The 72,089-nt window shown below is 38.4% G+C and overlaps 3 protein-coding genes across 3 annotated transcripts; 1 reads left to right on the top strand and 2 right to left on the bottom strand.

Annotated features, from left to right (window-relative positions):
* The first annotated feature begins 28,013 nt into the window (after window positions 1-28,013).
* Window positions 28,014-29,312, top strand: LOC138878229 (uncharacterized). Its single transcript, XM_070157895.1, has 3 exons — window positions 28,014-28,150; window positions 28,366-28,903; window positions 28,998-29,312. The coding sequence occupies exons 1-3, from the start codon at window positions 28,014-28,016 to the stop codon at window positions 29,310-29,312; spliced, it is 990 nt and encodes a 329-aa protein (XP_070013996.1).
* A 20,174-nt stretch (window positions 29,313-49,486) lies between these two features.
* Window positions 49,487-54,138, bottom strand: LOC138878228 (uncharacterized). The gene is made up of 2 exons (XM_070157894.1): window positions 53,976-54,138; window positions 49,487-49,794 (listed from the first exon to the last, which is right to left on the bottom strand). The coding sequence occupies exons 1-2, from the start codon at window positions 54,136-54,138 to the stop codon at window positions 49,487-49,489; spliced, it is 471 nt and encodes a 156-aa protein (XP_070013995.1).
* Window positions 54,139-57,116: 2,978 nt separating this feature from the next.
* LOC138877047 (uncharacterized) lies at window positions 57,117-57,806 on the bottom strand (the record flags this gene model as incomplete). The annotated part of the gene is made up of 1 exon (XM_070156486.1): window positions 57,117-57,806. A coding segment is annotated over exon 1 (690 nt), but the record flags the coding sequence as incomplete, so codon positions are not given.
* Window positions 57,807-72,089: the final 14,283 nt, after the last annotated feature.

The following is a 72,089-nucleotide window of genomic DNA, read 5'->3' as shown; positions in this document are numbered from 1 at the left end:
TGTGACACCGGGTTCTGGGATGATCACAGGATTTTTCAGTAGTTAAATCTTGTAAAGACATCCTCATTTATTCAGTGGAGTTTATTATTTATTTGTTTAAAGGAAATGATTTCAAAATAAAAAAAAATGAGAAATTGCTAGTAAATTGTTGTTGGCTTGCCTGACAGTGGTGTCCAGTGCCATTACGACCCTTAGTGGATTTTGGGTCATGACTACATGGTATTAGAGCACAAGGTTCCCTTAGGTCTCACGAGTCATGAGCGAGTCTAGTAGAGTCTTGATGATCGGTACGGAGACGTCTGTCTAATCTTCGAGTTGCTACAGGACTGTTAGGAGCACCTCCCTTCTTGATTCCTCATCATGCGATTTAATTCCTTGAGGCTTATGCCCTTGTTTCCTTCTTACTCAAACTTACGCGACCCGAATCACTTGTTATAAATAGAGAATTAAGGAATTGTAATGGTACTACGGACGTGGTGCAGGATGTTTCTCCCAGTATAGTGGATTGGGCTATTGTCGTCGCGTTGCGTAAGGATTTTTCTATCGTTTAGGCTCGGTAGTTGTGCTTCTAAGAGCTTAGAGGCTATGCACAGGTTGCTATGATGCTCACGATTGGTTATCGCACAATAACGACTTCATAGAAGGATACTTGCCTATGTGTTGGGGCAGTAAATGATTTAAAAAGAAGCCTACTCAGTGCACGATTCAGAGATCTGATATTTCATTTCCGGTAAAGGAAAAGCAAATGGCCTAGGGATGTCCAGATTTGGAGCGATGGAGTAGCAAGACTTGGTGTTTTCAAGCATGATGGGATTTTCATTTGCGATTTAATGCTGTCGTCCTCGATTGTATGTGTTAAGTTCCCCGGTGTTATGGTATTCTGCAATTCGCAGTTGGGGTAAGATATTGTGAAATAATATTGGAGAAACGACTATTAGATATCGCGGGGTGCGGTGGTTCAGGATTGAATCAGTGTTTCTAATGTTGACGGCTCGAGGAAGATAATCTTTAGAACTATTTAAAGTTGGTAGCAATTTGTGGGTTCAAGTGCTATGAAGATAGATTTTATGTAAGGCAACAACTAAGTAGCCAAGGATGAGGAATGACATGTGGGGAGTGTCAAGTAGTGGTTAAAATTTCTAGAAGGCCAGGTATAAGAAACAAAGGTCGAGTAGTCAATTAAAGGGGTGAGTTTCGCCAAAGTGGGAGAGTGATGGAGTGGCATATGGGCTTTGTAGTAGGATGACTACGCACCTTAAAGAGAGTTTGGAATGATTTGGGAATTTTAGTGATTGGTGATTGGGGTCTACGGATTTAATTTGAAGTATGAGCTACTATGCGGTAGGAGATTTGATATATCAGAAAGGAGCTGCTTGAAATGAAGAAGGATACAACATAACTTTGAATTGGAAGGATGTTGCCGCACATTTAATTGATGTCCACGAGGGGTGAATGGACTTGTGCAGCTAGAAAGTGAGTTCGGACTCATGATGGGTTATTGATGTCATAATGATTGAACCCCATGCAGCTTCGTTGGGAGATGTCATCACGTAAATTCCATAGGTGGGTTATCTCCAGTGAGCAACTCAGCGGTCGCATGGATTGGCAAAGCTTTTGCGAAGAATTCTATTGATTATACAACAAAGAGATCGGTCGTGCGAATGTGGTTAATGATTTAGAGTATGGAAAGGGGGTTTTACAGAAAGATTTCGTGATTTTTTGCGGTTGATTGTGCAAGGTTATGTAAATAAGAGATAAAGAATCCTGGTGAATTCCAAAGTTGTGTAATAGTGGATTCAAGCTAAGTGGGAGAGTCCCACCGCTTAGGATTGGGTTGCATGGCTAACTACTTGCGTGGTTTCTGGTTATTAGCATATTGATGGGTTATTACAACTGCGAGAAAAGAACATAAATGGTAATTTAACAAAGGAATTATTAAAGGTGTGCTATGGTTGGCCTTACTGGTTTATGTTCAGACTCGGGGAAGGATTCAGGATTTATGCCTTGTATAGATACGGGTCTCAAGGAAAATGATTCTGCCGGGTGCTTCATTGAGAGGGTATTCATGTACTAGAAGATTCATGAAGTTGATTATATTCGGGGCCAAGTCAGAGCGAGTGGCTCTTAACAACAGTCCTGGTGGATTCAAAGGTTAAAGTATGGTGCCTAATGATTTCGAGCCTATAAGTATGGTTAAGAATCAAGCTATCGTAGAAGATTACGAGAAGAGGCCCAAAATATTCTATGATGTTTTGACTCGTAGTGTAGCATTTGGGAGGAAAATGAGAAAAGACTTCTGATTCGTAGAGGGATTATCAGAATGGGCATACTGGTTGAGGATGCGAATGTGCGCACAATGGAGGTATGAAACGGTTTGTGGGATTGGAGACAGCGTGGTCTCATGATTCAAGGTCACTCGGAATGAGTGCGGATAGGGTGTGTTATGTGTTGAATGGAGTTATTATTATTTCTAAGCAATCAAGGATAAATTGGAAGAAGATAGATTGATTAGCCATAGTTGAATTGGCATATTGGTGGTAGTGATCAGTTCCTGTAGCGGGACTAAGTTATGCAAGTGATTTGTGACTGTATGTGTGAGGCCGGTCGGCCGCCGCAATTGATATTATTCAGAAGTATTCTACTGTTATGGCCTGTTATGTGTAGGCGGATCCCGAAAGGGCTATGGTGGCTTAGACCACTATTTAGAGATTTGCATATTCCACAAATATGAAAATACACCTGTGTATTGCTATGGTTCTCCTGAAGTGAGTTAAATGAAAAGTTTTTATATGATGAAGTGTTAATCTATTAGTGGTTCCGAAGTTATGATGAAAAACATGTTCTATCGTATATTGGCATGTTGCGTGCAGTGAGTGGTATGGAATTTGAAGTGAGGATCAAGGTTGCAGTTTGGTGTTGACAAGGAGAATCACGAGCTCGGATGAGTAGGAAAGGAGATTCGATGTTTAAGGTAAGTTGGTATTGTCTTCAGCGTCACCTGAGGTCGGTGTTTTGTGAAAAAAGCTTTGCATCCTGGTTAAGGATTCTTGATTGCTTTTCAGCGTTAGTGTGGCCGATGGTTTGGATGTATAGACCTATTATCTGTTATGGAAGGTTGTGGGAGCATGCTCCACGGAAGGTTGTATTAGTGTGGCATGTAGCCACTTGATTTATTGAAGAGTTAAATCAAGTATGAATATTGTAGTGATGTCGTTAAATTGAGAATTGATGCCTAGAGGGCACACGGTTTATTGGGTTGCAGACTGTGGAGGATTACTTCGGTTATGGTGGTTGTTCTTGTGTGTTATGAAAAAAAGGGGTGATTATGGACCTTTGAAAGGTTATTAGCTTGGTTCAGTGTGATCAGAATCAGCTTGAGGTCTGTGGATGGATTTAAAAGTGAATGGGCTCTATATCAGGCCAGATGTGTTCATTTCAGCCATGCGCTCCTTATGGAAGGGTAGTCAGGGTGTTATTTTGTCATCAAATATTTCATGTAATGATGTATTGTGCCGTGTGAGTCGTGAGACGGCTTGGTAAATTTCTTATGTGTTGAGGTTCTGTGTAGAGATGATGTTATATGAGCAGAATGGCTCTTTAGATTCAGATCGTATATCGCACCTCAGTTGTGCTTGAGTTTGTAGCTTATAGCGCTATATGTCTCCCCAGGGATGGTATTATGCACTTGACATGCTGGTGACCGACATTCGGTATTTTGATGTAATGAGCAATCTAGCTCGGTGTGTATCTCCTTATGTGAATTTTATGTGTGGACCGGTTGGCACGCCGCCATGGGTATGTTGCTTGGATCGGGTTGCGCGCCGCAACAGTGTGATATTGAGTACAGTTCCCCATATCTGTTTTATGTATTTTGTTTCCTATTTTTCTGAGGAAAACTCATATTAGCTGTGTGCCCGCATCATATGTATGATTCGCGAGCGAGGTGTTTGTTTAATTATGTTGACCGCGTTGCATGTATGATTCGCGAGTTGGGCAATTTGATTTCCTTTTTAGAGTTTATTTTCCTATGTATCACGTTCGAATTGGTAGCCTATTGGCACATTGCGACATCATATGAGACTTTTGGTCATGTGTGGGTGGCTTATTCCCTGAGCAGTTCGTACTGGGTGAGACAAGATCATTGGATTTAGGATCAGTGCAATTTGATTATATGAAGTATATTAAGGAGCTAAGACCATTATTTGGTTTAAAATGAGGTGATGGTTCTTGTCAGAAGTATAGACCCAATGATTTGTCGATTCGGCAGTTGGTTATGAATTTCTACACATCTCTTCCATCGTGGAGGTATTGTAAGAGTTAGAGCAAGACCTATGTATGTCATGAGGTGCAATGAGAGCATCAGATTCGTGGAATTTCGACTAATTTAATCAGAGAGTGTTATTCTGGTCCTGTGAGTAAAGTGGTGCAAGGTGTGAATTCAGCAAAAATTTGCAATTATGTTTGGTGCTGTGTGTAGTTATTAATTCAGTGAGCGTATGTTGGAACATGCCTGGCAGAGAATTCCAGATGTTGGAATTGGGCTCTAAGGCGTATTTGCTTGAATAAAAGAGAATATCATCAGAATTGATAAGGCTAATGTGCTCAACTGAGTGGTGGTAGCACGGGTAGGTGCACGAGGTGTTAAACAATGATTTCTGATTACTTCGGTGTAGTTCTCTGCACATTTGAGGACAAACGTATGTTTAAGTGGGAGAGAATGTAACGATCCGACCGGTCATTTTGAGCTCTAGCGCGCCGTTCAGTAGTTTGAGGCCATGAACAGCTTCACTTCAGGTATTATGACTTGTGCGCATGATCGGAATTGAATTCCGGGAAGTTCGAAATTTATTTGGAAAGAGAATTCTCATTTCGGAAGCTTTAAGTTGAAAGAATTGACTAAGGTTGGATTTTTGAGTAAACAACCTTGGAATCATGATTTGAAGGTTCCAGCAGGTTCATATGATGATTTCAAACTTGGGCGTATGTCCGAACTGGGTTTTGGAAGACCCGGGAATGTTTCGGTACCTATTGTGGAAGTTAGCATTTTGAAGGAATTTCATAAGTTTGGGTTAAAGTGCATTTCAGTGTTATCGATGTCCGTTTGGGATTCTGAGTCTGGGAATAGCTCAGTGTGGTGATTCTGGTATTGGGAGCGCGATCGGAAGTGAATTCAGAGGTCTGTAGGTCATTTTGGAATCATTTGGCTAAAGATAGAAATTTGAAGGTTTTTGAGAAGATTGACTGGAAGTGGACTTTTTGATATCGGTGCCGGAATCCAATTCCGGAAGTTGGGGTAGGTCCGTAATGTCAAATATGACTTGTGTGCAAAATTTGAGGTCAATCGGATGTGATTTGATAGGTTTTGTCATCGAATGTAGAAGTTTGAAATTCTAAAGTTCCTTAAGCTTGGATTGGGGGTCGATTCATGATTTTAGCATTATTTGATATGGTTTGAGGCCTCAAGAAAGTCCGTAATGTGTTTTTGGGACTGGTTGGCATGATTGGATGGGGTCCCGGGGAGCCTCGGGTGAATTCCGGGTGGTTAACGGATTGAATTGGGGTTGGAAAGAATAGCTAAAGCAGCTGATATCTGGTATAACCGCACCTGCGAAGTTTTGGCCGCAGGTGCGGAGCCGTAGAAGCGGCCAAAGGAGCACAAATACGGTTGATAAGGGAGAAGGCTGGGACCGCAGATGCAGTCAAGTCGCCATAGAAGTGGGACCGTACCTGCGGAAGAAGGAGCGCAAAAGTGGAAATAGGGTCCTGGGAAGGACCGCAAATGCGGTAGTGGGGCTGCACCTGCAGAACCGCAGAAGCGGTCGTGTGACCACAGGTGCGAAAGTGCTGGAGGTAGTAAGATCTTTAAAAATCGGGGGGTTGGTCATTTTCCCCCAATTTTCATTAGGTGTGGACGATTTTGGGGAGCTTCAAGTGGGATTTTTCATCATCAACGACAAGGTAAGCTAACCCCACCTATCTTGTGTTAAATACATTGATTAGGTGCGGATTTGAGCATGAAAATTTGGTAAAAACTTGGGGTTGAGGGAAAACCTAGAAAATTTGTATTCTTTAATTTTGTCCACGATTTTGGGTATGAATTAAGAGAAACTCATATATTTGAGTTTGTGAGTTCATGGGTAAACTTTATCTTTGAAATATTTCGGAATCCAGGCATGTGGGCCTGAGGGCAATTTTGTCTACTTTTCGATCGGAGTTAGAAATTTTTATCAATTGGATTGTAATGAGTAACTGAGCATATATTAATGGATTTGTATAATTATTGGCTAGTTTTGGAGCATTGTGCATCAATTCGAGTCTTCAGAAGGGCGTGGAATGCCGGTTGTGGATCTTCGGAGCAAGGTGAGTCTCCTTTCTAACCTTGTAAGAGGGAATTGTCCCCATAGGTGAAATAATTGGTTATGTGCTCCTATTTGTGGGGGCTACGTATGCACGAGGTGATGAGAGTCCGTGTGTAGCTACTAATATGTGTAAGTCCCGATAGTCTAGGACCCAAAAACATGCTATACTTGGAATATCTGTAATCTTATTGACAGTTGAATTGCTTAAATCCTATCGAATTGGTAAATGAATTTCTAAAAGGATTAAACTTCATTTTCTTAAATTGTTAAAAGAGAATTGGCTTTTATTTGGATAAATGTTCCCCGATAAAATCTTAATTGGCTGTTTGAGCATGTATTACTATGTGTACCTGCGTCGCTTGTATGATTCGCAAGCAGGATGATTGTTTATATAAATTTGACCGCGTCACATGTATGATTCACGAGCGTGGTAATAGATGCATCTATGGTTCACGCCGTTCGACCCTCGGCAGTACACATTTTACATTTATGTTGGATCGGGCTGTACGACCTCGACATGTTTTGCGCATGCTTGTATTGCTTGCCTGGAGATTTATTGATATTGATATTTGCTCTCCCCGACTTGAGATAATTGTTAACTAATGGATTATGAATCCGGAGACTTTGAATAAAAAGGAACTTTTACCTGTTTTGTGACTTACTTGAATTTGTTGTTGTTCTTAATAAATTCGTGATTCATCGCATTAATAATATTACTATTGGACCATTAGTAAGTGTCGAAGTTGACCTCTCATCTCAACTTCTTCGATATTAGACGGGATACTCATTGGGTACACGTTGTTTTTGTACTCATGCTACACTTACTGTGCATTTTGTTGCACATGCTCATATGTGGCTAGTGACTTAGCGGCATAGAGGCATGGTTGATACAGAGACTTAAGTGAGCTGCATTTATCTAGACGACCCGCAATCAGCAGAGTCCCCTTCAGAGTATTATACTGTGTTTTTCATTTCTGTCCACTTTGTATTCTAGACAGTCACTGTATTTTATTTCATTCACTGGTAGATGCTCATGCACTTGTGACACCGGGTTCTGAGATGATCACGAGATTTTTCAGTAGTTAAATCTTGTAAAGACATCCTAATTTATTCAGTGGAGTTTATTATTTATTATTCATTTGTTTAAAGGAAATGATTTAAAAAACAAAATGAGAAATTGCGAGTAAATTATTGTTCGCTTGCCTGACAGTGGTGTTTGGCACCATCATAACCCTTAGTGGATTTTGGGTCGTGACATTACCAAAAGAGATAGCATGGATAATGGGCCGTAGTTTACTGGCACAAAAATTACAAAATTTCTTGAAGATAAAAAGGATCACCTCTGCACCTTATCATCCTTGTGCAAACGGTCAAGCGGAGTCAACAAATAAAGTGATTATTCAAAACCTTAAGAAAATATTGGAAGCAGCGAAAGGCAACTGGCACGAAGAATTACCCGGAGTTCTATGGGCCTACCGAACAATGGCCAAGTCGAGCACATGAGAGACGCCTTTTTCTCTCTTGTACGGCGCATAAGCTCTAATCCCAGTGGAAGTGGGAGAACCCACTTTGAGATATTTTCAGGCAGATGGAGAATCGAATAATGAGGCAATGTTAATCAACTTGGAGTTGCTAGAGGAACAGAGGAACTTGGCGCGTGTAAGAATGGCAGCTCAAAAGTAGAGAATTGAGCGATATTATAATCGGAGAGCTAATTTCCGTTATTTTAAAGTAGGAGATTTGGTCTTAGGGAAAGTAACCCAAAATACCAAGGAATTCAATGCAGGGAAGCTGGGGCCAATGTGGGAAGGTCCCTACCAGATCTCAACTATCACTGGAAAAGGTTCATACGAGTTGGAGAACCAAAATGGAGACAAATTACACAACAATTGGAACGTGGCGCACCTCAAAAGATATTATTGCTGATGAACAATATCCAATCTAAAAGTATGTGCTGCACTTTTTTTCCCTTCGTTCAGTTTTAATCCCAAATGGCGATAGAAAGCATACTACGAAGAAAACAACAATAAGACCTTCGATGGAAAGTCAAACAAGAAAGTTTCACTCGGGGACGGTTATATAATCTTTGGTTCAATAGCAAATTCCCACTGAGAAGTTAAGTTTGCTATCAAACGGAAGTTACCCAACTGTTCACGAGCACAAACTTCTAGAGGATAGACTTCTAGTGTTCCAATTCGCATTCTTCGCATTTGAAAATTAGGGGGGGGGGAATGATATGAGGATACAACATCAATTACTACCATGTTGACCGAGAACAAAAATTCGAAAATATAAACATGTCATCGGCACCGGGGACTGCATAACCAGTCCTATAGAAACAAGTTATACAAGTTAGCCACAAGCAATGATAATATCTTTTTTCAGCATAACAAATTCTTTCATCGACCGGAAATGAAAATCCGAAAATACAAACATGTCATCGGGACCGGGGACCACACAACCGACACTATAGAAACGAGTTGTACAAGATAGCCACAAGCAATGGCAATTTCTTTTTCAGCATAACAAGTCCTTTTGTAAATTTTAAAAATAGAAGGAATTAAATGAAATGAAATCCTTTTGTTTTATCTTGTTTCTTGTCTGAACAATGAACTAACTTTATCATTTGAAAGTTAAACAAGTACTTCAAATGCTAGTGCCCTAATGAACAGGAGACGTCCTCTTCAAGAGCACCATAAACATAAGAGGGCCCTCTCTTATGAAAACCCTCATGTTAAAGGGTTGGTTTCAGAAGAATTTATGATCGAAATCAAAATGCCTTCGGGGAAATAATGCACCCAAAGACGTATATGAAAAGACGCAAAAAGCAAATTTGCACAAACACTCATAGAAACCCTCATGTAAAAGGGATAATGCTCGAAAACAAAGTACTTCAAAGAAAGTGCATCTGAAAATACGCATAGCAAAGCATAAAATGAAAACGTATGAAAAATTCTTAAGCAAATGCAGAGATTAAAGACTTGCATAGATATTCAAAGGAAAATAAGACTCAAACAACACTTGAGCAAAAATGCGTCTTTATTTACAAAAAAAATGGCAAAGATACAAGAATAGGAAAAAGAAAAGAAAAGCTAAACTGCAGCATCTCCGTAACCAGGAGGAAGAGAAGTGTCCGCGCTCCTGGGAGAACTAGATGTATCCTTAGAAGGTGCATCATAATTTTATCCTAAATTCCCTTGAACTGGGGACTGGGGAGGAGGAACATCTCCTTCATGACCAGGTGCGGCTGATAAGTAGTGATTTTACCATTTTTTTAGTTTCTTTTCTTCATTTTTTGTATCCGTTAATTATAATATGATGTTATTTATGGTGTGTAATAATAGATTTTCAGGTAAATGATGCCATGAAGAGAGTTAAACTCAATTGAAGTGGAATTGAGCAAAAAATATTTGAAAAAGTGCAAATTCCTAAGTGGTTCCGCATTTGCAGAACACTGCTCGCTTATGCAAGTGGAGGCCCGCATATGCGCATGCCACCAATTTCCCAATGTGACCGCATCTGTGGTTGATAATCCGCATCTGCAAAGCCGCTCCTGCGGCTATACGTCTGCATCTACGAAGTAGGCAGTTCCCTACAGTTTGCGCATCTGCGAAAGGGATCCCCTTTTGCGGAGCCGCACCTGCAATGATTTTCCGTAGGTGCGATCAACGAGCTTCAACTATGGATAGTCTTGTCATTTCACACTTTCTCGATTCCACCCCACAAATACACGACTAAGCTTATTGGAAATATATCTTTGGCTTAATTTCAGTCTTTTGACTAGAGAAGACAAGTTTTAGAGCTAGGATTTTAGCACACACACTTGGGTCTTGAAGATTTGAAGCTTTTGGTTGAGAATTTCTTACTCATTTATGTTTATTTCTTCATTTCCTTGCTTTTTATTATATATTTAATTGTGTAGTATTTTTTCTATCACTTAAATCTTGTTTAATGGAATATTCATATTTAAAGTGTGGATTAAATATCTTGTTGTGCTTATGTATTGAGTGATTTTTATTTATTATGAAGTGAGTTGTTGTTTCTTTAATTATTCTTGTTCTTTAGTGTTCCCAAAGGGATTAGCTAACCCTAGAACTCGCCCATTTACTTCAAATTAATTTTGGGAAAGATAATTTGGTGTTGGGAAAGATTAGTTAACAAGAACTTGAGGCTTTAACCTTTACTTTGTAGATTCTGCCTAAGGATAGGATTGAACTACTTGTAGCCATATTCAGTTGTGCTTAATCTCTTAATTGTTTTACGGATAATTTAGTTAGGAAGTCTTATTAATCTTCGAAAGAAGCTAATATAGAATTATTACCTGAGGCTAATTAACATAAACTCACTCATATTTATAAAATCGTGAAATACAATGGATCGTTACTTGAGTGTAATTCCCATTGCATGCATACTTGTAGCCATTGATCATTTTACTTCCTTTCTATGTTAGTTTGTATTTTCGCATTTAGACATAAATATTTTCTAAAAATTTTCTAAGTGTTTGGCTTGGCATAATAACTGATAATTCTCTTAATGTGATGACCTTTTGGGTCATCACTTGTTTTAAAATGAAATTCTGCATTGCGAGACCTTAAAAACCTCTTTTACCATCACCTCGATTTGCATGCGCAGTCCGGGCACGTAGCCGGAAAGCTTGTATGTGAAAATTGTAAAAAATGATGAATTTTGACTATAAAATGAGTTAATTTGACTTCGGTTAACGTTTTAGGTAAACGGATCCGGACCCATGATTTGATGGTCCCGGAGGGTTCGTAGGAAAATATGGGACTTGGGCGTATGCCCGAAATCGGATTCCAAGGTTCCAAGCCCGAGAAATGAATATTTGAAGAAAATTGTTTTCTGAAATTGTTTATAAAATTTGGAAATGAATTTTGATTAGAACATGTTGGTATCGGGCCCGTATTTTGGTATCGGTGCCCGGTATAGGTCTTATCTATGATTAAAGATGATTCTATGAAGTTTGGTAAGAAATGGAATCCGTTTGACGTGATTTAGGCCTTAAATGCAAAATTTGAAGTTTAAGAAGTTATGATAAATTTCATTGATATTGAGGTTTAATTCGATGTTTCTGTTGTTATTTTGGTGATATGAGTACACGAATAAGTCCGTGGGATATTTTTAAGGTTGTGTGTATATTTGATTTGGAGCCCTGAGGGATTGGGTGAGTTTTGGATAGGCCACGGGGTGCATTTGGAAGTTAGAAAAATTGTAGAATATTAGCTGGTGTGCCCAGGCCTGCAAGCTTCGCATTTGCGAAGCCTGGCTCGCAAATGTGAAGGCTGGATCGCAAATGCGAAACCAGCCCAGGATTGCCTTGGCTCGCAAATGCGAGATTTTCTTCACAAATGCGAAGATTTGCCAATGGGCCAGTGATCGTAAATGCGACCTATGTATTGCAAATGAGACGTTATTTTCGCAAATATGAAAGTTTAGCATTCCTGAAGGGTTCGCAAATGCGAACCCTATTTTGCAATTCCCGAGTTAACAAAGGTCGGAGTTCGCAATTGCGAACCCCTGTTCTCATTTCCCATACCTGCGATCTGCAACTTTTATACTTAACCGATTTTAAACCCATTTTTCATATCCTCTCAAAACATAAACACCCTAGGCCGATTTTTCAAAGGCTTGTTCTTCTCCAAATCAATTATAAGTCATTTTTAACTAGTTTTCTTCGATCATTAACATCTTTTAACATGATTTCAACTCAAAATCAATAATTTTTATCGGGGAAATTGGGTGTTTTGGGTAGAACCTAGGTTTTTCAAAAATTGGGGATTTGGACCTCGATTTGAGGTCCGATTTCAAAACAAATCATATATTGGGTTCGTGGGGGAATGGGTAATCAGGTTTTGGTTCGAACCTCGAGTTTTGACCATGTGGGCCTAGGGGCAATTTTTGACGTTTTAGGTAAAACTTTAGAAAAACTCATTTTCATGCATTGGGGTTGATTCATTTGGCGTTTATTGATGTAATTAAGTAAATTGTGACTATATACGAGCGAATTGGTGGTGGAATCAAGGGGTAAAGCTATAGTTGAATCGTAAATTGTGTTCGTGGCATCGAGGTAAGTGGCTTGTCTAACTTTGTGTGGGGGACCTTCCCCTTAGGATTGGTATATTTGGTAATTGAAATGCCTTATACGTAAGGTGACGAGTGCGTACTTGTGCTAATTGTTGGAAACCCGGTTTTCTTTAAGTACTTACTAGTATGCTTCCTTTCTTGTTTCTATTACTTGCACTATTAATAAATTCGTGATTCATCACATTAATAATATTACTATTGGACCATTAGTAAGTGTCGAAGTTGACCTCTCATCTCTACTTCTTCGATATTAGATGTGATACTCATTGGGTACACGTTGTTTTTGTACTCATGCTACACTTCCTGTGCATTTTGTTGCACAGGCTCATATGTGGCTAGTGGCTTAGCGGCATAGAGGCATGGTTGATACGGAGACTTAGGTGAGCTGCCTTTATCGAGACGACCCGCAGTCAGCAGAGTCCCCTTCAGAGTATTATACTGTGTTTTTCATTTCTTTCCACTTTGTATTCCAGACAGTCACTGTATTTTATTTCATTCACTGGTAGATGCTCATGCACTTGTGACACCGGGTTCTGGGATGATCACAAGATTTTTCAGTAGTTAAATCTTGTAAAGACATCCTCATTTATTCAGTGGAGTTTATTATTTATTATTCATTTGTTTAAAGGAAATGATTTAAAAGACAAAATGAGAAATTGCTAGTAAATTGTTGTTCGCTTGCCTGACAGTGGTGTCTGGCACCATCACAACCCTTTGTGGATTTTGGGTCATGACATTACCAAAAGAGATAGCATGGATAATGGGCCGTAGTTTACTGGCACAAAAATTACAAAATTTCTTGAAGATAAAAAGGATCACCTATGCACCTTATCATCCTAGTGCAAATGGTCAAGAGGAGTCAACAAATAAAGTGATTATTCAAAACCTTAAGAAAAGATTGGAAGCAGCGAAAGGCAACTGGCTCGAAGAATTACCCGGAGTTCTATGGGCCTACCGAACAATGGCCAAGTCGAGCACATGAGAGACGCCTTTTTCTCTTTTGTACGGCGCATAAGCTCTAATCCCAGTGGAAGTGGGAGAACCCACTTTGAGATATTTTCAGGCAGATAGAGAATCAAACAATGAGGCAATGTTAATCAACTTGGAGCTGCTAGAGGAACAGAGGGACTTGGCACGTGTAAGAATGGCAGCTCAAAAGTAGAGAATTGAGCGATATTATAATCGGAGAGCTAATTTCCGTTATTTCAAAGTAGGAGATTTGGTCTTAAGGAAAGTAACCCAAAATACCCAGAAATTCAATGCAGGGAAGCTGGGGCCAATGTGGGAAGGTCCTTACCGGATCTCAACTATCACTGGAAAAGGTTCATACGAGTTGGAGAACAAAAATGGAGACAAATTACACAACAATTGGAACGTGGCGCACCTCAAAAGATATTATTGCTGATGAACAATATCCAATTTGAAAGTATGTGCTGCACTCTTTTTCCCTTCGTTTAGTTTTAATCCCAAATGGCGATAGAAAGCATACTACGAAGAAAATAGCAATAAGACCTTCGATGGAAAGTCAAACAAGCAAGTTTCACTCGGGGACGGTTATATAATCTTTGCTTCAATAGCAAATTCCCGCTGAGAAGTTAAGTTTGCTATCAAACGGAGGTTACCCAACTGTTCACGAGCACAAACTTCTAGAGGATAGACTCATAGTGTTCCAATTCGCATTCTTCGCATTTGAAAATTAGGGGGGAGGGAATGATATGAGGATACAACATCAATTACTGCCATGTCGACCGGGAACAAAAATTCGAAAATATAAACATGTCATCGGCACCGGGGACTGCATAACCAGTCCTATAGAAACAAGTTATACAAGTTAGCCACAAGCAATGATAATATCTTTTTTCAGCATAACAAATTCTTTCATCGACCGGAAATGAAAATCCGAAAATACAAACATGTCATCGGGACCGGGGACCACACAACCGACACTATAGAAACGAGTTGTACAAGATAGCCACAAGCAATGGCAATTTCTTTTTCAGCATAACAAGTCCTTTTGTAAATTTTAAAAATAGAAGGAATTAAATGAAATGAAATCCTTTTGTTTTTATCTTGTTTCTTGTCTGAACAATGAACTAACTTTATCATTTGAAAGTTAAACAAGTACTTCAAATGCTAGTGCCCTAATGAACAGGAGACGTCCTCTTCAAGAGCACCATAAACATAAGAGGGCCCTCTCTTATGAAAACCCTCATGTTAAAGGGTTGGTTTCAGAAGAATTTATGATCGAAATCAAAATGCCTTCGGGGAAATAATGCACCCAAAGACGTATATGAAAAGACGCAAAAAGCAAATTTGCACAAACACTCATAGAAACCCTCATGTAAAAGGGATAATGCTCGAAAACAAAGTACTTCAAAGAAAGTGCATCTGAAAATATGCATAGCAAAGCATAAAATAAAAACGTATGAAAAATTCTTAAGCAAATGCAGAGATTAAAGACTTACATAGATATTCAAAGGAAAATAAGACTCAAACAATACTTGAGCAAAAATGCGTCTTTATTTACAAACAAAATGGCAAAGATACAAGAATAGGAAAAAGAAAAGAAAAGCTAAACTGCAGCATCTCCGTAACCAGGAGGAAGAGAAGTGTCCGCGCTCCTAGGAGAAGTAGATGTATCCTTAGAAGGTGCATTATAATTTTATCCTAAATTCCCTTGAACTGGGGACTGGGGAGGAGGAACATCTCCTTCATGACCAGGTGCGGCTGATGAGTAGTGATTTTACCATTTTTTTAGTTTCTTTTCTTCATTTTTTTGTATCCGTTAATTATAATATGATGTTATTTATGGTGTGTATTACTAAATTTTCAGGTAAATGATGCCATGAAGAGAGTTGAACTCAATTGAAGTGGAATTGAGCAAAAAAGAGTTGAAAAAGTGCAAATTCCTAAGTGGTTCCGCATTTGCAGAACACTGCTCGCTTATGCAAGTGGAGGCCCGAATATGCGCATGCCACCAATTTCCCAATGTGACCGCATCTGTGGTTGATAATCCGCATCTGCAAAGCCGCTGTTGTGGCTATACGTCTGCATCTGCGAAGTAGGCAGTTCCCTACAGTTTGCACATCTGCGAAAGGGATCCCCTTTTGCGGAGCCGCACCTGCAATGATTTTCCGCAGGTGCGATCAACGAGCTTCAACTATGGATAGTCTTGTCATTTCACACTTCTCGATTCCAAACCCACAAATACACGACTAAGCTTATTGGAAATATATCTTTGGCTTAATTTCAGTCTTTTGACTAGAGAAGACAAGTTTTAGAGCTAGGGTTTTAGCACACACACTTGGGTCTTGAAGATTTGAAGCTTTTGGTTGAGAATTTCTTAATCATTTATGTTTATTTCTTCATTTCCTTGCTTTGTATTATATATTTAATTGTGTAGTATTTTTTCTATCACTTAAATCTTGTTTATGGGAATATTCATATTTAAAGTGTGGATTAAATATCTTGTTGTGCTTATGTATTGAGTGATTTTTATTTATTATGAAGTGAGTTGTTTTTTCTTTAATTATTCTTGTTCTTTAGTGTTCCCAAAGGGATTAGCTAACCCTAGAACTCGCCCATTTACTTTAAATTAATTTTGGGAAAGATAATTTGGTGTTGGGAAAGATTAGTTAACAAGAACTTGAGGCTTTAACCTTTACTTTGTAGATTCTACCTAAGGATAGGATTGAACTACTTGTAGCCATATACAGATGTGCTTAATCTCTTAATTGTTTTACGGATAATTCAGTTAGGAAGTCTTGTTAATCTTCGAAAGAAGCTAATATAGAATTATTACCTGAGGCTAATTAACATAAACTCACTCATATTTATAAAATCGTGAAATACAATGGATCGTTACTTGAGTGTAATTCCCATTGCATGCATACTTGTAGCCATTGATCATTTTACTTCCTTTCTATGTTAGTTTGCATTTTCGCATTTATATATAAATATTTTCTCAAAAACTTTCTAAGTGTTTGGCTTGACGTAATAACTGATAATTCTCTTACTGTGATGACCTTTTGGGTCATCACTTATTTTAAAATGAAATTCTGCATTGCGAGACCTTAAAAACCTCTTTTACCATCACCTCGATTTGCATGCGCAGTCCGGGCGCGTAGCCGGAAAGTCTGTATGTGAAAATTGTAAAAAATGATAAATTTTGACTATAAAATGAGTTAATTTGACTTCGGTCAACGTTTTGGGTAAACGGATCCGGACCCATGATTTGATGGTCTCGGAGGGTTCGTAGGAAAATATGGGACTTGGGCGTTTGCCCGAAATCGGATTCCAAGGTTCCAAGCCCGAGAAATGAATTTTTGAAGAAAATTGTTTTCTGAAATTGTTTATAAAGTTTGGAAATGAATTTTGATTAGAGCATGTTGGTATCGGGCCCGTATTTTGGTTTCGGTGCCCGGTACAGGTCTTATATATGATTAAAGATGATTTTGTGAAGTTTGGTAAGAAATAGAATCCGTTTGACGTGATTCAGACCTTAAATGCAAAATTTGATGTTTAAGAAGTTATCATAAATTTCATTGATATTGAGGTTTAATTCAATGTTTCTGTTGTTATTTTGGTGATATGAGTACACGAATAAGTCCGTGGGATATTTTTGAGGTTGTGTGTATATTTGGTTTGGAGCCCTGAGGGCTTGGGTGAGTTTTGGATAGGCCACGGGGTGCATTTGGAACTTAGAAAAATTGCAGAATTTTAGCTTGTGTGCCCAGGCCTGCAAGCTTCGCATTTGCGAAGCCTGGCTCGCAAATGTGAAGGCTGGATCGCAAATGCAAACCCAGCCCAGGACTGCCTTGGCTTGCAAATGCGAGATTTTCTTCACAAATGCGAAGATTTGCCAATGGGCCAGTGATCGTAAATGCGACCTATGTATCGCAAATGCGACGCTATTTTCGCAAATGCGAAAGTTCAGCATTCCTGAAGGGTTCGCAAATGCGAACCCTATTTCGCAATTCCCAAGTTAACAAAGGTCGGAGTTCGCAATTGCGAACCCCTGTTCGCATTTCCCATACCTGCGATCTGCAACTTTTATACTAAACCGATTTTAAACCCATTTTTCATATCCTCTCAAAACATAAACACCCTAGGACGATTTTTCAAAGGCTTGTTCTTCTCCAAATCAATTGTAAGTCATTTTTAACTAGTTTTCTTCGATCATTAACATCTTTTAACATGATTTCAACTAAAAATCAATGATTTTCATCGGAGAAATTGGGTGTTTTGGGTAGAACCTAGGTTTTTTAAAAATTGGGGATTTGGACCTCGATTTGAGGTCCGATTTCAAAACAAATCATATATTTGGGTTTGTAGGGGAATGAGTAATTAGGTTTTGGTTCGAACCTCGGGTTTTGACCATGTGGGCCTAGGGGCAATATTTGACGTTTTGGGTAAAACTTTAGAAAAACTCATTTTCATGCATTGGGGTTGATTCATTTGGCGTTTACTGATGTAATTAAGTAACTTGTGACTATATACGAGCGAATTGGTGGTGGAATCAAGGGGTAAAGCTATAGTTGAATCGTGAATTGTGTTCGTGGCATCGAGGTAAGTGGCTTGTCTAACCTTGTGTGGGGGACCTTCCTCTTAGGATTGGTATATTTGGTAATTGAAATGCCTTGTACGTAAGGTGACGAGTGCGTACTTGTGCTAATTGTTGGAAACCCGGTTTTCTTTAAGTACTTGCTATTTCTATTTATCTTCCTGCTGCTGTTGTGTATTTATTTTGAGACTACGAACGTTGGATTCTAGTAGCTCTCCCTTGTCTGTTTACTTTGGGAATACGGGTTAGATTCCCGGTAGATCTCCCATACTTTGGGACTATGGGTCAGTCTAGCATTCAGATGGCACCGTATGAGGCTTTATATGGGAGGCGGTGTAGATCTCTGGTGGGTTGGTTTGAGCCGAGTGAGGCTAGACTATTGGGCACAGACTTGGTACAGGATGCTTTAGAGAAGGTTAAGGTGATTCAGGATAGACTCCGTACAGCCCAGTCCAGACAGAAGAGTTACATGGACCGAAATGTTCGTGATGTTTCCTATACGGTTGGAGAGTGGGTTCTGCTTTGGGTTTCGCCTATGAAGGGCGTTATGAGATTCGGGAAGAAAGGGAAGTTGAGTCCGAGTTTTATTGGGCCTTTTGAGATATTGAGGCATGTGGGGGAGGTTGCGTATGAGCTTGCCTTACCTCCCAGCTTGGTAAGAGTTCATGTGGTATTTCATGTTTCGATGCTCCGGAGGTATCACGGCGATCCGTCGCACGTGTTGGATTTCAGTTCAGTCCAGTTGGACAAGGATCTATCTTATATTGAGGAGCCAGTGGCAATATTGGACAGACAGGTTAGAAAGTTAAGGTCAAAGAACATTGCATCAGTGAAGGTTCAGTGGTGGAGTCAACCGATCGAGGAGGCGACCTGGGAGACCGAGCAGGATATGCAGAGCCGTTATCCCCATCTTTTCCGTGACTCAGGTACTTCATTCTTCTGTCCGTTCAAGGACGAACAGTTGTTTTAGAGGTTGAGAATGTGATGACCACTTGTTTTAAAATAAAATTGTTCATTCTGAGACCTTAAAAACCTCTTTTAGCATCACCTCGATTTGCGTGCATAGTCCGAGCACATAGCTGGAAAGCCTATATGTGAAAATTTGTGAAAAATAATAAATTTTGACTATAAAATGAGTTAACTTGACTCCGATCAATGTTTTGGGTAAACGGACCCGGACCTATGATTTGACGGTCCCGGAGGGTCCGTAGGAAAATATGGGACTTGGGCGTATGTCTGGAATTGAATTCTGAGGTCCCAAGCCCGAGAAATGAATTTTTGAAGAAACTTGTTTTCTTAAATTGTTTATAAAGTTTGAAAGTGAATTTTGATTAGAACATGTTGGTATCTGGCCCATATTTTAGTTCCGGCGCCCAGTACAGGTCTTATATTTGATTAAAGATGATTATGTGAAGTTTGGTAAGAAACAGAATCCATGTGACATGATTAGGACCTTAAATGCAAATTTTGATGTTTAAGAAGTTTTGATACATTTCATTGATATTGAGATTTAATCCGATGTTTCTGATGTTATTTTGGTGATATGAGTACACGAATAAGTCCGTGGGATGTTTTTGAGGTTGTGTGTATATTTGGTTTGGAGCCCCGAGGGCTCGGGTGAGTTTTGGATAGGCCACAAGTGCATTTGAAACTTAGAAAAATTGCAGAATTTTAGCGGGTGCGAAGGCTGGATCGCAAATGCGAAACCAGCCCAGGCCTACCTTGGCTCACAAATGCGAGATTTTCTTCGCAAATGCGAAGATTTGCCAATGGGCCAGTGATCGCAAATACGACCTATGTATCGCAGATGCGAAGTCGCAAATGTGAAGTCGCAAATGCGATGCTATTTTCGCAAATGTGAAAGTTCAGCATTCATTTGCGAACCCTGTTTCGCCATTCCCATGTTAACATAGGTAAGGGTTCGTAATTGCGAACCACTGTCGCATTTCCCATACTTGCGACCTGCAAATTTTATACTCATCCGATTTTAAACCCATTTTTCATATCCTCTCAAAACATAAACACCCTAGGACGATTTTTCAAAGGCTTCTTCTTCTCCAAATCAATTGTAAGTCATTTTTAACTAGTTTTCTTCGATCATTAATATCATTTAACATGATTTCAACTCAAAATCAATGATTTTCGTGGGGGAAATTGGGTGTTTTGGGTAGAACCTAGTTTTTTCAAAAATGGAGGATTTGGACCTCTATTTGAGGTCCGATTTCATAATAAATCATATATTTGGGTTCGTGGGGGAATGGGTAATCGGGTTTTGGTTCGAACCTCAGGTTTTGACCATGTGGACCCGGGGGTAATTTTTGACTTTTTGGGTAAAACTTTAGAAAAACTCATTTTCATGCATTGGGGTTGATTCATTTAGCATTTATTGATGTAATTAAGTAACTTGTGACTAGATACGAGCGAATTGGTGGTGGAATCAAGGGGTAAAGCTATAGTTGAATCGTGAATTGTGTTCGTGGCATCGAGGTAAGTGGCTTGTCTAACCTTGTGTGGGGGACCTTCCCCTTAGGATTGGTATATTTGGTAATTGAAATGATTTGTACGCGAGGTGACGAGTGCGTACTTGTGCTAATTATTGGAAACCCGATTTTCTTTAAGTACTTACTAGTATGTTTCCTTTCCTGTTTCTATTACTTGCACTATTAAGCCTGTTGTTAGCTTAGGAAAGCATGTCTAAGTGACTTAATTGCTTCATTTGATTTAACCTGCCTTACTTGAATTATGTGCAACATGCTAGGCTAGAATCACTTATTGCCTTAATATGAATTTTGTTATTTCTGTTTATCTTCCTGCTACTGTTGTGTATTTATTTTGGGACTACAGATATGAGATTCCGGTAGCTCCCCCTTGTCTGTTTACTTTGGGACTATAGGTTAGATTCTCGGTAGACCCCCCTGCACATTTACTTTGGGACTACGGGTTAGATTCCCGGTAGATCCCCCTGCACAGTTATATGGAACTATGGGAATGCACCCGGTAGATTCCCCCAGTAATGGGTATTTACATTTGGGACTACAGATCGGGATTCTGGTAGATCCCTGTGCATTGATAGTTGGACTACGGGACGGGATCACGGGAGATCCTTCAGACATATATATGATGGACTACGGGACGGTATCCCGGGAGATCCACTGGACATTTGTAATTGGGACTACAAGACGGTATCCTGGAAGGTGTCCCGATTGTTATCTTTGTGTTGAGTTGTATTTTCCCGTGGCTTGTTTTGTCTCTGTTCTAGTTGTTGTTGTTCTGTTAATTCTATGTTATTTCTTACTATTGCACTTATTTATACTATTTTATTCCATATTGTTAACCCTTATATTGTACTTAACCTCAGTAGTTAGGCTTGACACTTATTGAGTACCGCTGTGGTGTACTCATGCCTCTTCTGTGCATGTTTTTTCATAGGCAGATCCAGGTACTTCTACTCAGTCCTACAATCCTTGAGGGATGCGACTACTTAGAGACTTCATGGTACATCTGTCGTGCTCGTAGATCGAGGAGTCCCTTTCTATTCCTGCCTTTTAGTATTTAGCCCTTCTGTACTTTCTGTACTTATTAGACATATTTCGAAGTTAGAGCTATGTAGTGTTTCTTTTTCTTAGCTTGTGATTCATGGGTTTCCGGGTCTTGGATTTTAATATTGGTTTTGAGATCTATATAAATATGGTGTATGCCGAGCGACATATTTAACACTGTTATTGCCTTATTTCTATTTTTAAATTGTTTTTCTTCCTCAAGTTTTGGTTATCATTCGCAAGTTTAGGCTTACCTAGTCGTAGAGACTAGGTGCCATCACGATGGCTCACGGAGGGCGAACCGGGGTCGTGACACTTACACGCCTAATCGCCTACATATTGTTCTCTGTGGAATTCGACCCCGACTCATAGTTGGGTAAATTATATTGCATGAGACCGTGTCCATTTACTTTTTAGTAGTGGATTCGGACGTCATCAAAATTGGCACCATTGTCGGGGAACAATTTGGCATAATTAGGTTGTTTGAGAAATAAGCGTAAGAGATTTGATCCAAATTTGTGAATATTTTTGTAATTATTTTTTTATCTTGGTTTATTTTCTTATTTGTTTCTTGTTTATTTTCTTAATTTTTGTAAAAAGGCATCATATGATGAAAATTGGTCGGATGGTAGTTATTCATAGTTTGATGACTCTTATCCTTATTATGGAGGACCACACTCGTGGCAAAATTATTTAAATTCTCCAGAGGGGATTGTGCGCACAAACTCAAACTCATGAGGGAAGTATTTGGGATAAGTGTGGTAGTTAAAATGGCCACTGGGATAATTGTGCTTATTTGTCCTTCCCTTCCCCAATCCTCCGCTATGACGATTCTATTTTTTGTGATGAAAATTATAGGGAGATGGAAGCGGAAGAAGTTGAGCATGGCCAAAATGGAGAGTTCAAGCTCATGATAGAATGCCTACTTGAAGGAGGAAACAAAGAGAAAAATGCCTTGGAGGAGTTTTTGGAAAATAGTCTCCAAAATGATTTGGCGCTTGAAAGGTTAAACATACAAATGGGAGAAATGCTTGAAGATTTAGAGGTCCAAAAAGTCTCGGAAGTGAATGATATCCAAGAACCTTCTTTAGAGGTTGAAGCTGAAAATCCTTCTTTGGCACTTGATCAAAACCAAGAAAAACTCTCAAATGCTCAAATGAGAGGATATGCTCATGTTGGAGGCCATTCTTAAAAATGAGGAGAAGCAAAGCTTGGAACTCGAGGACTTAAAAAAAGCACTACATCGAAATGATGAGACTATCCGAACTTTGGAAGATCAAATGAAATCATTGATTGAGGCTCATTATGCCTATCAATTTGAAAGTGTGGAAAGAGGTCAAGTAGAGTCCAACTTCGAGGAAGAAAGTGAGCTTTATTTTGGGGAATCAAGAATTGAACATCCGCCAATCGACTACATACTTGTTGGTGATGATGAGAAAAAATAGAATTAGAGTCAACCGGTGTTGTTGAGAAGATGGTTGAATTCGACTCTAGTTCGGGGGAAAAAGAGAATGTCAAAATCCAGAAAAAAATACAAGCTGGGAGGTTATTGTCACATTCCAAGCATTTATCGATATTTGAATCGTGTGGTGATATGGAAATTGAACTACACGAGTCAATGAGGGATTGCGAAGCGAAAAAGCAAAAGCCATACATCTTGCAATTTGAAAGTACAAGAAGGCAAAATGACATCCCGCACATGAAAGCCAAGAAATGCAAAATGAAGCAATTGACATTTGGCTTGAACATCTACCTATCACCCCCAATTGCTCGTGGTCACAAGCTTGAGTCCAAGTTAGGTGCCCTGTTCATATCTTCCGAGTGGCAAAAAAAGTCGTAAAGTTGATTCGCATTATGCCATAATGTTAAATACGATGCTTGATGGGAGGCAACCCTTCGTTTTCAAAATTTTTAGTCGTTTTTGAAATTTTCTTTTTTAGAATAGTTTGTTATGTTATTTTTGACTAATATGCAAAGTTCCCAATTTTGTGGAGTTGAATTAAGGGGTTTGAGGTGTTGGAACAAGCCAAAACAGTGGCTGCCCAGATCTTTCCAGTTGAACCCTAGTGCAACCGCACCTGCGGACAAATGTACGCAGGTGCGCTTTCGCAAAACGAAGCAACTGGGCGTAGATGCGCATGTTTCACAAGAGCGATGAGTTCATCACAGCAGAGGCTTCGCAGAAGCGCTTCTATTACCGCAAGTGTGTATGTCAAGCAGGTTTAATGAACCATACCCTGATTTCATCAGGTAACATTCTTAATCCTTTTTCCCCCAAACTCAAAATTACCTCTCATCTCTCATCTCTCACACAAGGAAACTACTCATCACACTCGAGTTCTCACACACAAGACAACACATGTATCATTCTCAGTTCTCTCATCTACTCCTCTCTTCTACTTTTCATTTCTTCTTCTTCATTTCTGAGTTTCCATGGTCGTATCCCCAAATTTTCTATTTCCCTCTAATTAGTGTTAATATTAAGGGTGAAGAAATTTGTTGAGTGTAGTGCGTTTGCTTGGTGATTTTGAAAGGAAACTGGGGAAGTCTTAATCACCCAATTATTTTTAAAAGAAAAATCAATACACTATGTGCTTGTCATATGCTCGACGAAATGTCCAAGTGAAATAATCTTGTCATTGGCATTGAAATCATGTGGAGTCATGTGGTCTGTTCATGTATTGCACTAATTTAGAATTCTTGAGTATAAATTATGTGCCAAATCATGTTTGGAGTTGAAAGGAGTAGACAATTACTGGCCTTTTGAACCCTTTGATGAACACTGCAGATGCGCAGAAAAGGCTGCACATGCGACCTCGCACCTACAATGCCTATTCTGCAGGTGTGATGTCTGTTCAAAACTGAAAGTTCGCAAAAGCAAAACACATTTCACAGACATGCAGCCACACCTACAGTAAACCTTCCGCAGGTGCAATGACTGGCAGAAATTGGCAATTCCAATAGCTTTGCAACTGGAGCTTCCAGAGCCCGTTTGGTTCGGTTCTTTGGCCTAGTTTATGTGATTTTAATTGTTTAAGATAAATATAATGCCCAAATAACCTTTATTTGATTTCTTAAGATATCTTGAGCTTAAAATGGACCTGAATATGAACCACAGTGCAATGCTTGAACATGAAATTGAAGAAGTAGCTGAGGATTTGAAATTTGACACCAATAGATTCTTGTCAACCTCTTGTCATAGCCGTTATTATGATAATCTCCTCAAGACGAAGCTCAAACTTGAGAAAGGAATTGCTGAGGACAAAGTGGCCGAGCTTCTTCCAAATTTCCATGGCCGGCTAGTTTCACGTGGCTGGACCTACTTCATCCCTACTCTGTGCAATGCTAATGAGGAATGGGTTAGGGAATTTTAAGTCAACTTAAGGTGTACACATTTCCAAAATCATGAACTTACAATAAGGGGAAAGATTGTCAAATTCGGAGCTGAAGAGATAAATGATGTCTATGGGCTCCCAAATCATCCTCTTAAGCCAGTGCAAGAAAGAGATACATGCAACAATGGTGATTGTGTAGTCTCAAAGCTTTGTCCTACAGGTCAAAGAGTGATTTGGGCTAAAAAGAAGAAAGGCATCAAATGTGGTGATTTCACAGCCGAAACAAAATTGTGGTTGTATATCATTGTGAGTAGAGTGTCTCCTTGTGGGAACGTGTTTGATGTCACATATACCTGAGTCCTAATAATTGCTTACATCCTTGATGGCATTCCTATGAATGTCAGTCACTACATCGTTCGGGATCTGAAGGAATATGTGCTTCAGAGTGGCTCGACATTGATATTTCCATCATTGATTACAGAGTTGTGCCGATGTGCTTGATAACTATGGATTTTAGCATATCTTATGCTCTTTTTGCTTAGGTTTTGGATAAAAAATGTGTAAAAGTATTCCCGAAAACTGACTTAATGTGCCTGTCTGCAGGGTTTGGTCAAAATGAGGCAAAAAGCCATAATTAACTCATAAAGGAGTTAAACTTGCACAAGTCCAAAGCTGGGATTGGAGCGCCGAACGCGATGGAAAATAGCGGCCACGTAAGGTCCACCATTGAGGCGGCTACAAATACGCAGCCCGTGAAATGAGATTTAGAGAAGCTGTTTTGAGCATAAGTGCTACCGCTGACCGTGATGGAAAATCACAGCCGCAGAATATCTGATGCGTCCGCGGTGGTATTTCCGCTGAGAGAGGTGATTGAACATTCAGAGACCCTGTAAGTCAAGCTTAATAGAAGAACGCGGTCCGCATCCAAATTACATGGCCACAGTTAAAGCTAACGCGGAGGTGGTGGCTATTACACTGTCCGTGAAACCAGGTCAAAACCAAGCCCAGAATTGAAGAAACGTGGACCACGCTCGTTATTGCATGACCACGAGAGCTCAAGCGCGGACGCAGTAGGAATTTTGCCTCGCGAAACTTCCACAGGGGCATTTTTGTCCAAAAATTTTAGCCTAGTATAAATAGATCTTTTTCAGATTTTCAGGTTAAGTTTTGTTTAGGAGAGCACATGAACGACTGATTTTTACCTTTTTGAGTAATTTTAGAGTAGATTCATCTTCAATCTTTAGATTTTCGTCTTGTATTTGAATCTTATGGATTATATTTCATTTTTAGCTTTGATTTCTACTGTTATTATATGTAGCTAAACCCATAGCATGGGTTTTGACCCAACCCTAGTGTGAGTATTTAATAGGTCTTGAATTTTAGGGCTTAATTGTTTATGGGTTAGTGATATTTAGCTTGATTCATGCTTTAATTGTAGAATTGGTGGTTGCAAACCCTGATTCATGCCTTTATGACTTAGACTCTTTTTGAGAAAGAGGGACTAAGTCTAGAAAAATTAGGCTAACAAGGAATTGGGGTGCATTCAAGAGATTGATAACCCCAATTAAAGGGTTAAACCTAGAGATAGTAATACCTAACATGAGCCAATATCATTTGTTATGCATGAACACCTATTTTGATTTGAGAAAGCCAAATTGGGAAAAGTTACTCAAACTACCGAGAGGTATAGAGTGAGCACTTATGTGTGATGGTTATATCACGACCCCAATCATAACAAGCTTGCCCTGAATTCTCGATACCCGTTAGATATCCACCTAGGTGGAAGTCACTACCCTAGTCCCTTTTAATACTTGAAAACAACAAACAAAAATATTGTACTTAACTTTAACTATTGCATGATATAGAAGTAGAAGCAGAAGTAGAAGTAGATAACAAAACCAACCATTTGTGAAAGTGCAATTAAGGGCAAAACCCGTATCTCTACTCGGATATAAACCTAACTCCAAACTTATTAACTCCCCGTGGATTCGATCCCGACCTTTGTTGGGTAAAACTGCATTGACCATCCTTGCTACTCTATAGTAGTGCAAGTTTGGAACCGATCAATTTTTGGCACCGTTGCCGGGGAGCTACACAATTTTAGCTATATCTATGAGTTTTGTGTGTTTTTTTTTTCTTTCTTTCGGATTTTCTAATTTGTTTGTGAAATTGCTCTCAGGTACAATATGGCTTTAACAATGATGCTCCCAGAAATTTGCCTTTGAGGGAGGAGGTAGACAATGATAATGTGGATGATATTCAACCTGAACCACAAGTACAAAGGAGAGGTCGACCACCTCATAATAATAGTCCAAACCCTCCCCCACCTCCAACAAGGGCAGCACACCGAGTGTTGCCCAACGAAGGATACTCTAGTGCCATAGTCCCGCCCCGAATTAGGGCGAGTAACTTCAAAATAACAAACATGATGCTTACACTCTTGGAACAATGGGGTTTCTTCACCGGAGCTTCACACCAAAATGCCCACAAGCATCTTAAGGGTTTTGTTGATACATACTGGGGGAGCAAGCAAATGAATGTTTCTGAGGACGCGTTGAGACTAAGGCTTTTCCCATTCTCTCTAAGGGGGAAGACTTTGGACTGGCTTGAAAGGTTGCCCAACCATTCCATCACCACTTGGGATGAGTTAGCCGAGAAATTCATAGCAAAGTTCTTCTCGCCGGGTCATATGACAACGCTGAGAGATGAGATACTTGACTTCAAACAGGAGCCAAATGAACCACTTCATGAGATCTCGGAAAGGTATCAGATGATGGTGAAAGAATGTCCGAACAATGACATGACCAAAGTAATGATCCAGCAAACATTCTACCGTGGCACCAACACTACCAACCAATGTGTAGTTAACCAACTCGCCAGGGGAAACTTTATGAACACTCCTTATGCTGAGGCGTGTGATATACTTGATAAGATGGTTGATACTTCCTCAACATGGAAAAGTCAAGCTAATGTGCCACAAGGTGATCCTAATGTCATTTACCTACACAAAGAGCTCTATGACCACGGCCAAACAATAGCCAAGTTAACTACAACCATGAACTAGTTGGCCAAAGCTCAATTGAAATAAGTACAGGGGCCAAAACAAGTGAATGCCATGGAAGGGGTAAATATGATGGTCAACAAGAGGAGGCATAGACGTCAACAAAGTCAAGGAAATCCGGATCAATATGAGCAAGGTAGTAGTGGTTACAACCAAGATGATGGGTATGATGAGCAAAGTAAAAAGGTTCAGTATGTGAGCAATTACCAATGACAACGGGGCAATGCTCTGAATCAATAACAATAGTGGAGATCCTAAGAAAATTGGGGAAATCAAAATCAACAAGGAAATTGGAACAATGCAAACAACAAGAAATGGTAGTGCCCAAACCCAAGGCTCTTTTGCCAAGGCCTCCTCCACCATACCCTCAGAAACTTGCTAAATAGAATAATGAGAACCCGTTCAGGAAATTTATTGATATAATGAAGAGCTTGTCGATAAATGTACCTTTGGTAGAGGCTCTAGAACAAATATCAGGATATGCCAAGTTTATGAAAGACTTGGTACCAAAGAAGAGATCCATGAATTGTGAAACAATCAAGATGATACACCAAGTGAGTGCCATTGTACATTCCATGGCCCCAAAGCTAGAAGACCCCGATGCTTTTACAATCCCGTGCACTATTGGTAGTGCCAATTTTGCCAAAGCTTTGTGCGATTTAGGGTCAAGCATTAACTTGATGCCATATTATATGTTTAAGACATTGGGGATTGGGCAATCAAGGCCTACATCCATGAGGTTACAGATGGCAGATAGGACAATGAAGAGGCCATTGGGGATTATAGATGATGTGCTTGTGCGAGTCGACAAGTTCATACTTCCCATAGATTTTGTGATTCTAAACTGCAAGGTTGTCTATGAGGTGATGATCATATTGGGGAGACCTTTCCTAAATACAGGGAAGGCTTTGGTTGATGTGAAAGTAGAGGAGCTCACCTTCCGGGTGGGTGATGAAAAAGTTGTGTTCCATGTCTGTAAATCAATGAGGCAGCCCAATAGTAATGAAGTATGTTACTTTTATGGATCTTATGACCAAGGTGATTGTTGAAGACACCAATGCTGTGATAAATGTGGAGGACCCTTTGGAAGCTGTGTTGTTGAACCATGATGTGACTGAGGATGAAGGCTTGGTGGAATATGTCAATGCTTTGAAAGGAATGGGTTCTTACACATATGAACCCCAGAAACTTTCCTTGGACCTTGAGAACAGAAAGACTCCACCAACAAAGCCCTCAATCGAGGAACCTCCCATATTGGAGTTGAAGCCTTTGCCTTCATACATCAAGTATGAATTCCTGGGCCCTTGTTCAACTTTTCCTGTTATTCTTTCTTCGTGCTTAACTAACGTGTAGGTAGATGCAACCCTTGTGGTGCTCCAAAGAAGGAAGAACGCAATTGGATGGACTCTAGCTGATATTCAGGGGATACACCCCGCCTTTTGCATGCACAATATTATACTTGAGGATGATGCCTGTGATGACCCAAAAGGTCATCCACTTATTTTAGAAATAAATTCTGTGTTCCGAAGCCTTAGAAACCTCTTTTTTTGTCCCAACTCGATTTGCGTGCTCAGTCCGGGCGCGTATCCGGAAAGCCATTATGTGAAAATCTGTGAAAAATGATAAATTTTGCTTTTAAAATGAATTTAAGTTGACTTCGATTAATATTTTGGGTAAACGGACCCGGATACGTGATTTGACGGTCCCGAAGGGTCCGTAAGAAAATATGGGACTTGGGCGAATGTCCGGAATCGAATTCCGAAGTTCCAAGCCCGAGAAATGAATTTTTAAAGAAAATTATTTTCTGGAATATATATGAGTTTTTGGAAATGAAATATGTTTGGAATTTGATGGTATCGGGCACGTATTTTGGTTTCAAAGCTCGGTACAGCTTTTATATGTGATTAAAGTTGAGCATGTATAATTTGGTATGCAACGGAGGTCATATGACGTGATTCGGAACCTTAGTTGTAAAATTTGAAACTTTGAAAATTCTTGAGATTTTCTTTGATTTATATGCTAAATTCATAGTTTTGATGTTATTTTGATGATTTGATTGCACGAGCAAGTCCGTATGATATTTTTGGGTTAGTGTGCATGTTTGGTTTGGAGCCCCGAGGGTTCGAGTGAGTTTTGGATAGGCCACAGAGTAAAATTTGGACTTAGGAATTGCTGGTATGTTGCAGGTCTGTAGGCTTCGTAGATGTGATGCCTGGCTCACAAATGCAAGATCGCAAGTGCGAATAAAGCATTGCAAATGCTAAAGAATGCTTGGGCAGGCCTGATTGCAAATGCGATCATTTGGTCACAAATGTGGAAGACCCAAGTCGCAAATGCGACGTCTGCCTCGCAAATGCAAACCTCTCAGAAATATGGGGTGGTCGCAAATGTGATAAAATCTTCGCAAATGCGAAGAGGCCAGTCTTCTGAAGGGTTCACAATTGCGAACCCTGGTCGCAATTGCGACATCTGCGACCTGCAAATTCATGACAGCCGAAAATCTTTCATTTTTCAAACTCTTTCAAAACATAAACTCTCTTGGGCGATTTTTCAAAGAAAAATTCTTCTTCAAATCGACTGTAAGTCATTTCTAACATTTTCTTCAATCTTTAACATCTTTTCACATGATTTCAACTCAAAATGAAGGGTTTTCATGGGGGAAATTGGGTGTTTTGGGTAGAACCTACGTTTTTCAAATTTTGGGATTTTGGACCTCGATTTGAGGTTCGATTTCAAAACAAATTATATATTTGGGTTCGTAGGTGAATGGGTAATCAGGTTTGGTTCGAACCTCGAGTTTTGACCATGTGGGCCCGTGGGCGATTTTTGACTTTATGGGAAAAACTTTAGAAAACCCATTTTCATGCAGTAAAATTGATTCATTTAGCGTTTATTGATATAGTTAAATAACTTGTGGCTAGATACAATGAATTGGTGGTGGAACCAAGAGGTAAAGCGGTAGTTGAGACTTGAATTGTGTTTGTGGCATCGAGGTAAGTGTTTGGTATAACCTTAGCTTGAGGGATTAGGAGTTGTGTCCTATTTTGTATGTGTTATTTGTTGAGTACGACGTATATGCATGGTGACAAGTATCTACACGTTGGTGTCAAGCATGCTTGTCAGTCTTATACTATGATTAATGTGACTCCGTTTGTATTGTTCATGCCTTATGTGATGATTTCTATTGTTGAGCAAAGTTTGTGGAAGTAATATTGGTATGTGAATATTGAAGAGCATTGGCTCATGTTGTAAAACGAATTGTGGAAGTAAAAAATTGGCAATTGAACCTTATAGAGCATTGGCTCAAGTTGTGAAGTAAATGTGAAAAAGAGAAGAGGATTATTATATTGTCTCTCTTGCCAGGATGTTGTTGCTTTTAATGCTATCTCCCTTGCCGGGATGTTGATGCTTTTGATATTGTTCCCTTGCCAGGAATTGATTGTTTTACTATTGTTCCCTTGCCGGGATTTTATCGTGATTTTATTTATTTCATTGCCCTTATTTCTTTTGATTGTTGTTTGGTCGAGGAAGAGTGTTAAAACACGAAGGGTGATGCCGTGCATTGTTTTGGTGCGAGAGTGTTAAAGCACGAAAGGTGATGCCGTGTATGATTTTGTGAGGAAGAGTGTAAAAGCACGAAGGGTGATGTCGTGCTGCACGATGTACATTTACGTGCAATTTATATTGATTCTTATGGTGAGGATGAGAGTAAAAGCACGATGGGTGATGTCGTGCACTTGTTTGATTTCTGATTCTTATTGATAATTGAGTTATGGTGTTCCTTATATTTACCTGTTGTCATTCTATTATCATTTGATGTTTCCTCGTAACATGTTTCCCCCATCCCATCCTTAACTGTACATTTATACTTTTATTTTCTGCGATATATGATTTAACTACACAGGTTTATTGGGTAGTTCGGTCCTAGCCTCATCACTACTTCGCCAAGGTTAGTCTAGGCACTTACCATCACATATGGTCGGTTGTGCTGATACTACACTCTACACTGTGTGCAGATCCTGGTGCAGCCGCTTTTGGACCTTAGCTTTTGGGTTGCTGCTTTCAGTCCATTCGGAGATCCGAGGTAGTCCTGCAGGTGTCCGCAAGCCTTGGTGTCTCCTTCTATCCTTTTATTTTGTTTCTTTATGTATTTCAGTGATGGTGTTGTAATAACTCTTTCAGAACTTTATTTGTAGTATTCCTAGACAGTGTGTGAAATTGTGACACTAGTCTTGGGTAGTTTATGTATGGATTGGTATTGGCATCTTTATTAATACATTACGTTTCAGTCTTTCGCTTTTAAATTCTGCTGTTATTATAATGTTGGCTCTTAATTGTTAAAGGAATAAAAATGGGAAAAGGTAAATAATTCAAATGGTTGGCTTGCCTAGCTTTCACTAGTAGGTGCTATCACGACTCCCAATGGTGGGAAATCCAGGTCGTGATAAGTTGGTATCAGAGCTCTTGGTTACTTAGGTCTCACAATTCACGGACAAGGTTAGTAGAGTCTGAGGGATTGGTACGGAGACATCTGTATTTATCCCCCAGAGGCTAAAGAGTTAGGAAAAACTTCACATCTGTTATTTCCTGTCGTGCGGTTTGGTTTCTCAATGCTAATTGAATTTTTACTCTGTTCTTTCACAGATGGAGAGCATGCGCTTCCTCATCCACTGATCAACAGCTTGAGCCTCCAGCAGCAGCTCCCACGAGGGACAGAGGGCGAGGCCGAGGTCGTGCTAGAGGCCAAGGTAGGGGAAGTGCTCAACCCCAGAGCAGCAGCACCAGTGGCGGAGCCTAAGGTTGAGTTTGATGATGAGGTTCCAGTGGGCCCAACTCAGGTCCCAGAGGGGTTCATTGCTACCCCAGTACTCCAGGATGCTCTAGTCTGTCTAGTGGGACTTATGGAGAGTGTCACCTGGGCAAGCTTGCTTCCTGTAGCACCAGTCGTCTCTCAGACTGGAGGAGGAGCCCAGACTCCTACTACCTGCACTCCGGAGCAGATGGCTCCCTAGTTTCAGACTCCAACAGCTCAGCCAGTTGGAGCAGTTCAGCCGGGTTTGGTATCTCAGACCAGTGATGGAGCAGCTATGTCTGCTGATGCCTTGTAGAGATTGGACATGTTTACCAAGCTCTTCACTACCACTTTCAGTGGTGCATCTTCTGAGGATCCCCAAGATTATTTAGATAACTGTCATGATGTTCTCAGGAATATGGGGATAGTGGAGATCAACGGGGTTGACTTTGCTAATTTTCGCTTGTCTGGATCCGCCAAGACTTGGTAGAGAGATTATTGTTTGGCTAGGTCTGTTGGGTCACCAGCTTTGACTTGGGATCATTTTTCTTAGTTATTTCTAGAGAAGTTTCTTCCTGTCACACAAATAGAGATCTATCGGAGGCAGTTTGTGCGTCTCCAGCAGGGTTCTATGACTGTTATTCAGTATGAGACCATGTTTATTTATTTGGCCCGTCAAGCTCTACTTATACTTCCCACTGAGAGAGAGAGAGAGAGTGAGGAGGTTCATTGAGGGACTCATTCAGCCTATTCGACTTTAGATGGATAAAGAGACATGGAGTGTGATTTCTTTTCAAGAGGTGGCCAATGTGGCCAGGAGAGTTGAGATGTTCTATCGCAAGGAGGTGGTCAGGGGTCTGACAAGAGGCCTCGTCATTCAGGCAGATTCAGTGACGCATCATCTGGAGGTAGGGATTCATATGGTAGAGGCCATCCTCCTAGGCCTTTTCAGTTAGCACTTCAGGTTTCTTACGGTGCTTCAGGTGGCTGTGGTTCTCATATGCAGTATTCTGATCATTAGTTCTATAGTACACCACCAGTTCCTATCAATGCACCGCCGCTCCAAAGTTTTTGGGGTGGTCATTCAGGTCGTCAAGGTCAGTAGTCTCAGTAGCCAAGGGCTTGTTATACTTGTGGTGATATGGGGCACATTGCTAGATTTTGCCCTCGAGCATCGAGCAACTCTCAGCATCAGGGTTCCCGTGCCATGGTTCAGGCACCGAGTGTGCCATGGCAGAGAGATTATTTAACTGCTGATACACTCAAATTACACTTTAATTAAATAGTGTAAGGCGGTCGGTGTCAAATATGATGACCCAACAAGGTTGGGGTCGAATCCCACAGGGAATAGGCGTGAAAAGGTTACTCGAGTAGTGTGTTAATTGACTTAAGTCGTAATTCTATTCGGTTAATTGTAACAAGAGTATGATATAATTGTGATTTGAAGAAATAACTAATTGTAATGTTGAGAATGTAATTAATTTGATTAGGGAAACCAAGGTTGTGTCCCATTCAATGGAATGTGATGCTATCAGTGCTAATATAATATATTTCTAATGGAAGGTTCTTTAGATATGCAAATAATTTCTAAATGACTACCCGGTATTTTCCAATAGTTGGATAGTATTTTCTCTTTAGATTTTTCCAAATATAAAAGAGTTGCAATTAAGAACAATCAATATATGCAAAATAAAATCCACTTATTCCTAAGCGATTTTATTAAACAAGGTTTAAAGCCTTGAGTCTTTGATATTTCCTTCTACCAAATTCTAACTCACTTTTCCAAGTAAAGAAGGAATTTAATGGCACTTGTTAATGTTTACAACCACCAACAATAAATGAAATATGAGAAATAAATCTATATCAACCAACCACTATACATATATTCAATATTAAACACCCATTAACATAACACCTATTTAGGGTTCACAACCTTAGTATTTAAAGTTAGCTACACATGCTAAAATACAAAAGGATGAGAATATGTAATGCCATAAAGCTTACAAAGTGCAAGATTCTTCCTTCAAAAGCTTCCAAAAGAGAGGAATATTAAGGACTTGGATTGTAGCTCAAAAACCAGACAAGATGCCCCCACAAAACCCCAATAAATCTATTTATAGTGGGTCAAAACTCGGGACCAAAATCGGACAAAAATATCCTTCCAGGTCAATTATGTGACCGCATATCTGTCGCATAATAGACATGTAGTCCGCATTCTCTTCATGGCCATCACATTTCCAAACCCTAGTTTCTAGGCATTCATCGCATTCACGTTCTGCGGTCCGCATTGTAGATATGCGATCGCATTTCTCATCGCATTTTCCCCCTTTAGCAACTTTCACAACGGGTTTGCGGTCCATTATGTGGCCCGTAAACCTGTTATGCGATTGCATACTGAACCACATTTCTTGCACTGGACTTTGGCCAACAAACTGTTGGGGTTTGCGATTCCTTTGAGAATTATGCGGTCTTCATGTTGGATTTGTCGTCCGCATTTCCACATCTGCGATCGCATTTTGCTCTTTTCTTGTCCTTTTGTGGCTTTTTGATTTCATTTCCATGCTCTTAGGTCCTTAAACCTCATACATTGCAAAAACACTAAAATTACATAAGTATAAAAGATAATTGCATTTAAAACAAGGTAAAGTCTAAGCAATTCGTATTAAATGTGCCGAAATTCTCCGGCACATCAACACCCCCAACTTAAACTCTTTCTTGTCCTCAAGCAACTAAAACGACACTATCCTATTCTAGACTCCATCTAAACATTATGAAACAATAGTGACAGTGGACGGTGTTAGTTGTTAGTACTACAAGCATGCACTTTCGTTTATTTACCCTTCCTGAACCATCATTATTTAAAAAGAAACTAATCAACTTGTGAAACTTTGAACCTCGACCAATTTGACAAAATGCTACCCTCAGCTAAGTGCACTTGCATTTCAATTAAAAACTCAACTTCTGTCCAACCATACAATTCATGTGCCCTCACTAGAAAGAAAGTCCCAAACTCACAATATTTACAATTACAATGAAAGAGACGAATTCACAAATACACTCACTCTCAAAAAGAGTTTCAAGTGTTACAACATACAATACCATAGGTTTGCCCTTATTTTAATTCATCACTTTATTCTAAGATCGTTCCGTTTGAGATCCCATAAGGACTTTTTAAGCTTGTAATGTAGGTTTAGGGAAGGGTCAGATAAGTATTTGTGTACAAGTGACTACACTCTCCTTGAACACTACTCACATTTTTCTTTCTTGTTGCTCTTTGCTTCTTTTCAAACCACATAGCCCTCCTTAGCTCCTAATTTCCCACATTGATACGCCTTCCATATCTCTCTAATTTTCTTCAAGACTCCATATTTACATATATACATACATCTCTTTTTTTTCTTTTTCTCTTTTTTTTTCTTTTTACTTTGCTTTTGGAGCTTGAATAGTTTCCTATCTTGAGGTATACTTTCCCACACTCACAGTACAACCTTGCCAATTTCCGGCTTGATACCACACCCCCAACTTAGGCTTTTAGCCTCCTTCTCAATGTTGAAGGAGGGACAAGTTCAAAAGATGGAATTATTTTACAAAAGGGGAAAGGTTTGTAGCGAGGTGGCCAAAGAAAAGGTTAAAGGCTCAAATGGGGTAACTAGTGATAATAGCTATACAATGGGTAGCTTGAAAGGCTAACTGGTTTTTCCAAAATCACAAAGAATGCCTAAGGTCATTTCTCTAACCAAATGTAATTATCATTAGCATCAAAAAACTAACCGGGCAAGTTCTAGATGGTAGAAGCAAACACCAGAATTATTTATACGAAGACTCACACACATGGCACACGAACTGTTTGGCTCAACATAGTTTTAGCCCTTGAGTCAACACTTGGCAACTCGAAGCTTCCATCATATTTACATGTATAACTCTAGGTAAGCATAAAGTCAAAGAGCGAGCCTCAAGTTCACATAGTTGATATCAATTATTTTTATATTAATGGAAGGGTATATGATATTTATAGGAACACATGCTTGAAACTAGACAATTACACTAAACCGGTCAAAATATTTCATTCTACTTCTCTGGTTCTACTATTACACCCTTGGAAAAGAACCCGACGAAGAAAAACTAAGGGGGATTTATTGCTAATTACTAAAGATGAACATACAACTATCTACTTGTTTTTGTTTTTTTATATACAAAGATAACCTATGTACTAAAACCAAAGAACACAAATATTTTCAGAATCACAATACAAGTATATATAGAAGTTTGCTTATATAACCCAAAAACATGTACATTAGTTTGGTTCACAAAAATTTGTACAAGGCTATCCCACCCCCAACTAAAAGCATGCATTGTCCCCAATGCATAAGAACCCAATGCATAAGAATGTAAAATAGAGTTTAGGGGCTCCCTGAGGCGCACTAATGCTATGGGAGTCTGAAGCCGACTAAATGATGGTGGGGTCACCCTCTGATGCTGAAGCTGCGACCGATGAGATCTCGGCCTGATGAGTGACCTCCACTAATGGAGGAGGGATCTCTGGCTGGCCCAACACTGAAGCTGGGGCCTGTGAGCTACTAGCCTCACCCGCTAATGGTTGCGTAGTCGATGGATCTGCTGGGGCGACCATGTATGCTAGCGAATGTGCTTTTCTGAATCACTGCTTGTTCTTCATCCTCAACTATAGGGACAACAACCTGCTTACCCTTTTCTTGAGGGCCCTCATCCTCCTCGAACCATGAATCCTTATCAGTATCCCCCTCGCCTGCCTCCTCACCTTCGGACTCTGTAGAGTGTCTGGAATCTTCCTCAGAAGGAATGTCAATACGTGCAGGGGGAGCTGGAGGCTGTGAAGCCCCGACGGTCTGAGGTGCAGTGTCTATCATCAGTGTGGAGAAGTCAAGATCCAATCCAGCCATTACTGTGTCTGCTCCCTGCTAACCTTCCTTGGGCAGGAAGGATGATAGATCGAACTCCAAAGTTTGCATTTTGTGAAGTTCAGTCTTCATGGTGGCAACATCCTCCCGGATCTTTGGCAAGTCACCAACCTCACCCCACTCTAGCTTCTCAACCCACACCTCAAGCTGCTTCAGGTGATCCCCATAAGATGTTTGTTGCTGTTGGAGCGCCGTCACTGAGGACTAGATAGGAGTCAATGCCTTTGTCGTGCCCCCTTTTTCCCTCCTCGCGGAGAGAGGTCTGGGTTTCGACATTCCATGGGGTGCAATGACTCATTTCCTTTTTGAGAATTGGGTATTTGAAGAGTCGCCACCTAACGGATTATGATGCGTTAGGGCACCTAGAGTGATTAACTCTTGGGTTAGTTTGCATTACCAGAGATTAGGGTTAGGGCTCAAGATAACCTCGACGGGAAAGTGTTAGGCACCCCTCTTGGTCCACAACTGTGGGTCCCGACCAAACTTATATTTTTACAAATTAGTCCATACAAATAATTGAATCAAATAGGTGCAGTACGTTTGAACAAGTCAAGTAGTGAAAAAAAGGTTGAACAAATTATGAAGAAAAGTTTTAAACAAGGAGAAGGTTAGGGGCTAAAGAGGGGTCCTAGGTTGTTTATCCTACGGGATCACCCCACACAATGTCCAGTAAACACTCCTCAATGAGGGGCTACACGTGACATTAGCGTGTAGTTATCATATCCCACGTCTACCCTTCCCATCCCCTTATTGGTCATGCAAAGCGAGTGTTGGTCGTCGATTCCTATTGCGTGCTGCTACTCGTCCCTTCTTAATAGTCCCGGAGGGAATTAGAACCTCTTCCTATAGTCAGTTCTAGACATACCCTAAGGCTTAAAGGCAAAATTTTAAGGCGACAGTCAAAGAAAAGCAATTTAGGACTTTCACAGAGGTGGAGCAATTAAAGGCTCATAGTTTCCTCCGCAAACAAGCATACATGCAGCACGACTCAACCACAAATAAGGTCTTTAACAATCAAAGTCCTAAAGCAGGATTTCTAAATGATTATGTAGTTGCCTAGGATATCTTTTAAAAGCTCATTAGGATTCAGAAACATTGAATGACAAAAATAGCTTTAGAGCAGTGCAAGTTTTGAAAATGCCCTAAGACTTGCCTACATGCAGGACTGATACTTATGTTAATGCAGAAACAAGTAAGTTTTGAAATAATCCCTTTTAAACCTATATGCAGGATATCTAATGAAAATTATAGCAGTTTTGAAAGCACTAATTTTAGAAAAAAATGTTATTGCCCAGTTTTGAGAAGTAAACTAGGCGAGGTACATTTGATCTATTAGGCTAATTCGAATTACCAAACATAATTGCGAATTAGATCATGGTATCTAGGCGTATTACTGTTTTTAGTCAACTAGTAGTAACATATGAAAGGCTTGCTAAATTGGAATTACACCCTATAGGCATGGTATCTACACTTGAGTTGATTTAAAACATGATGACTTGGAACCTAGAAACATGGTTTCTACAATAACAAATGCAGGATTTAAGAACATGATTTAAGAACATGGTTTCTATAGGAATGCTTCTACTATGCAAATACAATCATATTCAACAGGAACAAAAACCCTATAGGTATTCGAAATTAAATCCTAAAGTAGGATTTCTACCCAAGTTACCCCATAAAGTATGCATCTACCCACCCTTTCACTAAATGCCCCAAATATATGTTTACAAATTATTATAGGCCAACAAATGAATTACATAAGTGAAATAAAAATTAAGAAGCTATTCTATATAGACCTGCAATCAGGTCATAGTTACCTAAATCCTCCAATGGTCTTTCAATCCTTATTTCCATAGACAAATCAGAGTCTAGGTGCATCAAAGTTCCCGAAGGGTCTCAAGGACCCTGGGCAATGCTTACATCTATACTTAATAGCCAAGCATTGAACCAGTGCAGTGTGGAAAGCCAACCTCAGTATGCCAGAGTTCCAAGGGTTCTCAAGGGGATCCCAAGGCAGTACACATACTAGAGGGGGCATAACTTATTAACTAGGAGTAGAGTGAAAGTGCAGGACACATGTTTGAAAGGAGTTTGTTAAAAAACTGGACTCAAAGGTACATTTTGAAAGCAATTAATAACAGAGATGGTTGAAAGATGTTGGATTAGTAAAACAAAGTTCAAACACTTAAGGGTAAGACCACACACAACAAGTGAATGAATTTAGGGATCACACATGGGGTAAAGGGGGTTCGGGGATACATATACATTGACTACAGACACCTGACCCCATAAAGAGTATTAGGACTGGTATGGATATGCTCAGAGATAGTTGGACACTGGCATAATCACAAACCAGTCATGAAGACATAAAGGAGGGATAGGGGATTTGGGATTCACAAAGTGGTAAGTGCACAGTAGGTAAAAAAATACAATTTTCCAGGCATGCTTGAATCACACAAAGGGAATACATGAATTTAAAGGGAGGGGAGTCATATCAACATGCTTAGATATAATCTTCACAACAAAACCACAAGTAAAAACAGGCCAGAAATAAAAGAAACTGAAAGAGGAATAGAAACATGTTATTGTTCAGACTTTAAATTAAACTAGGACATACTAGTGAAGATAGAGGTAAGCGAAATGAAAGAACCAAGGTCTACAAATGATTAGCTTTGGCTTGCAGCCGACTAATAGTAGTAGAATAACACAGAGTTTTTTAAGTAAGAGAGGGGTTTTTGAAAGCCAAGTCTCGTGTCTTGTTAATGAAAGACTTAGGGTATTTATAGCTTTGAAAATAGGTATAAAATAAGGTAACAAGTAAAGGTTTAGCACAATTATGGAAGTAATCAAAATTAGAATCCAATTAATATAAGTACTCCACTTTAATCAAGGAATTATAGCCTAAATGGATACCAAGGAAAGAAAATCAGTTGAGAAAGACTGGTTTTTACCATATAAGGGGTATAAAAGTATAGAGCATATGATTGAGTCTAAGTACAAAATACACTAATTAAGAATAGGATTAAACAAGAATGAAGCACCACCAACAAGTAAGGCAATGGAATCAATCAACTTAAACATCCAAGTAAAATTTTAGGATTTTGTAAGAAAATCTTGCAATCAAACCATAAATTAAGGTAATCAGGATCAATCAAGAGGGAGTCATGATTTTGTACTTCAACTTATAAATAGAGAAGAATGAACAGGCATAGCAGACATGTAAGGTCAGCCATATCGATAGAAAGAAGCAAAAGATGAGCAAACCAGATGGACACTGTCACACCTCCTTTTACCTCCACCCGGGAAGGAGTGTATAAGGGAATTTTTCCAATTAAAGGACAATCGAAAAGGGATTCGTTTATTTAAAGATTCAGAGTCGCCACTTGGGATAATTTGTGGTGTCCCAAGTCACCTGTTCAAATCCCAAATCGAGGAAAAGATTGACTCTGTATTGTAGCCTGCGAAACAGAAATCCGAGTAAGGAATTCTGTTAACCCGGGAGAAGGTGTTAGGCACTCCCGAATTCCGTGGTTCTAGTAGGGTCGCTTAACAATTTATACTTGGCCTAATTATCTGACTTATTACACGTTTTAAACTTATTGTGTCTTTTTAGCTTTTATAACTGCTTTTAGCTTGATTATTTGTAATTATAGAATTGTCTTGAAACGAATCACACGTACGTATATTCTTTTTATTTTGCATGTAAGGAATCATGTCACGCGTACGTGTACATAATTAATAACACTTTTGGCACCTCAAAATCATGTCACGCAAACGTGTCCACGATTAATAACGCTTTTGTCGATTTATTAAGAAATATTTAGTTGAAGTTGCGCGAACGCATCCCTCAAGTCACTTTTTAGAATCAAATTAGCAATTATGTTACACGAAACGTATACGTAATCAAAACACTAGTCTAAATTGAGCCTATAGCAAACTACGAGTGTTCATTTTTTAGAAATTGTAATCGTATCACGCGAACGTGTACACAATTGAATTAATAACATTTTATTATTACTAAAATTGTGTCGCCCAAAGTTGCGCGAACGCATACTTTGACTTATATTTGGAAATCATAATTACGTCACGCGAACATCGAAAATCCTAAAGATTGCCTATCTGGGTGTTGGCGGCTTAAGCATGTCCCTAGCAATAAGCAACAAAGTATAGTAATAAAACGTTTCAAATCCAAATTGTCACTAACGCTTAAATCTAATCCTTCTGTCGAAGCCTATAGTTTATAAAATACTAAAAATTGCAACTGATGGTTAATAAAGGAAAGCAAAAAGAACATTTTTACGCTCGATATGCTTCTGCTAGGATGAGAATTGCTAACTAGTGTTCAAATAGTCTTTTTAGCATTTAAAGTTGAAGAAAGAAATTAAATGTATCATTTTCTTGATTTAACAAAAATGGCATACGAACAAAAATAAAAATAAAAATAAAAAAATACATGTACTAGTATTTTGTCTATAGACAAATCAATTCTAGAAAGGGGAAAACCTGTGTATGCTGGTTTTATCTAAAGCCGCAATTCTTTTCATTTTTGAGTTTACCAACAAAGACTAACTCTTAACCCAACAAAATCAAAATCTATATAAACACTCACAGACCATTTAAATGCAAAATTGTTGGATCAATTCTGTCCATGAGTCTTTTAACCAAGATAAAAGTTCAACCACAAATCTATATAGCTCAATATTCACTATTGTTGACATTGCTATTTTTTATTCAATATAAGATATCATTTGAGATTTCATACAACTAAAATAAGATTAACTTCAACCATAGACTTAATTAACGATTAACAACAACAAAAAAACAATCAAATTAGATGAACAACATCAACCAAACAACTAAAATTTCATTCATAACAGTCCCAACACACAAGTATTTGAGAAAGAGTTCATCTAATCTAGAATTAAAATAACAAAAACTAAAGTTCAAGCATCTTCCTAAAATATACGGCATAAGACATGACTGAATACAATAATGTCCAGGTAATCAAACTAATTTAGACAAGAAAACACATGAACAAATCATTCAAAACAGAGGCCATTTATTCACTATCTAAATCAACTACATAGCTTCCCTTTACATCTCATACGCTACTCAAATGTTGAAGCATACCTGGAAAATGAGAGGAAGTAAGAAATGTGAGATTAGTAGCCAAGCAGCAACAGTCACAGCAATGAAACAGTGCCCAGAACCAATCAAACAGTAACCAAACAGCAGAATTTAGAACAGAGCTTTCAGAACCCCCAAATTCAGACCATTTCTCAACTCAAGTGCAGAATGTAAGCTTTTAGAGATTTTAGCTCATTAAAAAGATCAAAAAGACCCACTTAATACAGAATTTGATCAATTTTTATCAAGCAAAATTGCTGGAAATCAGTGCAGCTTCAGAACTTCAGCCGATTTTAGTTTTCTGGATTTTTCTATCTCTTAAAGTCTCTGAACTCTCCTTTATATATCTTTGTACTCTATCCCTCTGTATTCTTAAGCTCTTTTTTTTTCTTAGAATCCCTCTATCAATCCCCTTAAATGGGCATTCAATTAGTGCATTTTCCACTACCAATTCAACTTTTCATTTCTTTAATCCTCCACTCCATTGTCCACTCAATTATCCTACTCAGTTATTTAATCCATTAGTGCAATCCTAACCCTACTATCCATTAGAAACTTCTTAAGTAGGTAAACACTTGAATTATTTATATTAATCGGTTCTCATTGACATAATTAGACAAGAGGTTAATACCAAACTTATTGAAATAATCCTAACTATTCTTACTAAGTGACTAGGCAAAATACGATTTCAAGGTCTACTGATATCCCAACTATATGAAACAAATCAACAAAACCAATCCTACAGAAACAAATAGTGAACAGAATAATTTACCAGAGTACTGATCGAATTTGAAATTGACCAGAAAAAAAAAGAGATGAGGAAAACGAACATCATAATAACACTAATGTAAATAAACGAAGACTAAGAAAGAACTCACCGGACAGGCTCGAACTTGGGTTTGGCTTTGATACTGTGACTCACCCCAAACTGATGCTAATCATTTGTTCTTTATCAAGAACAAATGAACAACATCGGTTTGTAGTGAGTCGACCTTCTAATCATAAAAACTAGAGGCTTGGATCGATGCATGTCATGAGGCTCAACGGAAATTGATTTTGAACTTTTAGGTTCGAATCTTAGATTTAAAATTCGACGAGTTCCGGTCAGATTTGAAGGAAACCATTGATGGATTTGGTATGAGGGAGTCATGGGGGTTGTGTAGTGTTAATTTGGGGTCGATTGGGTAGGCCAGGGTTCGAAGATTTTTGGATCGGACAACTTCGATTGAAGATTCGAGAAGTACTAGGGTAATTTGAGGGAAATGAGTCATGGATTTCGAAAGAGGGGCTCGGGGTGGTTCTGGGGTGTAAATTTCGGAGTGATTGGAGTCGGCGCCGCCACTGGAAGGCGGTGGGGAATTGTGGCAGCTGGTCTCTAGGGTTTGGGTGAGGAAGATGAGCGATGAGATGAGCTGGGGGGGTTATGAGGGGGGTGGGGTCTGTTTGGACAAATATATACTGGGGTGAAATTGGATCCAGGCCGTTAGATCAAACGAGATCAACGGCTTGGATCATCTGATTAATTGGAAAGACGTCGTGTGAGTGATTTAAAGACCGGATCGGTCTTAAATGAAATGGGTCGGGGTCGGGTAATGGGTAAAGCTTTGGGCCGTTTGATCAAATGAAATTGACGGCCCTGATCAAAACGTGTCTAAACGACGTCGTTTGGTTCTGGTAGGGGTAGACCGGGTAGGGAATGGGTTAGGATGGACTGGGGATCAGGTCTGGCTGAGTAATTGTTTGGGATTGGGGATCTTTTGGCCCAGATTTGATCTCCTCTATTTTATTAACTCTTTTTTCTTTCTTTCTTCTTTTTCTTTCAAAAATTTAAAACTAAAATCCTAATTAAATTATAAAACACCAAATTAACTTAAAAATACTAATTAACTCTAACTAATAATTATCACAAATAATTAAATGCCAAATTAAAAGAAAATCACACAATTTGACTAAAATTACAAAAATATGTTATTATTTTTTAAATTTTCATTTTTGTAAAACACCTAATTATTAATTAATTCCAAGAAATGTAAAAATCAAATCTTAAATGCCAATGATATATTTTGTATTTTTAATGCATTAATAAAATTAAACATGCCCACAAATATATGCAAACAAACAGGAAAATCACACAATAATTCCTAAAATAACACATAATTAAAGACAAGACCTAATTTTGGGAATTATTTTGGAGTAATTCGTATGAGGCAAAAATCACGTGCTCACAGCTGCCCCTCTTTGTCTGGAAACACGAAGAGTTTTCGTGCAAAGATAAAGTGAGCGGATACGAGCGATTTTTGCCTGTTCGAACACTCCGTGGGAAGCATTGTTTTGAAAGGTTTGACCGAACCTCTGCTTCAAAGGTTTCCTACATATCCTTGGCTATAAAGAAATCGGGTCAATGTAGTTCGGGAAGTTTTGGTAGCTGGGACTACCATGAAGCTGCGGTTTTGCTGTTGCTGCTGCTGATACTGCCTACTGACCTCCTTATTACCCCATGACAAAAATGAAGAAGCTAGACTAAGCTATGATCTATGTTTTACAAAGATTTTTTTTCAAGCTTGATCTTGTGATTGATGTTGCCTCGTTGACATGTATTTTCCTCAGAAGTTCCTTTGTGGCTGACTTGAATGGTATTCTTTGAAATGCTTTCCTTTCTTCTCCAGGAGGGCACCTGATTGCTGAACCTTTAAATGTCTTCCTTTGACTATTGTTTCCTTTCCTCTGTTCTCCAGGCGGGCTCCTAATTATTTGAAATTTGAATTGCTTCTTCCCTTCGATCTCCAGGTGGGCTCCTGATTGCTGAGACTCGAAATGTATTCCCTTGTTCTCCAGGTGGGCTCATGATTGTTGAAACTTGAATTGTATTCCCTTGTTCTCCAGGTGGGCTCCTCATTGATGAAACTTGAACTGTATTCCCTTGTTCTCCAGGTGGGCTCCTGATTTCAAAAAAAAATAGACAAGAGCAAAGAAAATTTCTTCCCCAGTTTGGTAGCTAGGTATATATATGAGTGTAAACTAAATCATGTTACCAAAAATTAGTAAGAACTTGAAAGCGGAAACTTGAATTGTACTCCCTTGCTCTCCAGGTGGGCGCCTGATTGCTGAAACTTTAACTGTTGTTCCTTGTTCTCCAGGTGGACGCCTGATTGCTGATACTTCAACTGTTGTTCCTTGTTCTCTAGGTGGACGCCTGATTTCAACAAAATAGCCAAAACAAAAGAAAATTTTCTGCCCCAGTTTGGTAGCTGGGCGCATCTGTGAGTGTTGAACTGAAGCATATTACCAAATATTAATAAGAATTTTAAAGCTAGGTCCCATTATCCAGGAGGGTACTGACAACTCTTACTAAACGACAATTTTAAATCTAAGCTATATCTTTTAAAGGCATGATTTCTGCTAAATCTTGTTATCTAAACCAATTTTAAACTATGTTCCATTATCCAGGAGGGTCCTGACAACTCTTATGCGAACTTTGAAACCAACTTATATTCCTTTTTTGTCCTATATTTACTACTTATGATTGTTTTAGGGTTTAACCTAGGTCTCATTTTCCAGGAGGGTCCTGAAGTTTCGAATTGAGTCTTGTCTTAAAAAAATTCAAACCAACTTATATTTTCACGAAGTAGAGCTTATGCTAGATCTTGTACTAATGAATGTTTTGAATTAAAGCTAAGTTTCATTTTCCAAGAGGGTCCTGAGAATTTATACGATCAAACCTGCATGGTACTTGCTTTCCTTACAGGGTGCTTCCTGAAATAAATGCCATTTTTGCCCCTGTTTCAAAGCAAAGAAAATCTTGTCAGTTTAAAACGTGGTGGTTAGTTGCGGCATTCTTACTGGGGATGGTTTTCTCTTTTCCATGCTTTGCTTCAACAGACTGCCTTGAACTGGTCGAAAGGACTGTTTTGACCTCATGACTGATCCTTAACTGCAGGATCCCCAACTGTTGTTTTTCACTTCTTACCCTTTTATTCGTAACCATACATCTCTCATGACATTACTGAACCATTCTACCAATTTAACCTTTGCTTACACCCTAGGTCTCACTTTTCATCATACTATCTCCAGCATGTCCTAGCCGTATTTTGCTTTGTGCAATTTTGAATCTGGTAGTACACTTTGACATTCCTTCTTATTTGTTGGAACAAGGCTAACCTTGAAAGAGCTTTAGAGGAGTAAAAGTTAACAATAATGAAATGCGACGATTTTGAGAATTAAGAATAAAGAAGAAAAATCCAAATTTGGATGACTGTTGGAGATAGGAAAAAGGAACTTATCTTAGTGGGGTCACTGACACCAATGATCATGGTATGCATTTTGGATTAATCAGCCCAGTCTATTTAACCAATCTCCTTTCCAATTATTTTACTTTGTTCTCCAAGATTTCCACAACCCAATTTTACTTTCCGCCAACTTACGGACCTTGTTCCACTTGCAGTGTGCCCTGAAGGGTTTTCACCGATAAACCTCTCTCATTCATTTGTTCCTCAATTCCTTGTCTCCTTATGGTGCCCGCGAAGGTTTTCACCGATAAGACTCTCTTATTTTTACTTTCTCTCAGCTTTCGTCACCTCATGGTGCCCGTGAAGGTTTTCACCGATAAGACTCTCTCATTTTTGGATTTCTCTCAGCTTTTGTCGCCTCATGGTGCCCATGAGGGTTTTCACCAATAAGACTTTCTCTTTTTTTTCCTGCTTGGACCAGAGTGTTATCCTGATATGAATCACCTCTATTTGCTCAACTTGGCATCTCTCGAAGACTGATCGGAGGGTCTTTCTTTAGACCGTAATGTGGGCTTTTGGATGGGGTTAGAAAGAAAGGGTATCAAAGGCTCAAAACATTTTGACATGGGTTTAAAATTACAACTCTTGGAATCACATTTCTTATTACAAGTACAACTTCTACCCCTGTTTCTTGCTTGGGGATCTTTTGATATTTTATTTTACTATGACCGAGCCATGAGGCTGCCTACGTATCCTTAACAGGAATCAGGTCAAACGTAGTTCACACCTGAATTTCCTTGTTGTTATGCTTTCTTTTTTCACTTCTTTTCTTTTCTCTTTTCTCTTTTCTTTCTTTTTCCTTTTTTTTATATTGATTCCAATAGAGGGGTATGAAAGAAACAAATGCGGCTCAAAAAGGGGGAACAAAGGGTAAAGTGTTTAGATAGCAGAACGAATTGCCTTCGTCATTTCAATCTTTGAAACAATGCCCGGTACAAACAATCAACAATTATAACAAAGAAATCATACATAATATCTCTTGACTGCATTGGAATTGATGGCCATGTCTGTACATTTTCCTTTGATATTTGTTAAACATAGAGCACCATTGGACAATACTCTGGTTACAATAAATGGCCCTTGCCAATTCGGGGCGAACTTGCCTTTTGCTTCAACCTGATGTGGAAGGATACGTTTCAGCACTTGCTGACCCACTTCAAACTTTCGGGGACACACCCTTTTGTTGTATGCTCTTGCCATTCTATTTTGATATAACTGGCCATGACATACTGCTGCCAATCTTTTTTCATCAATCAAGTTCAACTGCTCCAAACGGGCTTTGACCCACTCATCATCATCAATCTTAGCCTCAGCGACAATCCGAAGGGAAGAGATTTCAACTTCTGCAGGTATTACTGCTTCAGTGCCATATACTAACAAATAAGGAGTTGCACCTATCGAAGTACGTATAGTAGTGCGATATCCCAACAACGGAAATGGTAATTTTTTGTGCCATTGCCTCGAACCTTCTACCATTTTCCGAAGTATCTTCTTTATGTTTTTGTTGGCTGCCTCGGCTGCTCCATTCGCCTTGGGACGATATGGGGTAGAATTGCGATGTGTAATCTTAAACTGTTGACATACCTCTTCCATCAAGTTACTGTTAAGATTAGCACCATTAGCTGTGATGATCACCTTAGGGATTCCGAATCGACAGATGATATTTGAGTGAACAAAATTGACCACTGCTTTCTTGGTCACCGATTTGAAAGTTTTGGCCTCAACCCACTTGGTGAAATAATCAATGGCTACCAGAATGAACCTGTGCCCGTAGGATGTTGCTGGCTCAATTGGTCAAATGACATCCATGCCCCAAGCAACGAAGGGCCATGGTGCCGACATTGTGTGCAATTCCGATAGTGGAGAATGAATCAAATCTCCGTGTATCTAGCACTGATGACATTTGCGCACAAAATTGATACAATCTCGTTCCATGGTAAGCCAATAATAGCCTACTCGGAGAATTTTCTTTGCCAACACATATCCACTCATATGTGGTCCGTAGACTCCCGAATGTACTTCGGACATGACAGCCGTAGCTTGTCTAGAATCTATGCATCTTAATAATCCAAGGTCTGGTGTTCTATTATATAAAACTCCTCCACTTAAGAAGAATCCATTTGCCAACCATCGAATTGTTCTCTTTTGATCCCTCGTGGCTTGCACTGGATATATCCCCATTCTGATGTACTCCTTGATATCGTGGGACCATGGTTCGCCATCAAGTTCTTCTTCAATCATGTTACAATAAGCATGCTGATCTCGGACTTGAATATGCAGAGGATCGACATAAGCATTGTCTGGATGGTGCAACATTGATGCCAGGGTAGCCAAAGCATCAGCGACCTCATTATGGACCCTTGGAATATGCCTGAACTCTACTGATCAAAACCGTTGACAAAGATCATGTAAACATTGTCGGTACGGTATGAGATTCAAGTCTTGCGTTTCCCATTCTCCTTGAATTTGATGTACCAGAAGATCCGAGTCTCCCAAGACCAAGATTTCCTGGATATCCATGTCTGCAGCTAGCCTTAGACCCAAAATATAGGCTTCACACTCAGCCATATTGTTGGTGCAATAAAACCGAAGCTGAGCCGTAACAGGATAGTGATGCCTTGTTTCATAAATAATCACAGCTCCTATCCCGACTCCTTTCATGTTGGCAGCCCCATCAAAGAAAAGTTTCCAGCCTGGTTTTTCAATTTGCTCCAGTTCATCGATATGCATCACTTCTTCATCGGGAAAATAAGTTCTCAATGGCTCGTAATCTTCATCGATCGGGTTTTCGACTAAATGATCGGCCAATGCTTGGGCTTTCATCACAGCTCGAGTCACATAGACGATGTCAAACTCTGTAAGCAATATCTTCCACTTCGCAAGTCTCCCTGTCGGCATAGGCTTTTGAAAGATATATTTCAGCGGATCCAAGCGCGAAATGAGGTAAGTAGTGTAGGATGACAAATAATGCTTCAATTTCCGAGCCACCCAAGTTAGGGCACAACATGTCCTTTCCAGATGAGTGTACTTAAGCTCATAAGCCATGAACCTCTTGCTAAGATAATAGATGGCCTGCTCCTTTCTGCCGGTGATGTCATGCTGCCCCAGTACACAGCCAAATGAATTTTCCAAGACTGTTAAATAAAGAATCAAAGGTCTTCCTGGTTCTGGCGAAACCAGTACGGGTGGGTTTGATAAGTATCCTTTTATCTTATCAAATGCTTCTTGACACTCATCAGTCCACTTGACCGCAACATCCTTCTTCAGCAATTTGAAAATAGGCTCACAAGTTGTCGTGAGCTGAGCAATAAACCTGCTAATGTAGTTCAACCTCCCTAACAGACTCATCACTTCAGTCTTGTTCCTCGGAGGTGGCAATTCTTGGATGGCTTTGATCTTTGATGGGTCCAACTCGATGCCTCGCCAGCTGACTATGAATCCCAATAGCTTTTCGGATGGAACACCAAATGCGCACTTGGCAGGGTTAAGCTTGAGGTTGTACCTGCGAAGTCTTAGGAAGAATTTCCTCAAATCCCCAACGTGGTTGGCCTGATGCTTTGATTTTATGATCACATCATCCACGTATACCTCAATCTCCTTATGTATCATATCATGAAACACCGTATTCATTGCTCTCATGTAAGTTGCCCCGGCGTTCTACAAACCAAAGGGCATTACCCGGTAGCAATAAGTTCCCCATGGTGTGATGAATGTTGTCTTTTCTGCATCTTCTTCATCAATTAGAATCTGATGATACCCGGCGTAGCAATCCACAAAATATCCTATCTCATGCTTTGCACAATTATCGATCAAAATGTGGATATTGGGTAGTGGGAAGTTATCCTTCGGACTTGCTTTGTTGAGATTGCGGTAATCGACACATACTCTGATCTTGCCGTCTTTCTTTGGAACAAGCACGACATTAGCCAACCAAACAGGATATCGAGTGACCCGAATGACCTTTTCATCAAACTGCTTGGTGATTTCTTCTTTAATCTTCACACTCATATCGGTTTTGAATTTCCTCAACTTTTGCTTGACGGGAGGAAACACTGGATCAGTGGCCAATTTGTGGACCACTAAATCAGTGCTCAAGCCCGGAATGTCATCATATGACCATGCAAAAACATCTTTGAATTCGATGAGTGCTTTGATTAACTCTTCCTGAATCTTTGGCTTGAGGTGGACACTTATTTTAGTCTCTCGGACATTGTCTGTGTCCCCTAAATTGACAGCTTCTGAATCATTCAGGTTGGGTTTGGGTTTCTCTTTGAAGTGAATTAACTCATTACTAATCTCTTCGAAGGCCTCATCCTCATCGTATTATGATTCGTAATCACAACCTACTTCTTGAACTATTATTTTGGAATTAGATTGATTTTTAAGACTGGGCTGAGGATTCCTTATGCATGCCATATCACTAGAGCCAGCGTAAAAAGAACTATACAGAAAAGAAAAGAAAAACAAAAGAAAACTATCAGGAGTGATAAAGAAAGGGAAACTGCATTTCATTGAATGAAACAAGGTTTGCACACTTCAAATAGACTGAAAGATAAAAATCTAGATTACAACCCTGGAATGATCCAGACAAACTGAAGGAAAATCAAAATAAACTACCAAGACTCCTTTCGAATGGGGAGAGGAGTGGCTTTCCAATTATTAAGCTTTGTTTCTGGCCCAACGAATTGAATTTCTGCGTTGCTAGGACCTTCACCACTTTCCACCATGTTCACACCATCAAACAACTTTTCAAACCTTTCAATTAACTCCTCATCAGGATTAATCATAGAACTGGGAATTGTTGTTACCGGGCGACTTCTGGTACCGGACTTGACAAATGATTTGGAATGATGTGGGACTGGCTTTGGAAGGACCCATGTCTTCTATTTTAGCTTTCTGGCCTTTCTTATGTTTATGGCAGTGGGCTTGAATCCCAAACCAAATGTTCCCAAGTTTTCAGGAAGAGACACCGGCTGTATGATGCCTTGCAAAGATGAGCCCAAACCTTTACCTAGTACAAAACCATTCTTCAACATCTCATAGGCTACCATGACTGATGCGGCGGTTATCTTTGGATTTGGAATGTATTTCCCCTCCGGAACTTTCTCTACCAACATCGTGTCCGAAACCTGGTAGACCCATGGTCCCTAGTCATCTTCCACTTCAATGACTGGTACAATGGCATTGCTGCGAGCACATAAAATGTCTTCCCCATGCACAACTATTTCTTGTCTATCCTATTCAAAGTTGACTACCTGGTGTAGTGTTGATGGGACTGCTTTAGCGGCGTGGATCCATGGTCGACCCAACAACAAGTTATAGGAAACAGCTATATCCAACACCTAAAACTCCATTGTGAACTCGACTGGCCCTATCGTCATCTCCAACACTATGTCCCCAACCGAATCTTTACCTCCGCCGTCAAATCCCCGCACGCAAATACTATTCTTATGGATCCTCTCATCTTTTATTTTCAACTTTCTTAGAGTAGAGAGAGGACAGATGTTTGTGCTTGACCCGTTGTCAACCAATACCCGGGTCACCATAGAGTTTTCACATTTTAATGTGAGGTAAAGAGCTCTGTTGTGCTCAGTACCTTCTACAGGCAATTCATCATCAGAAAACGTGACTCTGTTTGCTTCAAAGATTTTGTTGGCTATTTTTTCCAAGTGATTCACGGAGATCTTATCGGGAACGTGTGCCTCATTCAAGATCTTCATTAAATCTTGACGGTGCTCGTCCGAATGGATCAATAAGGATAATATGGAAATTTGAGTGGGCGTTTTCTTAATTGTTCCACGATAGAGTAGTCATGTAGCTTCATTTTCCTCAAGAATTCTTCTGCTTCTTCTTCAGTTACGGCTTTCTTCATTAGTGCTGGATTATTTTTAGCTCTTCTTAACTCCTTGGGAGTAAAACACCTTCCTGAGCGAGTCAAACCCTGTACTTCACAGATTTCTTCCTTGACTTACTTCCCTTGGTACATCACCGTTACCCGTTCGTAATTCCATGGAATAGCCTTACTGTTGATTATTGGTAACTGGGTTACTGGCTTGATAATAACCCGATCTGCGGGCTCCTTCCACGATTATGATGGGTTTTCTGGCCGCTCCCGGTACAATCACTTTTACCCCTTCCTGTTTCGTTGTAACTCTGCTTAAAGACCCCTTCTCTACTGCCACAGATGGCTCAACACTCTTTTTGCTCTGCTTGAGCACCAACTTCTCATCTACTGATTGTTCATCTGTCTTGACTCCACTAGACCGAATCATCATGACGGTTTGTTATGGCTTCTTGGGTTCCCTCTCCGCATGCACTATTTTGATCATATTTGCCTCCTGATGGGCTGGCATCGGATTCCCGTTGATATTGGGTACTTCGGGAGCTTGAACTTCAATTCTATTGGTATCAATCAGCTCCTGTATCGCACTTTTCAAGTGCCAACACTTTTCTGTATCATGACCCGGAGTACCAGAACAATACTCACAGCTGATGGTATAGTCAAGATTCTTTGGAGGAGGATTTGGCAGTTTGGACTGTATCGGCCTTAGCATATCTAGCTGTTTTAGCCTGTGGAACAGACTGGTGTATGATTCTCCCAATGGAGTAAAGGTTTTTTTTTTCTACAACCTTTCACCCTTGAGTGCTTGACTAGGCCTGAAACTTGGTCCGGGAGTGTTTTGGTAGGCTCGTGGATGTGGATAAGTATTTGGTAGGACAGGAGCACGCCATTGAGCATGGGCAGGAGGTTGGTTGTATGCTTGTGCATGGTGGACGGAAAAATGAGGTTCTGGTGGGGGATAGTAGTGTTGGGGTAGATTGTAGTGATAAGTTTGTTGGTGGGATCGAGGTTGATTGTAGTGGTAAGGTGAACCTCTAGATCCAGACCAAGTTCTTGAATCAACCATTGCTGCTTCCTCTCTCTTCTTCTTCCCAATCCCTCCTATGCTACCCTGAATAACCTGAGTAGTTTCTTTGATAGCCGAATAGCTCATGATTTTATTCGACTTGAGGCCTTCTTCTACAATGCCCCCCATCTTTACTACTTTGTTGAATGACTTTCCCACAGCTGAGACCAAATGGACATAGTAAGTAGGTTCCAAAGCCTGTAGGAAGTAATCTACCATCTCACTTTCCTTCATTGGGGGATCTACTCTTGCTGCTTGCTCCCTCCATCAGAAACCATATTCTCTAAAGCTTTCATTGTGCTTCTTCTCAAGTTTAGTCAAGGACAGTCGATCTGGAATAATCTCAAGATTGTATTGGAAGCGATAAGAAAATGCTTGTGCCAGATCATCCCATGTGTACCATCTCCCATGGTCTTGGCAGGTATACCATTCCAATGTTGATCCACTCAAACTCTGACTGAAGTAAGCCATTAACAATTCATCTTTTCCTCCAGCTCCCCTCATCTTGCTGCAAAAACCCCTCAAGTGGGCTACTGGATCGCCGTGCCCGTTGTATAGATTGAACTTGGGCATCTTGAAACCTACCGGTAATTGCACATTCGGGAACAAACATAGGTCCTTGTAGGCCACACTAACTTGCCCTCCCAACCCCCGCATGTCTCTGAATGATTGTTCTAAGCTTTTAACTTTCCTGAACATCTCCTCATGTTCAGTATTTTTGACTGGTTTATCAGCTTTTATCGGGAGGTCAAAGCGAGGAGTATATGAATGGGTTTCTAGAGCTTTGAAAGTGGGCTCTGAAGGGTAGTATTGGTTGTCCTGGGCTTGGAACATAGGCTCGCTAGGAGATTTGTGGAGTGTAGCTGGTGGAGGTTCCACGAAGACAGGAGTTACTGGTGGAGGAGGGTATGGAATTGGTTTAGGGGGTGGAGATTGTGGTGTATGAGAAGTGGTGCCCCGGTAGTGTTGGTAAATGGGAAAGCTCAGTGATAGATCGGTGGTAGGATGATCCTGAGTTTGAGCCGTTGGTGGGGTGGAAGCAGGGTTAGCAGGGTAAGCTGGGGGTGATTGTCCTTTAGACCAGGCCTGATACATCTCGGCCATCTGTTGCTTAAGTTTGAGCATCTCCTCTTTCATTTTACTGACGTCCAACTCCTCTACCTCAACACCTGTGTCGATATCCGGGATAGACATGATTTTTGGTATTGGTCCTTTTGATCTGGTTTGGTAATGATAATGTGCCAGTATACTCTAGATAACTAACTGCTTGAATTCTCTGGAAAATAACAAACTTGTTAGTTTTTAGATTTTAACACATATGCAATTACACGTTGGGATGCAATGCACCTAGGCAATTAACCATTTTCTATCATGTATTTGCTTGGTTGCTTGTATCATCCCAGCTTTTCCTAACCTTTCCCTTATATTCTTTTCTTTTGGTTGTGGTCGAATCTTATGAAGATTGCCTACGTATCATGACTCTGCATGAATCAGATCGAGCGTAGTTCTGGTGGAAACAATTACTAATACTTTTATTTATTTTAACAAACAAAACAGTACAAAGACAGAAATGACATTACATTTGGACAATACTTTTTAAAACAAATTATTTAAAAGACTCAACATGGACTTAAACTAAACATGACTATTATATGAAAAGTTCCAACAACTATGACCACGCTTCACTCCATAATCTTTTGCTTTTAATCACTGGAACATCTGCTCACGGTGGGGCTTGACCTGGCTGACCTCCTAGTGTACGGTACATCCTCTCTAACTCCATTGCAAGATGACGGGCAAAAGTAGGTGCATGCTCTAGAAACCTTTCATAATCCATCCCTTCGCAGTTCACGTAACTTTGAGAAGTATAAACGGCCAAATCATGGATTTGTGCTCTGAAATCTTGGAGATTTTGGTCTTGGTTTTGCAATTGCTGTTGGCGAGTGGTGGCTATATCTCTTATGTGGTCTTCGCGATATAAAGCTGACTCCAATTGAGCTCGAAGTCCGGCCTGATCGAGTCTTGCCTGGGCTCTCTCCCTATCAATATCTGCGTGATGATGTTCTCTATTGTACCTTCTCATTTCTTCCAACTGTGCATGGAGTTGAGCTTCTGAATGTATCCAATAGTCCTTCTCTCTCTTGAATTGAGCCATTTCTTCTTTACATCTCATTACTTGGTGTTCCTTACTAGATTTGGCCTCCTCATTTAACTGTATAATTTTTTCCTTAGCTTTGTCTAAGGCCTTTTCCATCTTTGTCAAGATGGAGTAATAATCTTGCATTTTTTTGCACCAGATTGGCAATGATTTTCTGATCTTTCCAACTTCTCACTGGCGCTTCAGAGGTTTTCTTCATCTGCTGAAACTGAGTGCGGAGAGTTTTATTCTCACTAATCAGACTCTTCTTTTAACCTTTTGCTTTTTGTCCTTGTAAGTCTTTCTCCAAATTGAGGTTCCTCAGGCTTTCTTCTAAGGCATGAATAGTTGCTTTGTACCCCCTTTCCTTTTCTCCCCAAGCCAACCATTCTTGGATTTTGTCATCAAAGGCTTGAACATGCGGTCTTTTTATGGGCCTCCTAGGATCAGGTTCTGGTGCATCATCCACGCGGGATCTTTTCTCAAACCACCTAGCATAACCCGGATTTATCTCACCTTTCGCAGGATCTGGAGCTTGGGTATCATCTTTCAAGTATCGACAACCATTCCAAATCCACTGGATTAAAGCCTCAGGGAGAGTGGCTTCGGGGTGTAGTTCAATCACTTGCACACTCAAATCTTCATCATCAGGCACCACTTAGTATCTCCCTAGCTGTCTTAGAACTCTCTGCGGCGCATACGGCTGGACGCTTCTTAAACCCAACAGCAGCAAATAACTCTTCAAGGTTGACATGTGTATCACCTCTTTTACTGGGAGTCATCCCAAAGTCCACTCAATTTGACTTGCCATTAAAGATCTTAAATGAGATATCCAGGCTTCCACCCCTTCTGGAGATTTATAATCTTTTATTCTTTCTTCATAACTCTCGATGAAATTGTCCTTGCTTGGACCATACTGCATGAACTTGGGGTGATGTCGGAGATGTTCAGTCAACCATATTTGCAACAAAATATTGCAACCTTCGAAGAATTTTGCCCCGGATTTACACAAAGTCAACACCCGATAAATGTCTGAGAGAATGATTGGGGCAAGAGTGTGACGTTCTTTGTTGGTGAGGACTTGTATGACTCTGGCTATGCGAATATCAATCGTCCGCTCTTTGTTTGGGAAGACCATGATTCCCAGAAAAGCCACCATGAAAGCGAATCGACGGTGAATTTGCCAGGTATCCTTGTTTTGTTTGTTAGTAAGGCCCTTTTCATGAATTTCAAATCCATCCGGCTTTCCGAACCTTGAATATAGGAAGTTGAAAGAACAACACCCTTTGACAATGTTGCTTTTTCTGATTTGATTACTGATATTCAGAAGACCAAAGAATCGGTGTACTGAGGGAGCCTTTGGGAATATAAGATTTTGGTTTCTCAAATCTCCGTCAAAACCGGAATATCCAGCTATTTCTTCTAATGTGGGAGTAAGCTCGAAATCAGAGAAGCGAAAGACATTATGAACAGGATCCCAAAAAGTCACTAGTGCCGTAATCAAATCACTGCGCGGTTTAACTTTCATAATATCTGTGAGAGCTCCCAAATACTTAATGATCCATTTCTGACCATCTCCTCCCAACTCATACCACCACACCTGAAGCCAAAACAGAAACTCATCTACATCTGTGGACGGTGGGTTTTGGATGGTGCTCATTTTGTACCTGTGAGTGATTTTAATTTAAAAAAAACCAAAATCAAGACTTATTTGAAAAAAAATCAAAAACATTCATATGTATAAAAAACACTTCGATAAAGAAGGTTTAAAGGCTGTGTTTGCTAACCGGCAAATTTTTTTGTTTTTTGAAAAAAAAAAACGACCAAAGGTGGCTGTTCTTGCAAAAACAACCTTCCGGCGCTCTTTTGGGGACATTCGGCATATTTTGGACAAGAATGACATCGCCTTACTTATGACAACACAATGACATTTATGTACCCACATTTTTAATTATTTATTATCTATTTATTTATTTATTTTTTAATAATAGTTGGGCCCGATGTGGGTTGCCTACGTATCTCACATCCGGTGAGAATCAAACTTACGTAGTTCGTAATAATAAAACCATTTTTAAAAGAAACACGACATTTCCTTTTCTTTTCAGAATTTCAAACTATTTTGGATTTTTTTTTTCCGAAAACAACCAATTTTCTTTCTTGGTTCTCACATTGATTTTCCTTTTCTAACTTTTTCCTATAAGCTGGTCAACATGCAAATCCGAAACAAATGAATGCACAAGTAGCAAGTAAGATGCATCAGGATGGTCTTTTCATTTCGGGTGCACCTGTCCTAGACAGACCCAACCCCTGCGTTGAGTCTCCGAAGTCAAATGCACATGATGCAAACAAACGTTCCTACTAGGAATCCGGCATGAAGCTGAGTTATTCTAAGTGTAAAACCTGGGGTATACTGTTCTAGGCCTGGCTTACCCAAGCGGACAGCTGGAGCCGAAGTGGGGTCAACGTACCGGGAGCACGAAAGTCTACCCGGCCTAGTTACTTGGCCCAACTTCGTTCTATTTGGTATGACTTCTAACAGAAAGGTGGGCCACGCACATGTGTGAACCATAAATTCAGAAGACTCAGAAAGAAGAAGGGTTTCGTAACAGTTTAATATACAGTTTAGATAATATCACAGCGGTAAAAAGCAACATTTAGCACATTAGGCCCAAACATGTGAATAAACCAGATAATAAATAAAGCCAAATATAACAATTATTGTAAGCTCAAATTCTTGAACCCTGAACCAGAGATTCTGGGTTTGTTCCCCAGCAGAGTCGCCAGAGTTGTCACACCTCCTTTTTCCTACACCCGGGAAGGAGTGTATAAGGGAGTTTTTCCAATTAAAGGACAATCGAAACGAGATTCATTTATTTAAAGATTAAGAGTCGCCATTTGGGATAATTTATGGTGTCCCAAGTCACCGGTTCGAATCTCAAATCGAGGAAAAGATTGACTCTGTATTGTAGCCTGCGAACCAGAAATCCGGGTAAGGAATTCTGTTAACCCGAGAGAGGTGTTAGGCACTCCCGAATTCCGTGGTTCTAACATGGTCGCTTAACAATTTATACTTGGCCTAATTATCTGAGTTATTACACGTTTTAAACTTATTGTGTATTTTTAGCTTTTATAACCGCTTTTAGCTTGATTATTTGTAATTATAGAATTGTCTTGAAACGAATCACGCGTGCGTATATTCGTTTTATTTTGCATGTAAGGAATCATGTCATGCGTATGTGTACATAATTAATAACACTTTTGGCGCGTCAAAATCATGTCACGCGAACGTGTCCACGATTAATAACGCTTTTGTCGATTTATTAAGAAATATTTGGTTGAAGTTGCGCGAACGAATCCCTCAAGTCACTTTTTAGAACCAAATTCGCAATTATGTTACGCGAAACGTATACGTAATCACAACACTAGTCTAAATCGAGCCTAAAGCAAACTACGAGTGTTCATTTTTTAGATATTGTAATCGTGTCACGCGAACGTATACACAATTGAATTAATAACATTTTATTAATACTAAAATTGTGTCGCCCAAAGTTGCGCGAACGCATACTTTGACTTATATTTGGAAATCATAATTATGTCACGCGAACATCGAAAATCCTAAAGATTGCCTATCTGGGTGTTGGCGGCCTAAGCATGTCCCTAGCAATAAGCAACAAAGTATAGTAATAAAACGTTTCAAATCCAAATTGTCACTCACGCTTAAATCTAATCCTTCTGTCGAAGCCTATAGTTTATAAAATACTAAAAATTGCAACTGATGGTTAATAAAGGAAAGCAAAAAGAACATTTTTACGCTCGATATGCTTCTGCTAGGATGAGAATTGCTAACTAGTGTTCAAATAGTCCTTTTAGCATTTAAAGTTGAAGAAAGAAATTAAATGTATCATTTGCTTGATTTAACAAAAATGGCATACGAACAAAAATAAAAATAAAAATAAAAAAATACATGTACTAGTATTTTGTCTACAAACAAATCAATTCTAGAAAGGGGAAACCCTGTGTATGCTCGTTTAATCTAAAGCCGCAATTCTTTTCATTTTTGAGTTTACCAACAAATACTAACTCTTAACCCAACAAAATCAAAATCTATATAAACACTCACATACCATTTAAATGCAAAATTGTTGGATCAATTCTGTCCATGAGTCTTTTAACCAAGATAAAAGTTCAACCACAAATCTATATAGCTCAATATTCACTATTGGTGACATTGCTAATTTTTATTCAATATAAGATCTCATTTGAGATTTCATACAACTAAAATAAGATTAACTTCAACCATAGACTCAATTAACAATTAACAACAACAAAAAAACAATCAAATTAGATGAACAACATCAACCAAACAACTAAAATTTCATTCATAACATTCCCAACACACATGTATTTGAGAAGGAGTTCATCTAATCTAGAATTAAAATAACAAAAACCAAAGTTCAAGCATCTTCCTAAAATATACGGCATAAGTCATGACTGAATAAGATAATGTCCAGGTAATCAAACTAATTTAGACAAGAAAACACATGAACAAATCATTCAAAACAGAGGCCATTTATTCACTATCTAAATCAACTACATAACTTCCCTTTACATCTCATATGCTACTCAAATGCTGAAGCATACCTGGAAAATGAAAGGAAGTAAGAAATGTGAGATCAGTAGCTAAGCAGCAGCAATCACAGCTATGAAACAGTGCCCAGAACCAATCAAACAGTAACCAAACAGCAGAGCTTTCAGAACCCCCAAATTCAGACCATTTCTCAACTAAAGTGCAGAATGTAAGCTTTTAGAGATTTAGCTCATTAAAAAGATCAAAAAGACCCACTTAATACAAAATTTGATAAATTTTTATCAAGCAAAAGTGCTGGAAATCAGTGCAGTTTCAGAACTTCAGCCGTTTTTGGTTTTCTGGATTTTTCTATCTCTTAAAGTCTCTGAGTTCTCCTTTATCTATCTTTGTACTCTATCCCTCTGTATTCTTAAGCTCTTTTTTTTCTTAGAATCCCTCTATCAATCCCCTTAAATAGGCATTCAATTAGTGCATTTTTCACTACCAATTCAACTTTTCATTTCTTTAATCCTCCACTCCATTGTCCACTCAATTATCCTACTCAATTATTTAATCAATTAGTGCAATCCTAACCCTACTATCCATTAGAAACTTCTTAAGTAGGTAAACACTTGAATTATTTATATTAATCGGTTCTCATTGACATAATTAGACAAGAGGTTAATACCAAACTTATTGAACTAATCCTAACTATTCTGACTAAGTGACTAAGCGAAATACGACTTCAAGGTCTACTGATATCCCAACTTTACGAAACAATCAACGAAACCAATCCTAAAGAAACAAATAGTGAACAGAATAATTTACCAGAGTACTGATCGAATTTGAAATTGACCAGAAAAGAAAAAGAGATGAGAAGACGAACATCATAATAACAGTAATGTAAATAAACGAAGACTAAGAAAGAACTCACCGGACAGGCTCGAACTTGGGTTTGGCTTTGATACTTTGACTCACCCCAAACTGATGCTAATCATTTGTTCTTTATCAAGAACAAATGAACAACATCGGTTTTGTAGTGAGTCGACCTTCTAATCACAAAAACTAGAGGCTTGGATCGATGCATGTCATCAGGCTCAACGGAAACTGATTTTGAACTTTTAGGTTCGAATCTTAGATTTAAAATTCGACGAGTTCCGGTCAGATTCGAAGGAAACCATTGATGGATTTGGTATGAGGGAGTCATGGGGGTTGTGTGGTGTTAATTTGGGGTCGACTGGGTAGGCTAGGGTTCGGAGATTTTGGGACCGGACAGCTTCGATTGAAGATTCGAGAAGTACTAGGGTAATTCGAGGGAAATGAGTCATGGATTTGGAAAGAGGGGCTTGGGGTGGTTCTGGGGTGTGAATTTGGGAGTGATTGGAGCCGGCGCCGCCACCGGAAGGCGGTGGGGAATGGTGGCGGCTGGTCTCTAGGGTTTGGGTGAGGAAGATGAGCGATGAGCTGGGGGGGTTATGAGGGGGGTGGGGTCTGTTTGGACAAATATATACTGGGGTGAAATTGGATCCAGGCCTTTGATCAAACGAGATCAACGACTTGGATCATCTGATTAATTGGAACGACGTCGTTTGAGTGATTTAAAGACTGGATCGCTCTTAAATGAAATGGGTCGGGGTCGGGTAATGGGTAAAGCTTTGGGCCGTTTGATCAAATGAAATTGACGGTCCTGATCAAAACGTGTCCAAACGACACCGGGTAGGGAATGGGTTGGGCTGGACTGGGGATCAGGTCTGGCTGGGTAATTGTTTGGGCTTGGGGATCTTTTGGCCTAGATTTGATCTCCTCTATTTTATTAACTCTTTTTTCTTTTCTTTCTTCTTTTTCTTTCAAAAATTTAAAACTAAAATCCTAATTAAATTATAAAACACCAAATTAGCTTAAAAATACTAATTAACTCTAACTAATAATTATCACAAATAATTAAATGCCAAATTAAAAGAAAATCACACAATTTGACTAAAATTACAAAAATATGTTATTATTTTTTGAATTTTCATTTTTGTAAAACACCTAATTATTAATTAATTCCAAGAAATGTAAAAATCAAATCTTAAATGCCAATGCTATATTTTTGTATTTTTAATGCATTAATAAAATTAAACATGCCCACAAATATATGCAAACAATCAGGAAAATCACACAATAATTCCTAAAATAACACATAATTAAAGACAAGACCTAATTTTGGGAATTATTTTGGAGTAATTCGTATGAGGCAAAAATCACGTGCTCACAGACAGAATCATACAGAAGTGACGCGAGTAGGCTAAGGACTCAGTAGAAAAACCCATTCGAAGCATGGTAACCAACAGAAACTTAACAAAGTCAAGTAGTCATGGCTAACACACAGAACCAGAGTGAAGAAAACCAATATAACACACAGAAACAGGTAAAGAAGATCAGCCCAACACACAGAAACAAGTAAAGAAAATCTTTAAGAAATTAGGGCTTCTTAACAGAGTTGAGTTAAAAAGCAGTAAGAACTTAGAATCGGTCAAGATAAATAAAGAAAAAGGTTTAATCATAAAGTAATCAGTCGAAACAGGTCTCCTCAGCTTGTAGGTCAACTGAGGGCAAGGTCTCCTCCTCATCAAACTAGGAAGGAAGTGTAGCAGTAGGGTCCGGTCATGAACGTTTTGCTTGTTGTGCTTGACGACTGGTGGAGGTCCTCTTTTGGGCTGAGGGTGTATGTTTTTTGGGAGCCATATCTGCACAGAAATGAACTGTGAGCAACATGGTAGGCAGCAACAGAAAAAACTACAAAAAAAGTTGAAGTACGCGACAGGTTATGCGGTCGCATAACCACTATGCGGATCGCAAACTTGTCACAAACTCTTTGCCTCTTGAAATGATATAGGTATGTGATGGGTTATGCGGTTCGTATAACCATTACATACTTAAATTCTTGGAAAACATAAACACATTATGCGATCACAAAGTCCATTGCAAAAATGGATCTGTGATCGCAAAATGGCCGCAAACAACATGTTACAAAAGCATTGAAACTATCTCAGTATGCGGTGACTATGTGGTCCACATATCAATTATGCGATCGCAAAGTCGCCGCATTTGATCATCTTCTTCAGCCACATAGGGTTCGTTTTTGCGGAGACAATTCGGACCACAAAACGACTATGCGGTCTGCAGAAGTCATCATTCTCAATGTTTGAACTCAACCCTCAACAAGGGCGGACCTAGTTTCACTACCCAGCACCCCAAACATACTACCTATCCAAGAACCCCCCTCATATTATGAATAGATACCCAACTACAAAGAGGAAAAAGAACAAAAATGACAGGAAACAAAAATAAGAGAAACACAACAAAATTTAAACGAAAGCTTACAAGGATGAAATCGGGAAAGGAAAAACATACCAGTGATGGATTAATGAGCACACTTGGGAGATGATTTCACATGTGTTGTCTTACGCTTTTGATTCACTAGCCTTTTTGCCTTCTCCTTTCTGATAATTTTTTTTCTTTTGTTTTGAAAATGTTGGAATGCTGAAGATATGCGAGGGTACTTACCTGGGAGGTTTGCGATGGGTAGGTCACCGCATAACACATTATGCGACCTAATAAGTGTTATGCGGTGGATTCAACTTGAGTTGCTTGAGGGACAAAATGCGGTGCACTATACGATCACATAATTGAAATGCGGTCCGCAAAATGCACCTCTTCACCGCATTCTTACCACCAAATTTTCCAAATAAATTGTCTGGGTCTGCGACTACAATGCAGTTCGCATAGTTAAAATGCGACCGCATATGGGTAGCAAACTTCCCATGGTGACTTTTCTTCCCTTTCACACGCAATTTTACCAAGTGTTATGATCTTTTGTATCCCTTGCACTCTAACACACACTTTAAATTGCTCAATTAAATCTATCTAACAAAAATTAAAATTCAAAGGACAAAAAGGGTGTTACCACACATGGATTGCCTCCCATGAAGCGCTTGATTTAACGTTGCGGCACGATGAATTTGGCCTTTCTTTGGGTTCACTCATTGGTCGGGCACGGACCATCTTTGAGAGCCAACTGCTCCACCAAGTGGTTTTCTCCATCTGTGCCCAAATAGTGCTTAACTCGCTGGCCATTTACTTTGAAGGTTCGGAGCCCATCCTCCGATTCTAATTCCACAGCTCCAAAAGGAGAGACATTGACCACTTTGAACGAACCGGACCATTTCGATTTGAGCTTGCCCAGAAACAATTTGAGCCTTGAGTTGAAGAGTAAAACTAAGTCACCCGACTTAAACTCCCTTTTCAAGATCTTTTTGTCGTGGAAGAACTTCATACTTTCTTTATACATAGCTGCACTTTCATATGCATGGAAACAAAATTCCTCCATTTCATTGAGTTGTGTTAACCTCAAATTTGCAGTTTCAGCCCAGTCCAAGTTATTATACTCTTTTCTATAGGTTGTACAATCCTATCATCTGCCAAGTATATTTCTATAGGGGTATCTATTCCTTCCCTAAAACATGCTTTTATTAGGATCTCCGTTCCTCCTAAGTGTACATATTTTATTGGATTTTTTGCTTTTATATCTTGTATTTCTTTATTTAGTAGTCTTTTATTTAAAATTGGTATTTGTGCTTTACCTTTGATGTATTTACAATCTATTATATGTTCTCTTTGGCTTACTACATAGTATTCTTCTTTTTGTCTTTTAAACCAATTCTTTATTGTTGGTACTTCTAATATTTTGTCTATACTTAGATCCAATTCTTTTCCTTTTATTTGTTCAAATATATTAGCGTCAAATATTATTTTTTGTTCTGAAGATTGTTCATCTTGGTGTTCTTCTTGTTGTATAATTTGTATATCTTTTTCAGTCATAATTTTCTTCATCTGACTCTTCTATATCCTTGTTTATTTCATTTTCAGAGAACTCATTTTCTGATATCTCATATATGCTGTCTTCACTGCTTAATTCATAATCTACATATTCTATTTGTGTATATTTATCATTATCAATTAGTATTTCGGTAATTTGTTTCTTCTTTGGGTTTTTTGGTAATTTACAATCTTTGGCTAAGTGTCCTAGCTTTCCACAATTATAGCAAGTACACTCTGTTAGTTTTTTCTTTTTCCTATATGGTTTTTTATGTTTATAATTTTTTACATAATATCTTCTTCTTGGTTTCCTATATTTATATTTTGAATATTTTGATTTAAATTTCTTTTTCTTTCCTTCTTTTTTGTAATATTTATCTGTGCAGCCAAATTGGGGTGCTATTCTACTTTTGCAACATGCCAAATTTTTTACTAATATTTTTTCCATTTTCATGTTTTCTTTATATTTTTCACATAATTCTATAAACCAGTTTTGTAGAAATTTTATCCTTGCTCCTAATGTATCTGCTAGTCCTGCTTCGTTCCAATTTTTTATTATTTTTGAGCTAAAGGGTTCTGGTAATTTTGTAAAATATAATTTTCTTATCTCTTTACTTTCATCTGGACTATATGTTCCTTTATAATAATAGTCTCTAAATGCACAAGTATATTCATCTATATAACACATATTACATATTGCTAATTTTGTCATTAAATTCCTATTTGTAATTTTTTCTTTATTTTGTTCTTCTACTTCTGTTGTCATACTACTAAATTCATTTCTTATTGCTATTTCATATTTATTTAATATATCTGTAACTGTTGTTGTAGTTGTACCGTCAAGTTTTTTATTACTCCTTAATGTGTCTAAGCTTTCACTTGATAAATTTTGTAACCATAATTTTACAGTTCCTATTAATGTTCTTTCTATATATCCTGGTGTTTCCGCTATTGCTATTTTATTATCTATTAGTTGTTTTGAGATATATCCTATCCATAATTGTATTGTTTTATTTATATCTGCTACACAATCTAGATCTAAAAAATTATATTGTTCAGTTATCTGTCTTGGTGCCCATTTCTTATTTAACCTTTTATCCCATAATGTTTTGTTTCTATCATATGCATCATAACTTACTCTGTAATAGGTTGGGTTTAATTGTTTTGGATTTTTTACTCCTGATGTGCTTGGTTTATCCTCGTTCATATCTCCTGTATTTATTTCTGGGTTTATTTTTATCTTTTCTGTTTTTTCTATAAGTTCTGTGTATGTTTCACTTGTTTCTGAATAGTTTTCTCCTAGTTCTGTGTCTTTATCACTTTGGTCATTTATTTCGTTTATACTTATTTTTGATGGACTCTCCTGTACTTCTTCTAACTGTAATTTGAATCTTTCTATCTCATTTGTTAGTTTTAGTTCTTCTTCTTCTTCTTTACGTTTTTCCTTTTCTTTTAGTTTATTTGCATACATCTGTTTTAGCATCTCTAATTCTTTTTCTAATTCTGTTATTTTAGTGTTTTTTACTTCCTCTATCTGTTGTATTTTTTCTTTAGCTTGCTGTTGTATTTCTTTAATCTCTCGTTTTCTATCTATTTCTTCGTTTTCTTTTGTTATTCTAACCATGGCGGTTAAACTATCCTCTAGTTTTACAGTTTCTTTTTCTAACATTAAGTTTAGGTTATTTCCTATTTTTTTATATCTTCTTCCTAAGTTGGAAAATATTATTGTTATTTTTAATCCTTCTGGATTCTCATATGTTTTCTCTTCTAGTGCGAATTCTTCTTTATTCATCTTTTATCCTTTAGATAACAAACATATTTATATTCTGTTTTAGATATTATATCGATTAATTTAGACAGCCTAGCTTTGTTTATTTTTGTGATACTTAAGTATTCATATTCTATGTATATTTTTCATAGGATCTTTTTTATGTAGTTGTGGAATTAAATGCTTTTTCATGATTATCTGTAGCTAGCGAAATTAACCTTGAAATTTCTTTTATATTTTCAAGTGTGTATTCTAAGTATTTAATATCTTTAGTTTTTTGATATTCTTCTATATTTTTTTCTAATATTATTTTTGACATATTTATATGTTTTAGAATTTCTAACCAGTACTTAAAATATTTGTAACTATCAATTTTTGATTTGTTCATATTAATACTGAGATGTATACCTGTTGATACATATATCCATGGTTTCTATATTTCTCAGTGTTATTTCTTTTCTGTGTTGATAACTTTCAAGTTTATCTTCATAAAATTCAATTTCATTTTCTATAGTTAATAAAGCTTTATTACGTAATTTATTATATCTAATAATATCTTTGCAGGTTTTAATATTGTATTTAACACAATCTATTTTTCTATTTATGTTATTGAGGTTTTTAAGAAGTTTCCATTTCTGGGTATTATAGAATCTTATATAATGAAAAGTGTTATGTTTCATTTATAAACAGATTTTATTAACTTGATATGTGATCATTAGTCTGAATATAAATCTAGTTCATATAGATCTAATATATCTATTTCATGTGATACAATTAGTTCCGTAAATGCTTGTTCCATTACATATATTATTTCAAAAGTAACTAAAATATCGTAAATTTTTCTTTTAACATCGTTATTAAGTCTCTTAAAGATATATAACATAAGTATTTTGTAGTCAATATTTTCTTCTAATAAATACGTGTGGTTGTTCATTTAGATTTATTATTTATCCTTATCATGTGTTTACTAAACATATTCCCTCTAACCTCTTTGTTTATCATAGAGTTTATCATATTTTAATAAGTTATACTGAACAATCTTTTCTGGTCACTACCATGTTTTTCATGCTTCAATCATTTACCCTAACAGCGCCTCAACTCTGTGTACTCCCCTAAACGGCTTCCTTGCCTACTGGTTTCCACTTTAGGATGGCATAGTCTGGGCTTAACTACTCTCAGCATTATTAGACAGGCAAACTTTCTCAAGATGTTCTTTATAACAGTACTATAACATGATAAACAATTATGATATTTAAGAGATTATAAGGAATATAAGAGTTTAGTTAAACATGATTATAAATAAACTTACCTGGTTTTGTAACTCGTTTGAATGCTCCATAGCTGTTTTAGATACTTGTAAATAACTCAGATATTTCTTACAAGAGAGAAGATAAGAGAGAATATTAGAGAGAGAAGGTAAGGGTGAGGATGTCCTCCTTCCTCGGATTTACATTCTATATAAAGAAAATTAAAACGACTCTTACTGTTTACAAATGACTCCTACTATTCATGAACGACCTTTACTGTTCATGATTATGACATATACTATTTACTTTATGACTCTTACTATTCATGAACGACCTTTACTGTTCATGATTATGACATATACTATTTACTTTATGACTCTTACTATTCATGAACGACCTTTACTGTTCATGAATGCGACTAGTACTATTTACTTTACATTATATGTTTCCAGTAGTTGTCTTCTTCTTTTGTCTTCTTGTTGATACCTTCATTCTAGTTGGACTTCTGGTACATAGTTATCATCTCCGTTGCACTTTGAACATATGTGGTCTGGATATTTGTGTCCTACTAGTTTGCAGTATCTTGTTAATAACTCGTTTGAAATAAATTCTTTTTTCAATGCTCTGGTAGTTGGTTGCATTTCTGGTTTTAATAATGATAAAATCCATTTCTGGACTTCATCCATATCTCCTTGTCGTAGTTCCTTCGAGTTGGCATATATCATCAACTGGTCTCTGGAATAGTAGCTCCAGATAGCATTTCCTTGTAGATAATTGTTAGCTAGTTCTTGAATAATAGTTGCTATACCAATTATTCTTTTATTAGCATAGAAACTTGGTATCTCCATTTTCTGTATCTCGGGTTGTTTCTCTATCTCTTCTGGTATTATCATATCTCGTGTTAGTCCTATCTTTATCACCTGTATTATGGGTTTTATTTCATCATATAGTATTTCCGCTGGTGCTGTATAGAATTTGATGAAGAATAGGTTGCCTTTTGTAATTCTCTTGAAGGTGACAAATGCTTTGTATAGCTCTGGTATTCCAATTATTTCTTCTCCGTCATGGGTATATACTGTGCTAAGTAGTCCGTAGTTGTAACATGTTTTTACTAGGTTTGCTTTTGTTTTTGGCTGGGCTATAAGCCTATTATATCCCTGTAGTTTTTGGGTTACATAATCTTGTGTTGGATCTGTAGTAGTAGTTGATCTAGGGTTTAGGTTCAAGAATGTCTGAATTTTATATATATTCTCAATATATGTTTGAGTAATATGGTTATATACCTTTTTGTTGTGGTGTAGGCTATTGGCATAGGTTGTAGTTTGTGGGGCTATAACTATTGCTTCTCTTGGCTTTTTTGATGTAAATGGCTTATCAAATACGGTATTTAGGTTTACATTGATATGTGGTTTTTTGCTAACTTGTTTGCTTGTACCTGCAGCTGTATATAAAGCAACTGTGTTATGGGTTTTTTGGAGTTTCCCAACGTCTCCTTCTACCTCTGGAAGTTTAGAGTCTTCCGATCGACTTAGCTCCGCATTTTTATAGTCATGCTGCTGACTTTCTAGCTGTTGTAATCTTTTTCCCATACTCTCCATCTGTAAGGATAGAGTAGTAAGGATTGTAAATATGTCTTTTGATTCTTGGCTTTCATCTGTTTGGGTACCTTTGTCTTGATAGGTAGTCTGCAATAACATTCTTGTCAGTTCGTATTACTTCAATTGTAAATGTAAAATTTTGTATATTTAATACAAGTCTCCTTATTTCCTTTGTAGTTACTGAATCCTGTACTTTCCGAGTTATCCACCATTTTACTTGTGTATTATCTGTTCTTACTATAAATTTGTTATAAACAATATATGGCTCAAATGCTAACAAACATTTATATAATCCAAATAGTTCTTTCCTATTTATTTCCCATTTTAATTGTGGTTCCGTGTATGATCCGGAATAATATCTACAATGGTGTTCAATTTTTTCATTATCATATTTATATTTTAGAACTCCTCCGTAGCTGTGATCACTAGAATCAGTTTCTACAATATATGTAAATTGTTTCTTTTCATCTGGAAAATATAGTTTTGGTAATTTTTTACACATATTTTTTATCTTCTGTATATGTATTTTATCTTTTTCGTCAAAATGATATTCTATGTCCTTTTTTAATTTTTTCTGTAATGGTTTTAAGTTTTCTGCTAATTTAGGAATATATTCTCTTACTTGGTTAACCAATCCTAAAAATGATTGTAACTTCTTTTTTGTATCAAGTGTTTCATTCAAGTTAATTATTTTTTGTACTACATGGGTTTGCATTTTTATCCCGTTTTTATCTATTTGTATACCTAAAAATTCTATTTGATTTTTCATTACTTCTGCTTTCTTTTTACTTAAACTTATTCCTGATATTTCTACAATGTGTATGAATTTTTCTAGTAGTTTTATATGTTCGTTCTCTGTTCTAGAATATAGCAATATATCATCTATATATATATTATACAATTTTCTAATTGGTTGAAGTAATTATCCATAAAATGTTGATACCTACCTGGTGCATTTTTATATCCAAAAGGTAATACGTTCCATTCGTAAAATCCTTGTGGTACTGTGAATGCTGTTAACTTTTTAGATTCATCTTCTAGTTTTAAATGGTAAAATCCTGATTTACAGTCAAATTTACTAAAATAGTTATATCCTTGTATTTGTCTAATTTTTAGTATTTTATTTGGTATCGGATAATTATATGTTTTTGTTTTTGCATTTAAATTTCTATAATCTATAACCATACGGCTTTTTCCTCTTTTTTGTTCACTATGCTTATTTACTATAAATGCTGGGCTAGTATGTTTACTATTACTTTCTTGTATGTAGTTATTATCTAATAATTCTTTTATATGCATTTTAAATTCTGTTAAATCATTAAAATTGTATTTTAAAGGTTTTTGTGTTATTATGCTATTTTCATCTATTAGTTCAATCTTTATTTTTGTTTGATGTTTTTCCCATCCTTGGAGTGGATTATCATTATATAGTAATTCTAGTTTATCTTGTAATGGTTTTATCTTATTTATTGAGAAAATGATTATCTCTATATTATGGTTACTTTGTATTACATTTTCTAATTTTTGGGTAATCTTTTCACTTCCTTTAATCCAGGGTGTTGTTTTTCTTACTTTATTATTTACTCTTTTTGCTCCTAATTTTTGTTTACACGGGGTAGTAAACCACCAATGTGTTTTTGTTATAATATGTGGGTATAATTTATCTAAAAATGGCATTCCTAATAATATATCTTTATTTGTGAATTCGTAACTATATATTTCTTCTATGGTTAATATTTTATCCCATATTTGTATTTTTATATTTCTTGCTTTATATGTTATCATACTTCCTTCATTATTAAATCCTGTTACTACTATGGGGTTTTTTAGCTTTTCCCATTTACTTTCTGGTAAACAATTATGTCTACACATATTAGCTTCTGCTCCTGTATCCACCATAGGT

This window comes from Nicotiana sylvestris, chromosome 9 (assembly GCF_000393655.2).
Source record: "Nicotiana sylvestris chromosome 9, ASM39365v2, whole genome shotgun sequence".
NCBI lineage: Eukaryota > Viridiplantae > Streptophyta > Magnoliopsida > Solanales > Solanaceae > Nicotiana > Nicotiana sylvestris.
The sequence above is the reverse complement of the archived record's forward strand: the minus strand, read 5'-3'. Positions and strand labels throughout refer to the sequence as shown.

What these genes read in the sequence shown, in the direction of transcription:
- LOC138878229 (XM_070157895.1), top strand. Translation starts at nt 28,014, where the DNA reads ATGGAAGGGGTAAATATGATGGTCAACAAGAGGAGGCATAGACGTCAA. An exon ending in GAGCAAAGTAAAAAGGTTCA is followed by an intron (nt 28,151 to 28,365) that starts GTATGTGAGCAA and finishes GAACCCGTTCAG; the next exon opens with GAAATTTATTGATATAATGA. An exon ending in TAGAGGAGCTCACCTTCCGG is followed by an intron (nt 28,904 to 28,997) that starts GTGGGTGATGAA and finishes CTTATGACCAAG; the next exon opens with GTGATTGTTGAAGACACCAA.
- LOC138878228 (XM_070157894.1), bottom strand. Translation starts at nt 54,138, where the DNA reads ATGGGGGGCATTGTAGAAGAAGGCCTCAAGTCGAATAAAATCATGAGC. An exon ending in AACTTGGTCTGGATCTAGAG is followed by an intron (nt 49,795 to 53,975) that starts GTTCACCTTACC and finishes TTGAAAAACCAG; the next exon opens with GCTGGAAACTTTTCTTTGAT.